The 60948-nt window shown below is 36.9% G+C and overlaps 1 protein-coding gene across 2 annotated transcripts; it reads left to right on the top strand.

Moving 5' to 3' along the window:
• The first annotated feature begins 21495 nt into the window (after window positions 1–21495).
• Window positions 21496–38262, top strand: LOC118812393 (putative interleukin-17 receptor E-like). Of its 2 annotated transcripts, XM_036577376.1 has the most exons (18): window positions 21496–21851; window positions 23990–24017; window positions 24907–25050; window positions 26672–26778; window positions 27385–27499; window positions 27713–27757; window positions 28128–28267; window positions 28858–28929; window positions 29050–29104; window positions 29190–29353; window positions 29451–29495; window positions 29670–29727; window positions 32108–32250; window positions 33860–33925; window positions 35048–35105; window positions 35567–35692; window positions 36495–36557; window positions 37905–38262. In XM_036577376.1, exons 1-18 carry the CDS (start codon window positions 21753–21755, stop codon window positions 38054–38056), a joined length of 1680 nt encoding a protein of 559 aa, XP_036433269.1. In that variant the 5' UTR covers window positions 21496–21752; the 3' UTR covers window positions 38057–38262. The 2 variants fall into 2 exon arrangements, with proteins under 2 accessions (XP_036433269.1, XP_036433270.1); XM_036577377.1 differs by lacking the exon at window positions 33860–33925.
• The last annotated feature ends 22686 nt before the right edge of the window (window positions 38263–60948 follow it).

Below are 60948 nucleotides of genomic sequence, written 5' to 3'. Positions count from 1 at the left end.
GTGGGCGTGTCTTGGAGGTTCTATGTAATGCTGCCTTCAAGTCCTCCTTGGATGTTCCTACTTATGACTTAGAAGGTCATAAGTATGTCCTGATTTGTGTTCAAGTGGTTTTGGTTGGAAATAAAATAGTCTGTGTATTTTGCGTTACTGCAAAAAAGTGAAGAGCAGAGGATGCAGAGTAATGTTTTTATGCGGCTATGTATTACATAACGTGCTTATATCTACATTTCCATGTGTGGATGGTTTTAGCCTGAAGTGGTAAGGGTATGGCTGATGAATAACTGAAATACAGCCAGCTTATCAGTGGCTATCATCATTTTTCTGTTGACATACCTCCAATTCGGAAACTCGGGGCTCATTCAAATCCAGGCTTCCAACTAGTACATACAACACTGTGGTGGCATTCATGTGTTTTCATCTCATAAATCCGATATTTCAGACAGGACTTGTAGGCAGCATAAGTTTAGTTATATTGTTCTACATAAGTTTAGAAAAGCAATACTCTTCCCTGTATTTGAAAATGAAAACAGACTATATTTAGACACTATTAAGCCTTCTAAAATCGCTTAAATGAAAACTGTCTTTTTATTTAATACGTTTGTAACTCTGATGTGTGTGCCCTTGGATTCTTGTTTGTGTTACATGTATACAGTAGCACACAATAAAGGTCATAACTACATTTTCTTCATAGCAACCTAATGTGTCCTGCTGGATGTTTTTAATTTTAACTCTTTTAATTCATTTGCAAATTTTAGCTGTGGCCAGCAAAGTGGTTTTTGCTACCAGGGTAACAATGGTGTTTTTTTCACATACCGCTGCATGAGGTCAGCAGCTCTATTTGAGCAACAAAGAGAGTTACTTGGCATTCAATGTTTGTACACTAGATGGTTTTGATTGCCTCACCCTATGACAACAATCAGAGTATCTGAAAGCATTTAAAGTCAACCTGAAATCAAAATGAACCTTTTTTGCAATGTTAGCTCATTTTTTTGGTTATATTAAGCACGATTCATTATACACTCTTAAAAAACATGGTTCTTCAAGGGTTCTTAAGTAAAGAAAATGGTTCTATATAGAACCATGAGCACTGTAGAACCTTTTGCATGTTTAAAGGGTTCTTTGCATCATGAAATGGTTCTTCAGATTGATGCAGAATGTGCTGTATATGGTTCCACATAGAGATTATTTGAAAAGAGTTCATATAGCACCAAAAAGCGTTCTCCTATTATGACATCAAGCTTGTAAGCATAGAAGAACCCATTTAAAGTCAACCTGAAATAAAAATGGACTTATTTTGCCTTGTTAATTCATTTTCCTGGTCACATTAAGCACGATTCATGAAACAGTAGTAAAATAGATGTTTTTTCAAGGGTTTTTGGTAAAGAAAATGGTTCTATATAGAACCATGAGTACTCAAAGAACCATTTGCATGATTAAATTTTTTGCATTGTGAAATTGTTCTTCCGCTTGATGGAGAATGTGTGCTATATAGTTCCACATAGAAACTTTTTGAAAAGGGTTCTATATAGCACCAAAAAATGTGATTCTGTTTTTATATCAGGCTTGTAAGCATAGAAGAACCCATTTAAAGTCAACCTGAAATCAAAATTGACTTATTTTGCCTTGTTAATTCATTTTCCTGGTCACATTAAGCACGATTCATTAAACAGTTTTTAAAAAGATTCTTATTCAATAGAAGAGCCCATTTTGGTGCTATATAAAACCCTTTTCAAAAAGGTTTTATATAGAACCATCTACAGCACATTCTCTATCAATTTGTAGAACCATTTCATGATGCAAAGAACTCTTTAATCATGCAAAGTGTTCTTTGAGTGTTAATGGTTCTATGTAAAACTGTTTTCTTTACCATAGAACCCTTAAAGAACCATCTTTTTTAGGTGTGTACCATATCATTTAACCTCTAGGATTTTTAGGATATGGACCCTTTAAGGTTATTAAGTATGGTGAGAAGACTCAGACCCCTCTGGGCTTTGCCTGTTGGCCCCTGTCGACAGTTGAAATAGAAACTTTCAGGGAGGTTTTCTTGTCAAGAATTTACAATGAACTGATGAGATTCGCCACGTTCTGTGGATTTGGTTCTTAATCCAGTCTAAGCCTTTCGTTAAAGTCATTTGTGTACTGGATCAATAAGAAGTAACAATCCCTTTTCAGAATCCATCTCACATGAGTGTAACCAGTAACCTACTTGGCGCGCAGAGAAAATGAGGCCTCCTGAAGCAGACCTGTAATTTGATTGCATGTTTCAGAGTTAAAGCTTGAGTAGGCTGAGACTGTAGATTACTACAGTAAACAAAGGAATACTCTGTGTTTATTGCTGGGGTTTCACATAACATTAAAATGTTTTGCAGCATTCAGGGCAAAGTTCAGACTAGATGTTGGAACTGGACTGTGTGTATGACGCCATCTAGTGAGGCAAATTTGTATGACACATTAGCAGAGTTGACTCATAATTTAGAATCTTCAAAATGTGTTAAAATGTATATATAAGTAAATTACAATACTTCAGCATTTTCTGAACCTTTTTGTCCATTTCATTATATGACTACTTCTAATTTTTGTTTTTGTTTACTCCCCTAAATAAAACTGACCTATGATAATGTTTCTTTCCTTTCTCGATCTTAATCTCTGCTTTGTTTGTAGCTGTCTATCTCAATCAACAGAAGTCTCTAATTCATAATTTATTTTCCATATGTAGCACCCAAACTGAACAAGCTAACTTAATAGGGTCATGGAAAACTTAATTCTTCTCACCTTTTTTGAATAAAGGAGTGTGGATGTGTTTTTGAAATGTCATAAAAACCAATGCATATTAAATAAATTTACCTTTTCAGGGTCCAGTAGTTTAGCCCCACTTATTCATGTTGAGGTTGTAAGGAGTGTTTTAGCCTGGACTGCTTTTCTATTTTATTTTATTTTATTTTGTAAAGGGTTCCTCCATTCTTATAAGCTTGACATCGTAACAATATAAGAATCCTTTTTTGGTGCTACATAGAACCTTTCTCAAAAAGCAGCACTTTGTCCATCAGTATGAGGAACGCTTTCATGATGCAAAAAACTCTTTAATCATGCAAAGGTTTGATTGTTCATGGTTCTATATAGAACCATTTTCTTTACGAAAGAACCCTTGAAAAACCATTTTTTAAAGAGCGTATCATGACAATCTTCTCAGAAGATGTTAGAGATGTTAGATATGTTTCAGTCTTTACACCAGATGTCAGAACATTGTTGTAAGGATTTGATTGATTTCAGCCATAAGAGAATTAGTGAGGTCAGGAGCTGGTGTTGGATGATTAGTTCTAAATCATAAATGGCACTCCAACTCATTCCAGTGGTACTGGATGAAGCTCCAGTGAATGCAGTCTACACCCCTCTAGCCAATGGTTGGCATTGGGCATGTGTGGCTGCTCCAGAGCATCCCATTCTGTTGGCAATGCTTTTCTACAGAGATTATACAAGCTGTGTGTTTGCAATCAAACACCGGTGCCAGCTGAATTTAATTAGAATTGGTGTCTGCATACAAGTCTATGGACACCCTTCCTAATAACTAAGCTCAGGTGTTTCAGCCACACCCATCACTAACAGGTGTTTAAAGTCAAGCACATAGCCATGCAATCACCACAGGCAAACACTGGCAGTAGAATGGGTCATACTGAAGAGATCAGTGACATTAAACATGCAAATTATTAATTTTAAACCTTTGCTACAAGCCAGTTTGTAAAATTTCTGCCCTGCTAGATCTCTCCAGCTTCGCCAGCATCTTGTTCAAATTTTTGACCTTTTTCAAACGTTTCACCTTGAATCGTTCAGCAGTTACATTCTGGTGCCTCAAGCCACTGAGACATTAAGGTACCATTCAAGGTGGAACTCCTTATCATGAAATATTACCATTGAAAAAATAGTACTGAGAGCTGAAATTCACTGCTTATTACATTGTGTACAAATCTGTTGATGGAGCATCATTAATTTGAATGAATCCATGGCTATTTCTGCTGTATTTTTAATCTATTTTCATTATTTTATGTAGCCGTGGAATATTATTAACTACTTCCTACAACAGTCCTCTGACCTCTGTAATATTAACTTCTCCCTACAACAGTCATAGTTACAGAATACTCCTGATCTTGGTCTTAACTTGGACTCAACTACTAAGTCTTGGTCTTGACTCGGACTCGAAGTGTCCCGGTGTTGGTCTAGACTCAGACTTGGCTCTAGTGGTCTTGATTACAACATTATTTATATGCTATTATTAATACCCAAGGTTTTGAAATGGAATGTCTATCAAGCTCATATAAGTATGACAGTCAAGTGTCCACATACTTTTGGCCATATGTATTTGGTAAATATTTAAATGCTAAATATGCTAACTGACACAGAACGGCTTTGCAGCATGCAAAGAACACATATGTACATATGTACATATAGAAGTTCGGATCTGCATTTATAGGAACAAAAATCTGTTAAATTGCAAGTGGCATCCAGTAGGTGGTGTCCTTTATCTGCAGTCATCAAACAGTCAAGTTCCAAAGTGAATTACACAATAAAAAAGTGTTATATTGATAAGAAAGTAAGGGACATTAAAGAACTACGACACAGTAAATATGCTGTGTGTCAAATGACCTGGGCAAAGCAAAGGGTAAGATCTCTAGCATAATGTCTTCACTGATTACTGTAACTGCTGGCTGAGTAAGCACTTCCACCTCATTTTCTTAAACAAACCTGTTAGATTTTGGTTACCTTTTCCTGGTAGCTGGTAGTAAATGTTTAAAATTGTCCTTTGGTGGAGTCACTGACTTAATTAGATTTCAGGCCTCAACAAAAAACCTCACACTTACGGAGGTAAACGTGAATGTACAACCAGCTGACGCATTTCCTGGGGGAAATACCCTCTTTAAAGTAATACTATTCAGGGAGTAGTAGAAATGACCCGTAGTTGCATGGGTTACTTAGCCAGAAATGGTGAATGAGTTTATCTGGCTTTTCATCTTTTACAAAATATGCCTTGGACTTCAGGCTTATGACAGTCTGTCATTTATTCTAGGCTTCAAATACCCCATTATCACTGATCTGGAAGCCTCTGAAACATCTGAAAGATTTGTAAGTCATAACACTTGTCCTGCTGAAATAAGAACAGTGCTTTAAGGCTGTCTTGTTGGCTTATCCTTATAATTTCATATTACAATATGCTACATACTCAAAGTGTGCTGCTTTTAGTGGTCTTCATTTTAACTCTTCTATTATGTTTGCAAATTGGTTGGCATTTTGAGGGTTAAAATAGAGTGGGATGAGGGCTATGCTATTTAGCTGTTTTTTGACGTGAATGCCTCCCTTTCAGCATTTTGCTGCACGTCTGTTTCCTCATTAAAGCATAATTCCTCACACTCAGAACTGATTTACACATTGTCCTCTGTTTCAGATGCCTCTTCTTCTATTTCACTAGAATCTTGGAAATCGTGGCCAAACATGAAAAGTGTGTGTGTAAAATCTTACAGGTCATTATCATCAATTTGATTTGCACTCTATATTGTCCCTCCCCAAAAAGGTCTGGGTTATGCTTTCCGGCAAGAAATGTTTAGTTCCTGTGGACAGTGTGTCTTTGTGTGTGAAAGAGAAACACTGCACACACATGCAAATATCTGTGTGTGTGCTTGTCTTGCTATGCTTCATGAGGACCATACATGATAGGACAACATGACAATTTTGCACAAGTGAGGACATGTTGTGGGTCCTCACTTTAGCATGTGCTGATTTCACCACAAATTACTTTTTTTGGAAAAACTAAAAGAGCTGAAAGACTGCCTTTAGGTGTGGATGTAGTCTAACCTCACAGAAATCAATAGAATTCAATGGAAGTCCTCACAAGTGATGTAGGCAAATGTGTGTGTGTGTGTGTGTGTGTGTGTGTGTGTGTGTGTGTGTGAAACCTTACATATTGTAATAAACTGTGTTTCCCCAAAGTGCTTCATTCTCGATTGCCGTTCTGAACTACAGGGTCAAATCTGACCCTGAACAGTGTTTTGTACCCAAACAGTGCAGAGACTTTAGAAACACATTAAATTTGTCATCTTCATTTTTACATGTTTATATTATTATTGTGTTGAGCAAGTCATTACATTTCATAAGCAAATTATAAAGTGTAATAGTATTTTAGAGACCTGAAACCTGAAAAGGGTCAATTTTGACCCAGAACATGATAGGAGAGGTCTGAGTCACCACAACATCTTTTATATACAAAAAAGAACAACAAAAAATAGGACAGCTTCCAAATTCCCTAGTCTATAAGTTTATTGTTTCCAGTTCAGAAAATACCTTGACACTTTCACCTTTAAGCTTTTACTGTGAGGTGGTTTCGGTATCACATCCTTTCCTGGGTGAGAACCACTGACTCATCAGTGGTACAATACAATCATGAATAGATATTTGATACACTAGTAATACCAGATTTAGACCAAAAAGACGTAAGAAGCCCGGGTTACCTTATTCAAAAATGAAGAATTTATATTTAGAAAAACAGAGCCAAACACCAACAAGAATCTAGGCAGCATGATAGATCGCATTGTTATTGTTATTGTGATGAGTTTATGCGATAAGCACATTGTCAATGAGCTGCAATGACAAAACAGATTAAATTTCCTCACACACACAGTAGCAAAGGTTGCCAGGAACATAGTGTTAGAACCAAGTGTGATTTGTATGATAGGCTTGAATTGTGTTTTCTCACGTAGAGAACAAGCAACTGGATAAATGTCCAATTACATAATGCAACAGGAAACTACAACCCCAGTTCCAAAAAAGTTGGGATGCTGTACAAAATGTAAATAAAAACAAAATGCAATGATGTGCAAATCATTTAAACCCTATATTTAATTGAAAATAGTACAAAGACAACATATCAAATGTTGAAACTGAGAAATTTTATTGTCTACTGAAAAATATTTGCCCATTTGAATTTGATGCCAGCAAAAGTTCCAAAAAAGTTCCAGAAAGTTGGGACAGGGGCAACAAAAGGCTGGTAAAGTTGTGTAATGCTTAAAAAAACACTTGGTGGTTGATTGGCAACAGGTCAGTAACATGACTGTTATAAAAAGAGCATCTCAGAAAGTTCACCACTCCATGAAAGACAGCATGATCAAATAGTGCAACAATTCAAGAATAACATTTCTCAACATAAGCTAGCAAAAACTTTTGCTTTTCATCATCTATGGTACATCTATGGAAACCACTGTCTGTGAAAACACTTCGGCGCTGCATCCTCAAATGCTAATTAAAACTCTTAAACACAAAGAAGAAACCATATATAAACAGGATCCAGAAACGCTGCCAACTTCTCTGGGCCTGAGCTCATTTAAAATGGACTGAGGGGAAGTGGAAAAGTGTCCTGTGGTCCGACGAATTAACATTTGAAATTCTTTTTGGAAATCATGGACACTGCCCTCCAGGCTAAAGACTCAGCTTGTTATCAGTTCACAGTTCTAAAGCCAGTATTCATGACGGTATAGGGGTGTATTAGTGCACATGGTATGTGTCACATGCACATCTGTGGTGGAGCACGGGACTCACTCCTTGCACTTGTGCCTCTTGTGGCCGGGACCTTCGTCCTCCTCCTCCTCCTGCCATCACTCGCACCCCCCGTGGAGCTCTGGCTTTATGCTCCATCCCTGACCCATTCACATCTCTCTCTCCACCGTCCTTGCCGGGGTCCGTCGCTGCTCAGTGTTTGGGCCCCACCTTCCGGCAGGCTCTCACGGCCACCATCGGGGGCGGGCGCATGCCACAGGTGCCTTCACAGATGTGCACGTCACCCACGCCATGTGCACTAATGCCCCCCCATACCATGAAGAACACTGGCTTTTGAACTGCATTGATAACAAGCTGAGTGTCTTTAGCCGGAGGACAAAGCATCCATGATTTCCAAAAAGAATTTCAAATTTTGATTTATCGGACCACAGGACACTTTTCCACTTCTCCTCAGTCCATTTAAATGAGCTCAGGTCCAGAGAAGGTGGCAGCATTACTGGATCCTGTTTATATATGGTTTCTTCTTTGTGTTTAAGAGTTTTAATTAGCATTTGTGGATGCAGTGATGAATTGTTTTTTACAGACTCTGAGATGCTCCATAGATATACCATAGATGATGAAAAGCAAAAGTTCTTTGCTAGCTTATGTTGAAAAATGTTATTCTTGAATTGTTGCACTATTTGATCATGCTGTCTTTCATGGAGTGGTGAACCCCTCGTCATCTTTACTTCTGAAAAACTCAGCCTTTCTGAGATGCTCTTTTTATAACAGTCATGTTACTGACCTGTTGCCAATCAACCACCAGGTGTTTTTTTAAAGCATTACACAACTTTACCAGCCTTTTGTTGCCCCTGTCCCAACTTTTTCGGAATGTGTTGTTGGCATCAAATTCAAAATGGGTATATATTTTTCAAAAAACAATAAAATTTCTCAGTTTCAATATATTGTCTTTATACTATTTTCAATTAAATATAGGGTTTAAATTATTTGCACATCATTGCATTTTGATTTTATTTACATTTTTCACAGTGTCCCAACTTTTTTCGGAGTGGTTGTATAAGAAATGATTTTCTACTAGTAAAAATGTTATTTTCACATGTATAAATTGAATTCCTTTGTAAAATTTGTTATAAATTGAAAAATAGGATTAAAAGCTAAAACTGCTTGCAATAAAATCAATTCAAACATGTAGTTAGAATCTCTTGTCAAATTATTCTTCACTTACCTGGATTCCAAGCTAAACCTGCTTTCCTCACACAGGAGGGGTTTGCCATCTTAGGGTTCAGATTCATCAGATAGGAGACAGACAGTCTAGTTTACCACTTACTGAAGATGACACCTGTGAATAATACTTCCTACTGCTCCTGTCATTCCATCCCTTCCTACTCTTCCTCCCCTATGCCAGAAGAACATGGAGGAATTGAGGAGAGGAGAAGTGCAGGAGGAATGGAGAGAACGAACAGAAATTGAGGAAATGGGACAACTGACTCCTTTCAACATCATTAAAGTTGATGTCACCTATCAATGAACTGAGCTTATTACAGCGTTTGCTCGAAAACAGACCCCTGATACAGATTTATGTGATTTACCCTCGACTTGAAGCCACTTCAGCGGGTAATTTAATATTTTAAGCGGCTTCTCTCGTCCACTCAGACAGTCAGTAGGATACCGTCACAAAAACAGTTTCTGGGTCACAGAGGAGAGGAGCAGGATTGGTAGGAAAAATCAGTAACTTTTAGGGTTTCTGGATGCAGCCCAAGACTAGAGGATCCACTGAGTGCAAACATGTGTAGGTATACAATCCACGGTGTGTATTCAGAGTAACATACTACTTAGAAGCATCATCCAAAATTATCTGCAAGTAAGTATGGCTCATATCAAGTTTTGAAAAGGTCTTACCACCAGCCAGTTTAGCGAAAACATCCTCTAATTTAGGGATTGGGCACTATTCCAGACTGGAGACCTGATTAACTGTCAGTTTATAGTCTGGACTTTTGTACAGTTCCCTTCTTGTATGATCACAGGTACTATAATAATAATAATAATAATAATAATAAGAAGAAGAAGAAGAAGAAGAAGAATTGTCATCATCATCATCACAGGTACTCGTTTAATCACAGGTATTACAATAATTTTTCATTAGCCTGTCCAGTTCACACACACACACTTTCAAAACTGCTTATCCTCCTGGGTTGTGGCTGGGCTGGAGCCTATCCCAGCAGACATTGGGCGGAAGGCCCTGTCCAACTCATTTCTCATTCATTAGCCTGTCCAATTAAGCATCTACCAACAGCTTGACAGCATATGGCACTGACCTAGGTTTGTAGAACTTGGGTTTGGTGTGAGGGTTCACATGAATTTTTGTTTTCGCTCCCTTTAGCTCACCAAATTCTTCTTTAGAAACCTGTTCATGTCAAGCCAATATCTCACCCAGGAGGGAAGACTGATTAATGTTCAGCTTGTCGACTGGTTGAACTGGATGAATCTGCACAGCCAGCTCTTTAATCCAATGCCTTCCTATAAGAGTTGGACCAGAACCAGACACAACAATGACAGGCAAGTTCTTGGTAATACTTCCAAAGGCACCAGCAACTAGGGCCATACCTTCGACCTTCAATGTTTCACCATTATAAGTTTTAAGCCGTAGTTCACTCTTTGTCAGCTTGGGCATGGTATTCTTTAAACTGGCATACTGATCACTAACAGTGGTCACTCGTAGTATTCCAAGATCCACATGACTTGATAGTTTTGGCTCTACATGCACTCTTAATGTGACCTTTTTTGGCACATCTCATTTGCCAACCTGCGGTCTAATGCTGCATGCTGACCTTTACAAGCACAGCGGAATCATTGAACTTCAAGACTTCTGCTCCTATGCATTTGTCCTATTTTAGAAGATCTGCCACTCACCCACTCAACCCAGCTTCATCTGTCAATAAAACCTGTAAATCTTTAACATTCTTGTTAGCAGTTTCCATAGCTTGTGCAGTCATCAAAGCTTTATCAAATGTCATATCAGTTTCAGCCAACAATCTGCTTTGAATCCAGTCATCATTAACTCCACACACCAATCTGTGTCGTGGCTTTTGAGATAAAGAATCTCTTAAATTGGAGTGCTGCGCAGGTGTTCTCAATGTGGCCATATAATCAGCAATAGTTTCCACTGGTCTCCTATTTCTGGTGTTAAATTTATATCTTCAAACAATTACACTGTGTTTTAGATTAAAGTGTGCTTTCAAAACTAATCACTCAACTAATTAAATGTTTGTTTTCTTCCTTGGTTTCTGTGGACTAACCAACTTCTCAACAGGCTGTATGTGGCTGCCCCAGCACCACTTAGCATTGGTTTACCTCAATATCATTGGCTTTGAAAAAACGTTTCAGCATTTCACAGTGTTCTTCCCTAGGTGTGTGTTTGGCCTTGAAAAGGATTCACTGCTTCTATTGTAACCATGGGCGGCTTACTTCTCCAATGTGGGTCAGATAGGACACTCCACTCCAAACAATGGCTGGACTAATGAAAGCTCAAGCATCCCACCTTCATCGCCAAAATATGTGGCATCTTAGGGTTCAAATTCACCAGACAGGAGACAGACAGTCTAGTTTAACATTTACTGAAGATGATCAGGATCACAATAGGTTCATACCTTGTGTTACCCAGTCGCATGAGAGGCTAGGCAGGCAGACAGACAAAGGAGGTCAACGAGTCTAAATATTGACTGAAGGTACAGAACAAGTGATGCAAACAATCAAACCATGTCTTAAATCAGCTAAGTGTGCATGTGCGATTTGTTGTACAGTATGTGGGACCAAATGTTTGGAAACTTTGTAGAAAATCTAATTTAATGCACATCAGCTCTTACTGAGGAAAATTCCCTGTCAGAGTGTTTCAGGTTTTAATTTTTATGAGATTATGTTGTGTAATGAATAGCGCTATATTTAAATTAAGAAAATGGTGACCCTGTCTCACATTGCACAAGTGGTAAAGCATATACACTACCACCACGCTGTTTGCTCTCAATGTCACAGTAAATCTGACACTGCATTTTATGAATCTGCCTCAATCGATTTAAACTAATGACAAAAAAAATAATGTATTGTTCTTGACCATACCAAATATTATTAACATTCAAACATTCACAGTGTACATACGAAAAAGTATGTGAACCCCTAGCTAACAATTCAAGAAATGCTAATTGGAGTTAAGAGTGAGCAAATCTGGAATCTAATCTATGAATTAGATTCCAGATTTGGAGTCTAATCTATGAGTCTGGAGTCCAGTCTATGAATTGGAGGTGTGGGTTAGAGTTACCTATTCACAAGAAGCATCTGCTAATGTGAACCGTGCCTAAAAAAAAAGGGATCTCAAAAGACCTACAATTAATAATTATTGATTTACATAAAGTTCAAAAGGTCACAAGGTGATCTCAAAGAGTTTAGGTAGTCATCAGTCTATACTTTGACAAATTGACTAAATGGGGATGATTTTGTACTTTGTCTAATTTCCTTAGAGGTGGGTGCCCAGCCAAGATCACTCCAAAGGCACAACGCAAAATCCTCAATAAAATAATGCAATAAAGTAACAGCTAAAGCTTTGAAGGAATCACTGTAAGTGCTTAACATCTCTGTTCATGGGTTTACCATATAAAATACATTGAACAGGTATAGTGTCCATGATAGTACGCCTCTTAGAAAACCACTGCTCTCCAAAAAACATTGCTGCATACCTGGAATTTGCTTTGACACACCAAAATGTTACTGGGAAAATATTTTGTGGTATGAAACTATGGTTCAGGAAGAATACGTCACATTACACATGCTGTAAAAAGAGTGCAGCATAGCAACATGAAAACATTTTCCCAATAGTGTAGCATGGTGGAGGGAGCATGATGATTTGGGGCTGCCTTGCCTCCTCTGGGCCTGGACCAATTACCATTTACAAGGGAAAATCCCAGTTTTATCTATATATCCTACACGATCAGGTTAGCGTGGCTGTCTGCTGGCTGGAACTCAGTAGAAGCTGAGTGATGCAGCAGGACAATGTTTAGAGTACATCTTTACATGCCATGAGATGATTTTAATGTAGTTAATAAACAAGAATTAATTGTGTTTCTTTTAAACATGGTATATATTTGTTCAATTTAGTGGGTAAGTTTTCTCCTGAGAACATGAAAGGTAATTGTATTCTGAATGCTGCCTTTACAAAATGTAAGTTGGACTGAATACAGATAATGTCTGTATTCTGAATACATATTCCCAAAACATGTATTTCATTAGATTCCAACCCTGTTTATTTTAGACCAAAAGGGTCCCAAAAAGAAGATAGAATGTTCTACGTTCAGTTTTATAAGTTACTCAGCACTCAGTAAGTAGTTTCTTGAGCTGCTACTTTTGTACTTCTACCCAATTTGTAGTTTGCTTGATTATTATTTAATTCACTATGTTTTAAATAATATTGGTTCTTTGCATTGTGTATCGATTAAAGTTCGCTTTTGTTAACACAGCTTGTGAATTGTTGCATTTTATTGTAGTGATTAAGAAGTGATGAATTGAATTAGGTGATCATATTCATAAATAATGTAGACCAGCATCATCAGTCTTAAATTCTTAGAAAATGTCTTAGTGATTGTCACAAGTTAAGTGGCTTGAAATAACAGATTGCAAGAATGAAGTGACCTGAATCAGACTGAATCAAAACATCAGGATTTGCTGTACCAGGGTAGATAATATCACATTCATTTTAAACTGAAGGTTTACACTTTGCAAACATTTAAACAAACTGAAGTGTCCTGGGGCGGAAACCATACAGGTGAGATTTAACATAGTAGAAAGAAAATTTGATGCCTGCATGTTTGGGAGGGGGAACATGGTGGCATTTCAGGTTTTAACCTAAACTAACTCTTGATGACACAGCTAAAAAGGTTATCTGGAAACATTGGCATGGTATTTCTCGCCAAAAGCCCCCAGATTAACTTCAAAACATCTACAGGGAGGTATTTGATGTCAATGTCAATACGCATGAATCCAATGTTGAAAAAAAGATGGAGATTCTGTAAGAAAGAATGAAAGAAAGGTAAGGAGAACTCATCTCAGTGGAAAACACAACCTTTTGACCTATGAAGGCCAGAAAGAGGTGTCAAAATAGAACAGTAAATGCAATTACCCCATTTTCTCTATAAAGCATGGTTGTAAATGTATTTGTCTGTCTCATATGAGGTCACTATATATTCTGAGTGATGTACAGTTGAATGTGAGAACAGCTGTCAGAGAATAGAAAGGAAATGTTTCACTTTTCCTGTCAGGGCGAACCCTCAAGGCCTTCTAGGCCTAATGATTTTTGTGAAATAAAAAAAATACAGATTTGTAATTTTTATTCAATTTAATTTAATATCACGATCACACTTATTGTGTTTAAAATCTGCAAGAATTGTAGTAATACTCTTATTTTATTGTTAAATTTTGTTTGGAAACAAAAGGGTTACATTCTTGAAAAGCCCAATGGAAAATTATCCAATCAGATGTTAATTTTTCCTCTGCTGTGTCTGTGTAGATATTTCCAAGTGGAATGCCTTTTAGAACCTTCAAATGTCTGTATTTAATCTAGAATGGCTAAAAAATGTTTTTGTGACATTTGTTTAGTGCTAACATACTACTACAGTCCCGTATGAATGCTAGAAGTAATTAGCATTATTGTAGAGGTGGGTATTGATTTTTGACACGTATGGCCAGAACTAAAGGCCTAGCTCTAATAGGCACAGTTCGCCGCAGATTTCTATGCAAGCTGACCAACATGTGTAGTTAATTCATTGTGATCCCTAACATAAACATTACAGTGGAAAAGCAGACTAAACAAATCAAACTGATTAACACAGTTGCTACAAAACTCTGCAGCCATTTCTCACAGTTCACTGGATCAACAAATGTTAGCTACGTTTAGGAAACTAAGATAATGGCACCAGTTTTTATTTTATTTATAGATAAATTTGTTTATTTTCTCTCTCGTTCACATAGTGCTTTTTTCTTTAATTCCTTTTAAGTCTGCTCGCCCATCCGGTGCTGAAGCAGCAGCATCAGCAGCAGCATCAGCAGCTACTTGTGTTGTTCAGTCTTTTTCTCTGGAGCATAGGGGCTGACTGTGTACTAATTCCAACCATCAAGTCAGTAAAGATTACATTTAAGTTTTTATCAGATACTTTTATTCACAGATACTTAAAACAGTAGGTGCGTGTAGTGTGAGGAGTCATGCAATAGTACTTTTTTGGCATAACAGAAAGGTTAGTGTTTGTGTCCAAACAGGGGAAAAAATACTGCTGTCCTGTGTGTGGGGCTATGTATTATCCATGTTAAAGACTATTAGTAACTACTAGTAACTACTATGGAGCCTCAAAGGTGACATGGTGATTATTTTTTAATAAGGTGTGGGCACAAATTAATATATTGACATCACAAATTAATATATTCATATCCACGTGGCCATGAGTAACTTGTGGCTTCAATATTTTGGCATCTGCTATGGGCTGTTCTGCTGTGAGGGGCTTAGGAAGTGTTGCCATACAAAGCAGCTCTTGGGAGGTGCCATGCTCCTGGGTTAAAAAGGTACTGCTGCTGCTGTTGTTGTTGATGTTTTTAATGTAGTTGTGTTGTTTGGAGTAATTGTGACCGAGTAGGGTGGGTTTACAGTATGTTCACCCTCCATGGATGATATGTCCTCCTGCGTTACCTCTCCCTAGGTTTTGTGTAGAGTTTGCACTGGGCTGGGCATTTCTTGCTGCCTGTTGAAGTGCCTGTTCAAAATAAAAGAGTATTTGCCTTTGCTGCTTGAGGGCCTGATCAGCTAACTTCTACAGAGTTAAAAGAATGGTTTCACAAAACAAAAAAAACAAATTTACACAATTTTCCACTTACACCAGATGTAGTCAATCAGCCAAGAAACCTTTGGTATCCAAATTTAGTTTTTTTTTAGTGTGAATTCTGACTCCCGCCAGAATCCCACTGCTCTTTACATTCATACGCATCATGCGGACATCAGCTGTTTGTATTTATGAACAAATTGTTGCTGTCAAAAAAACAATCAAGCCTTTCCAAAGGAGGCGAAGCGTTCTTTAATTTTATTGTAAGTTAAATTATAGACATCTTACTCCGAACAATTTTGGTGCATTTTTATTGATCTATTCATCATGAAATTTTCACACAATGTTAAGGACATCTGTTGTGCTCAAAGACTGTAGAAAACATATGGGGATATGGAGATGCTTGTTTTTCTTGGACAGTGATCACTTATTTTTAAAAAGAAAACAAAAGAACATAATTGTGAACATAATCTGTGGCATCTACATGTCTCTGTGACAAGTGTACAGGGAAGGGGAGTCTGAACTCCTGTTGGCTAAAATCGCTACCCGCAGTGTTGACCTACCTGCAGGCCCGGATCATCCTAGGCTTTTATGGATGCGTGCCTAATGGCCTGAATCACTAGGGGGCCCCCACGAGCAATTATGAGAAAATCTAAACAGTGGTTTTGACTCACAGTGGAAAATTTATTAGAGGCTCAGTGAAATAAATTAATTTGTCATTGTGTTACGGCCAAACATAATCCTGCCGCTCTCCACGTCCTAAATGCTCACTTTATTTTCTCCTCGAATCACTGCTTAGCAACCCTTTCACAACCACCATTACTTCAGTCAAGGGCTTAGGGTTTTGCAGTGAGGTAGTGTTCCTTTGAAAGTACTTTGAATATGAAGCTTCAGATATTCAATAAATGTGCCTGGGGGAATCTGTAACAGTTAGACCTGATACTACAGCAGATGCTGACCATTTCCAAAGCCAAACACAAAACGTCAGTCCGAGTTGACAGTGGTCTACGAACTGTCTGCTTCTGTGCATGAATCATCAGAGGTAAGATATAAAAGGAATAAAATTGCCCACCATGGCAGTACGCTTTAGCTAGGATGCTTGACTATTTGGTTTTATGTTTGCTACTTTTTTTCATCTTTATGTGTATTTCGAGTGCCCGATTTTAATTTGTCATATTCGTTGGGATAATGGGTTGCTTGTGAAGAATGAGATGCATGCTTTAAAGGGTTGAATGTTGCATTAGCTGATGGGTTTATGGTCACCTGTGCTCTTGTTAGTGTGTGCATAATCTTGCTGTTGTTTTGTCTCAGTTGTAAACAAATATGCACTGACGATGTGCCCAACACTGTGTGGTTAGTGTGCAGCCATCTTGGTGTTGCATAGGCCTCTGTAATCTGCTGTGATATCATAAAAAATCACTGACCACCCAAAAAAGTTGCCAGATATAGGTAGTCAAATATTAGTCAAGTTGAAAGAAATTTTGGGGAAGTATTTACAGAACAGATTTGGGTGAGTATTAGCTGTTAGTGTTTCTTAGCAATATTAGCCTTATTGGTCCTGCACAAAACAAAAGAAGCAAAATTTAAATACCAAACTATCTTGGCTGATTGACTACAGCTGGATTATGTGGAAAATTGGGTATGTGAAATCACTTCTTTAACCATAACTCCCACGGCAGACCAGAGAATTTTTCTACAGAAAATGAAGTCATCAGCTAAAGCTGAACCCAGAACAGGATAATGACCATAAAGTAACTAAGGTTTACTAAAGTAAATCTACTGCAGAAAGACCTAAAAAGGGGAAGCGGAATCTCAGAATCATTAAATCAAAACACAAAAAACCACTGTGGAGGAACTTCAAGCAGGCTGTAAATGTCAGACCTTACATAGTTCCCAGTCCTGTGGAGGAGTAGACGAGGGAGTGCATTTCTGTTTCCGACCTTGTTAAGCAACTGTATTTCTGCTGATGTTTATCAAATAAATCATTACACACAAATACTGTCAGCAAGTTTTACATCTGTAAGCATATTTTTAGCCTGAGTCATCTTAAACTGTTGAAAACAGCTTTCTGAACAACATGACACATAAATCCTCTGATGTCAGATCTTGTATCTGGTCATTCTTGGTCATTTTGGAAAAAAAAAAAAATAGTAGATTTTGGCCTACTGATGGTACTATAATACACAGTAAACCCCCGAGTAAAGAAAAACTAAAACACACATAATACTTCCACTAAAGTAAACATATTAACCCCTTAAAATCTCAGGCTTTTTACATACTAAGACTTATTATCAGTAACCACAGGGACTTCAATGCAAACTGGCTGAGCTATTCTTAGGTTATAGAAGTGTGTAATAAAACTTTGGGCCTGCTGGCAGGTCCTGGCCTGTTAAGGGGTTAAATATGTTCAACAGTTTCTTCCGTTGTAGGTTCATTAAATAGATAAATTTTGATATAGTAGAGTTTTAATTAGTGGAATTGATGGAGCTTCCCAGCAGTCATAGCAGTTTACTTGGTTTCTCTTTCTTATCAGTTACCATCAGATAAAGTTCATTAAGAGTTGTAAATGCTGGGGTTAGGTTTGCATGCATTTTACAGGTATATGTTATATTAACTATGATGGTGTTTTGTGTTTAAGTTCACTATGTCAGCCTGTGGTGTTACATACAGCATACAGCTGTTTGAGCACCCCTGGTCAAATGGCTTGTTTTGTTGCTTTTCTAAGTGAAAATGAGTTAACACACGCCACACACAGAACACACTTAAATGAGGCTGCAATTTTTTTCTGCAGTGCACAATTTCTATTCATGACTTAGTTTATGGAGTTTAACATATTCAGGAGAAAATATATATATATATATATATATATATATATATATATATATATATATCAAGGAAATGATTATACCAGATTAAGATTTTTTTCAGAATGTAAAAATGAAAAGTAGAAGGTGAGCTTATTCTCTGTGACCTCGTCTCTAAAACTTCTTCAGAATCACAGCCTAAAATAAACAGAATATAAACACAGTAGTAATAACATTCTAATCTGCCCTCAGGGGATGTTTGAACTTTGGAACTGATGAACATCAACAAACAAATAATACCCAGCTTAGCCATCACAGAATAGATGAATTAGATTCTCGACTGGCAGTAAACAGATTTTATTTAACCCCTTAGCACCCCAAAGTTTTATTACACACTTCTATAACCTAAAAAAAAAGCTCCATTAGTTTGCATTGAAGTCCCTGTAGTTACTGAATAATGAGCCTTAGTATGTAATAAGCCTGGAATGTTAAGGGGTTAAACATATAGAAAGAGAACTAAACATAGGAGAAAAATGTTCTATGTGATGGTTTTGTTCATATTCAATAATTCAGTAAAATAAAAGCTTAAGTTTTTAATTACCTCAGAGGGAGGTCCTGCACTGAACAAGTCCACCTTACCACGAGACTGAGACAAGACCAAGACCATTATACTGAGACCTGAATACTACAACCCCACTGCTGACTTATGCAGGGATTTTAATACAATATGCCTTTAATTCATTGGTTGAGCAGTTGTTTACAGAGGTTGACTAAAAGGCATCAGCCAATCAGGAAATTATGGAAATGCAAGGAAATTAATCTGATCGTGTAACTCTACAGAGAACCTGTTACCTGATAAGCATGTTAAATACACTGGGGAAATACACTGTTTTTTTTTGTTTTCAAAATTTCTATATACTTCTGTCTTTGAGATGTAAACAAAGTCCTTCAGAACAGTTTGATGCAAAATAGTTGCAGAGAATCTTAATGACTCTAAGATTTCTTTACAGTGGTGTTGATGGGAACCAGGGGTCACAATGTCTACAACGCAAATACAGCCATTTTATTATTATATAACACCACTAGTGGACGTTGATTATGGTGAAATAGTGGTAAATCTGAAAGAAAAAAAAAGTTTTCTTTAGAGACTATTTTGCCTCACAACATCCTACATGTTTCCCACCACTATGAATCGTTTTAGGCCATCCTTCTGAAAACTTCAACCTTCTGAAAACTGTCATAAAACAATGTATCAGGCATCAAGCAACATATTTTGTAACCATTTCATGTAATAAAGTTCTGTGAGGGAGCTCTTAGGTGCATATGAAGCTTCAGCAATTGGGTCCTATCACCACCACTGTGTTCTGACTTGGTAATTTTCTTTAGAATGGAGCATTTTACATCAAACCACTCTGAATGCCTTTTTTTAATGTCTGTTTAATCGTGCAGTAATTTTGGAAAATTGGTGGAATTCCCCTTTAATGCATTGGCTCACTTCAACAAGTTTGACTGCAAGGTATCTGGTTTTATTGAAGGGCCAATATCATGGAAAATGAAATGTCCTCACGCATTTGAAATTAAAGAATATAATGTTGTATGTAAACATATTTAAAGTTTCAAAATGTATCATTCACTCCAGTTCATGTAGTCCATATAAAGGAAAGCAGTCTGTTTTGAATTAATTGTTTTTGTGATGTCACAGAAAACAGCACATTTACATATACCTGCCTATTCAACCTACAGCACTTGCACGTTCACATTTTTATAAGGAGCTCTAGGTTGTGTATGTGTATGGGTCATAATAGGCTATAGCCAAGAAAAGTGAGTCCTCAGTACCACTGTCCTATGAAGACTTCTCATTTGCATAATGTCATAAAAAACTGAATAGTCTACCGACACTGCATTGTCACATCATTGGAAAAGAGATATAGCATGAAAATGTGATGCAGAAAATAACTGTTGATGAATGATACTATGAATGAATGACGGATAATATGAATGATAGCATGCTGACAAGCTAACATTGATGTGACTGATGTAATGTGGCATGCAGAACATGTCTTTGTTTGTATTAAATGCTATCCTGCAAGCTACAACCTGTTCACCTCAATGAAAGCAGGTGCACTTCATACCTTGCAATCGGTTTACAACCCCTAAAACAGATACAAGGCTAAGATAGAATGCTATATCTTTTATTGGCCTTTTGAACAATCCAGCCATCAACAACGTAGCAGCCTAGGAACGCAGTCCATCTAGACCACAGCTTAAGTTTTGGAGTGCGTCATCCTGGATGGGCACAATAGAGGTCAGCCAATCACAACAGCATATATATATATATATATATATATATATATATATATATATATATATATATATATATATATACATCGTCACTGCTGGGACAAAACCTCATATCTTCATTTTTGTTGTTTTACATTTTTTGACATAAAAAGTCAAGTTGTCCTTTATGTTGTGTCAAAATTCCATGATTAATGGACCACCAGAAACTGTTGATAATGTTGGAATGATGGAAAAAATAATTTCTCTATTAATTTCCATTGAAAGTTAAAAATGTTTTTCTTTGTACTGTAAAGTTACTTTTTTGGAAATACAAGCTACTGTTCCTATAGTGTTAATATACATACATGTATGTCCATATACATACATACATGTGTCCATCTTAAAGGCACAGTAAAAAAAAGCCTGTTTGATTCTAAGGGATAAACAAACATTATTATGTAAAAATAAATTATACAAAATGCTGTATGGAAAGAAGATTAATACATTAAAAATGTATGTGGCATCTTAATTAAAAAAGACTGACTGTAAATAAAATTACTATAAAAAAACAGAGCCAGAATTGATACCTGTGCAACTAGTTGAATAACTCTATGTAGTGTTCTGCACAGTGTGCCCCCCCTGCTGGCCAGAAGACTCAGATAAATTTGCATATGAGTGTCAGTTCACCTATTAAAATGACATATTTTAAGCACCAAGCCATGAGAGTAATGAATCAAAGCATAAACAATCATAGTGATGGCTTCACCTGGCTTGGTTAAGTGAAAACAGAGATTCTTTTCGACTATAACGGTATAAAATGAACAATATGAACAAAATGAAAAAAGTAATAAAATGAAACATAAAGAAATAAAAAACATATTTAGTATTCTACATCAAGTATAGTGAGAGAGAAAGAGAAAGAGAGAGAGATAGAGAGGGTGGAGAGAGTGTGTATGTGTGAACAGATGAGGAAAAGAGAGACACACAGAAGGGGCGGTTATTTCCCTCCCCCTGTTAACACATTATATTTAGAGCTCATCACCTTCGGTTTGGCTTTAAGTGCTACAAAACCTCAGGAGGAAACTTCAGATTGTAGTAGAACTACAGACTGCAATAGGAATACAGACAGTCATAGAGATACAGATTGTAAAAGAATTAAATACAGGTTGTAATAGACAATAGACACTGTTAACTAGCCCTTAGTACAAGGTTTGGTCTGTCAAAGTCTTTTCTCTAACAGAGGACTTCAGCTCCCAGGCAGACTGAGTTCTACCCACTGAGGATGAAGAGTGTGGTGCTGTTGCTGCTGGCTTTCTTCAGCTCCAGAGTGCAAGGAGAACGGATAGAGAAGATTGAGCAATGTGAAGCCCGCTGTTCTCAGGTATTTCAGTGGAAGAGCTATCACAACTTCTGCATTCAATCACCTGCAGAAGGTCATTCACTTCTGCTGATTCTATTAAAAATGTGATATAGAATGTGGAACCTGCTAGTTTAATCAAATATATTTTGCTTTAATGTATAGGAACTGATAGGAACTTAACTGTTTCCTCTGGTTAATTATCACCTTATGTGAGTGTGGGTGTTTGTTGTCATACGATTATAAGAAAACACTGTAGTAAAACCAGAGAAAACCAGGACAGGACAAACAAAACAGCCCTTCGCACACACACACACACACACACACATATATATATATATATATATATATATATATATATATATATAAGATTTAGGCTTTTATATGTTCTTATAGTTCCTTCCATATATGACATCATGGGATGTATATGTATAACTCATATGTGACTTATTCTCACATATAACTGAGATACTTATTTATAATACTTACATATAATGCATGTGAGGCATAGTATTACATATAGGTGCTTACATATGTAATATATAAAATACATGGTACATATTATTTCATATAGGAATATAAAAATCATCTCTATTTTTATATTTTTTTTTATTTTTTGACATAATTTGAACATGGTGGCTGTCCTTGACTTATGTGATAATTTCATGATGAATGGACTGATAGAAATGCTCAAAACTGTTTACAGTGAAACCTTTTTATATTAAATTACATTAAAACCATTTTTCTGTAAAGTTACTAATGTAGACATACATGTTTTCTTTGGACAGTGACGGTTTAAATAATACATACAGAAAATATTATTATTGAATGCATATATACCATTTATAACAAATGTGTGACGTATTAGGATACATAGGTACTTATGTGTACCTGTAAGTATATATGGGTGTTTACGTTCATATAACACATATGGGATACATTATTGCATATAAATGCTTACATATTTTTAATTAATATGGGACATATTATTACATATTGGTACTTATATATGTATAATGTAAATAGGACTTCTTATTATTACATGTAGGTAAGACATGTGTATAACCCTACTGTCCTGATGCTATATAAAAAAAGTGTGTGTATGTGTGTATGTGTACTGAATGTATTATCACAGAGCAGAGCTGTTACAAATGATGTAATTGCTGCTCTAATCATCCAGTCGCCTTTGTGTACACACTTCATATTTGAGCATTGATAATTAACTATGCTAAAAGTCCAAATAAAAGGAATGACGTTTAATGATTGTCATGGAAAATGACGTACACGTCACACCAGCAGTCATGCTGGCACAGTCCTGTATTCCCTCCCTCACTCTTACGTGCTATTCATGCTGTATCAGTTGACTTTGGCATGCACTTAAAATAGACTGTCACTTTGGAATTCCCTTAGAAAATCTACTATAGTAAAGCGCTTTGGGCTATTAGGTGTCACCCAAGAGGGTGTTAAATATATGGCAATGTGAATATTAGCTTTACAGAGAACTGCAATAATAATAGCTTATCACTTCCATCAATGAATGAAGTGCATCATGTTTTACGTGTGGATGGCGACATCAGTTTACCTTGAAAACAGAACTTCCTCCACTGTGGTTTGTAAATATCTTCAAAGGATACAGGCAGTAGAAGAAAAAAAGTGACTTTGCATGTTTCCTGTTCCTGTTTCATTCCTGTTTCTCAGCAGTGTACAGTAAATAAAGTCTTGCGTTCAGTCTTTTTAATTTTTCTCATTATGAGCTTTTATGATTGACAGTAGGTGAAATGTACGAACAATCTAAAGTAAATAATAAAGGAATCATCTAGCCACTTTTTCTAAATATTTTCCTCTGTTACATTATGTGGACAAAGGTCCAGTGAGGACTTCATTGATAAGAAAATGTGAACCCAGCCAAAATTACACTTGATGTGTGAATGGAACCAGGATGTTGCCCAGTGCAAAGTGCACTGGGCAAACCCCTACATGTCTCAGCTTCCTCATGCCAGGCTATTAGCCATGCAGCTCCATTGTTGAGACATCTAAATGTAATCACTGGTGTGCTACAAACCGGTCATATGCCATGTGACCTTCACGTAATGTGTGTGTATAACAGGACAAACCATGAAGTATGATGCTAAACTGTTTTCTCTTGGCATCTTTCCTTACAGGGATTGCCTTGTGAAGCCAACTACCAATGTAAGCGTTATGTGTTATTTATTTATTTGTTTATTTTTTGTATTGCTTTGTAATTTATAATCGATCAAATCTAGCAAATCAGTCAGGGTGGGTGGTCTTTCTGTTATAAACAATCCTCATAAACCTCAAAATATTTGTTTTCTTATGGGAACACTATATTTGATCGAGACACTAGCTTGGAAAGCTATGATTATTATCAATGGGTGAACCTAACCCTTATAAAGTTTATAACAGTGAGTATTGAGCCAAACAAAACGTGTATGTTATTGTTTGTCATTATTACACTAAACTTCCCAGAGTTTCCCAATTCTGTTCAGTTCAGTTCAGTTTCACCTTTGCTCTAAATATAGTTAATCAGACAAGACATATTTGGTGTCTGAAGTTACCAAGCTATGAGGCTAATAGGGATCATGAGAAATGGAAACATAGCCACCAGTTAGCATTGAGAAACTGCATACCTAATCATTACACATTTTTCTCAAATGATGTAGAGTGAAGTCATCTTAAACTAACATGTGGTGTCTGGTATCATATGATGTACTGGTCTCTATAAAAATAGACAAAAGAATGAATAAAATTCAGGCTTTAAGGCAATTTGAAACATTTCTTAATAACATGGTTGGATTCAAATGTGTGATGTTTTAGGCATGCAGCTTGCATGATGCTAAGTGCTGTGATATAGGCTTCCATTACTTGTTAGCTACATTAGCCTCGTTGATCCAGTGCTAAACTAAAGAAGCAAACTTCCGACACCAAACATATCTTGGCTTATTGACTACTTTTGGGGTAAAGGGACAAAACTGTTCCTTTAACAAATGCTTTGTTCACTGAGGACAAAATTGATTGTGGGTCAGAGAAGACTGTGCCTGATTGGTTCTGTACTTTGCAGTGTCATTTGAGAGGTGCAAGAACCTGTCAGGTGGGGTGAACAGGGATGTCTTCAGCAACACCAGCATTTCCACAGTGATGAAGTGTGAGGAGAGACAGAGGTGTTCTCTTCATCTCAGAGTCAGCACTGGTCTTCAGATGAACAGTAAGTAGGTTCACTCATTTACCTTGTAATCACACTTATTGATCATTTTATTAAAAACTTCTGCCACAGAGGTTCATTTTTAAGTTTACAGTTACTGACTGTACTGTACAGTAGCACGGACCCTCAACCCTGCCTATCAATCGCATCAATTGCATCACCACTGATCAGATATTATTAGGGTGGTGGACCATTGTAGTGACATGTAGTGGCATGGTAGAGGCATAGTAGTGTGTGTTGCACTGGTATGAGTGTATCAGGCACTGGAGGTTTGCTGGGGGTTTTCCACACGTAGGAAAATGCAGAGTGATTGCTGGTGTGTTGCTACATGGTTGCTATGATATTTCAGGTGATTGCAAGGGTGTTGCTAACAGTTTTCTATGCTATTCTGGTTGTTTAACCCCTTAAATACCAGGTATATTACACACTAAGGCTTGTTATTCAGTAACTCCAGGGATTGAGTTCATAGGCTGTTGCTAAGCAGTTGCTATGGTATCTTAGGTGTATGTAGGGTATTGCTAAGTGGTTGTTAGGTCATTGCTATGTGGTTGTAAGGGTGTTGCTAGGCAGACGCTATGGTCTGTCTGGTGGTTGCTATGTGGTTGCTATGGTAGTGGATGTGATTGCTGGAGTGTTGTTAGATGGTTACTATGGTATCTCTCATGGTTGCTAAAGGCTGCAGTGGTGTTCCGGGTGGTTGCTAGGGTATTGCTTGGTGGTTTCTATGATATCCCAAGTGGTTGCTGAGTATGTGTGTATATGTGTATGCTAATATGTATGTGAGTCTGTATGTAATGCCTATGAGTGTCAGTGTGAGAGGTGTTCATTCGTTTGTGACAGTTGAATTTTCTGAACATTCAGCCCTATAGGAGAAATATCTGAATGATCACTGTATGAAAACTGTCTGATCAGTGCAAAAAGCATTAACTCTTAGGCTCTAGGATTGGACAAGGTTTGGTGGCTCTAGCATGTGAACTGCAGGAGGAGGTGTGTTAACAAATTTCAGAGTAGAATAAAAATATTAACAAAATTATGGAGAACAGTAAATTGGCTTTGTCAAGCCAACTTAAAATAAAAAAAAAGAACCATAGTCACTAACTGTACACCACCAAGGTGTATCAACAAGTAGGACTTTCTAAACAATCTCTAAACACAAGAAAGTCAGCTGGGTTAGATGACCTCCTGTAGAATGTATCAACTGAATTAGATTTAGTGTAGTTTAACTGTTAGAGTTAGATGAACGCTGGTAATAATTAGTGTGAGATAGGTTAGAATACAACAAAACAGAAAGACTATCCAGATCTCCAGATGTACATGGTCATATAAAGGTCATCTATGTTACTGTTTATTCCCACTGCAGCACACCTCACAATCCTATTCACTCTAGTGATTCACATCACAACTCGTTACTAACTTCAGCTGTTATCCGTATGGGATTTTCATTGTTCATAGCACAGGGAAAATTCTTTGGAAGCCTCTGTTGCAGTCATTTCCCAATCCCTCTCCACAACATATGATTCTTGTTTGGTGCCACTGCTTGTTCCTGTCCATGTGGGTCAGCCAATAATGGGTTATCTGGAAGTGTGTTTGTGTGACTGACTGTTGGGGAATTTCTCTATTCCAGAGCACATCCGTGGCATCTACGTGTGCATAGTTACTGCAGGAATGATGGAACGCTGCAGAGCCGTGAGAATCTTGCGTTCAGCAAGAGAGAAATTGGTGAACCAGCAGGTATTACTATCACTCTATGTGTCAACACTGTATATTATTCTTAATCCTTAGAAGTTGAGAGTTATTTATTTAAGTCCACAATGAGTTAATAACATTTATATTCCATTTTTATTCTTTTCTGGCAGAATGGTCTGCACTTCTGAATTACATTTCTGTTTGTTTCAATGTAAAGCAATGACAAAAACAATGCAAAAGAGTTGTTTTTTCTTTCAGTACTGCACAACAGTAACTTTTTAAAATATTTAAGCTATAATACAATATCTCCTGTATTTATAAGCAAACACATGCTATCACTGGAAAGTTTAGAGTCGACACCGTCTTGTTTCAAAGAGCTATGAAATAGTTTTGCCTTATCATACTTTTGCTAATACTGGCAAAGTTTTTCTTTTGTCAAAAAAATAAAAAGCAGCAGGTTTTAAGCACTCTTACCTGTGAGTACAAGTCAAGTCACCCTATTCATTGTGTGCCTGGAGGGATAAAGACAAATTCGGAACTAGACAACTCCCTGTATTTCTTAGAAACGACTTAAAATTGTTGCTGTCTCAAATCTGTATCTTTCTTGGAACTCTGAATAAGAATGACTGCTTTTGTGTCTTTTTATGGAAGGTGAATTTTCAGGATGACTGCCTGGAAGTGCACTCAGGACAGGATGTCCATGTAACAATTAAAACCTGGCCGCACATCTGTGATGTGGCTATTTCCAGATCATACCGTGTTCCAGGTATGGGTGATATTGCCATTATAGTAGTAGTCACTGTATTGTCACAGTCACTGAATTTTAAGATTTTTTCTGTTGTTGAATAAAAGAATTCCCACAGTATACACAGGGTAGACATGTCTTCTGTGTAAGAATACTCCAAATGTTCTCATTGAAAGTTCAGAACAGTTGAAACTGTCAAACTCATCAATGTTAATCCTTTCTTTCTTCTGTCAGACTGCAGCAACAAGGATATACAAAGAAGTGTCCCTGAATGCATCAGTAAGTTTGGAGGAACAGCTGTTTTGCCCTACAATTTTGCCCTTTATTTTTAAAATAAAGGTGCCAAATGGAACCAAAAGGAGCTCTTTAGAGTAAAGCTCTAGGAGAACCACTTTCATTTCCCAAAACTCTTCAAAGGATTGTTGGTAAAAAGATGTGTGTGATTGAGGAACCTCTTTAAAGATAAAGAGTATCCACAATATGTAAAAATTTTATACCAGTTGAAGATGAGTCCTAAAACTGTACATCCAGGCCAAGAACCATTTAGACACCTTTATTTTTAAGGGGTGTAGCAGTGAAGTAACTTTGTGTTTACGCTTAAGAATGTGTCATGCAGAATGCATGAAGTCTGTTTCTTTTTTGCTCTCAGCGGGGAAGATTCAGTATGATGTAGACACTGATAGGAAGGAGCTTTCTGTGAGTGTTTCCGATATGCTGGAGGATAAAGACTACCAACTGAGGCTCTGCCACAAGGGTTTCATCTGCACAGGCACTGGAGTTCAAGCAGTGGTAAGTCATTTAATAGTCTGGCATATATACACCAAGTCAATGACATGGAATGTAACCCTAATCACCCTAATTCCACATCCTTTCAGTTAGACAGATGGCTAACTAGCTTGGCAGATATATAGAAAATATAGATAAATAGACAAAAAATGTATAAAAAGTACAGAATTTACATGACTTATAAGTGACTTAAATGACAGGGTTACCAGGTGTATGCTTGAATGTAGGGGAATTTTTCATGTGATTACAGATGCCCAGTGATTTGCTACAATCCATGCTGTTATACATCCATTTGAGCAGTCACTTGGTGCTGGCATTCTACTACATTTCCTGGAGCTTAGTCAACAAAGGAAGCAAGGGAAGGTTATTAAGGAATATAAAGACAAAGTCAATTCTGACACCCTGTCATGACCTGAATTCCACTCAACCATTCCAAACTTGGAAACTCCAAACATGCATTTGATTACGGGATCATAGACAGTATCTTGTAAACACTCTGCAAAATTTACGCAATCAAACGCATAAAGTAGGACAGAAACTCTGCCACGTGACTTCCAAACAGACAGGTCTGTCAATCATGTTTCCTTTTATAGCTGAAAAAGGAGAATCCTGTGAAGAAAGTCACCCTGAAGTATTCCCGACCTGTGCCCTGCTTGTGCATTGAGGTGAGGAAAGATTGTTCAGGAAACACAATGTGAATCTCAGGCATTTGACCCACTTATTGTGTTAATGGCAACTGAGTGGTGATTCTGTGGCATTTATAGCACTATGGTATTTTGACGTAGGGCTGGTCTATCATGACTGATGCACCTCGGGTTCGAGTCTGCCCTTTCGAAAACCGTAAGTATATGTGTTTACACCTGAAGAAGGAAGCTCTGCTCTGGTTATTGAAGAGCGGGGGCCTGAAACTTTTGATGCTTGTCAGGTGTTGAGGAGCTGTGGTCTGGGATCACCTTTGACCCTATTGAGGAGACACTATCGTGGGAAGCAACGTGCCATGTTAATGCCGTCATTAGGTTGTGCGAGCTGCAAGATGGAGACACGTGCCAAGACTTTGCAAATTCATCCCAGACGTACATGAAAGGAAAAGTAAGCTCCTTTTTGAGAAAATGAATATGCATAAACAAATAAATGGACACACCGCCCATTACTTTTGAGTTGTACCTAACCACACAACCCTCCACAGGTGACATACTCAGCGGTGGATCCTCATCCCCGGCTTTGCATGAAGGTTAATATTATCACTTCATCTTTAATGCCTTTTATCATTTCCATACCACTAAGTACAATGTTATTGTCATCATGAATATCATTGCTTTAGGCACAAGCGCTACTTTGGTCAAATGAAAATGATCCTCCCACTCATTATTTAGACAATGCGTGCTCTGATTTTTTTTTTTTTCAGTTCATCACAGAGGCTGGAGTGTGGGTTAAGTGCCCATTTTCAGAAGGGAACTTCCCAGGTAATTCAGTCTTTAACGTACTATCTTGCTCAAAGTAACTGGGTGGTCCCAACATTATGGGCTTCCAACTGAAACAAAGATTGTTATTTATTATAAAAGTTGCTAATGTTTATATGCAACATCTGTATGAAAGATCATATTATTTATACCACTTTCCAACCCTCATAATTCTTCCGGGAGGGTCCAGATTTCCATTGCCCTCAGCAGCGTCCCCCCAAGATGGAAATTCTCCTATATTTTTCTGCTTTATTTATTTTTTTCCTTTCTTGTTATCACAAACCTGCTGAATGGTTACCCAGAACAATGGTGATTTGATCAACAGAGGAAAGTCTTTAAACTTTAAACGTCAAAGCTGTATGCTTGTGACGTCTTTTCCTTTGATCTCCTGAGATCTGTGGCTTTGATCTCCTGGATGTGATCAAGTGACTGGCAACACTGTGGCCATGCCCCGTGACAACAATATCACTAGTAAACCTTTGAATCTTACTGAAGTTACTACTCAGTTACTGTACTCTCTATGTCCAAAAGTTTGTAGACACCGTTGTTTGAAATCAAAGGTATTGATAGGGAGCTTGCTCCTCTTTGCTGCAGTAACAGCTTCTATTTTTCTGGTAAGACTTTCCACTAGATGTTGGTTTGAGGATTGCTGCAAGGATTTAATTGCATTTAGCCACAAGAGCATTTGTAAGGGTCAGGTACTGATGCTGAATGATTAGTTCTGGATCACAAATGCAACTCCAACTCCTTCAACAGCCTGGAATGTGTGGTTGCTCCAAAGCAGCACTGACAATGCTTTTCTATGGAGATTATACAAGTTGTAGATTATTCAGTTGAACAGTGTCAGCAATGGGTGCAAGTTAAAAGTATACTTTTGGACATATATGGTTGGGTTGTTATTTTGTGGGTTTGAAAACTTTCTCTAGAAGTTTCAAGGTTGGCTAGTATGACAGTAACTGCAACTTGATAATAATCTGTAAACTGTTCCTGTTCCTTTTCTGTTTTCATTCCCAGTCTTGGAATGACCCCTATCTTACATTATTTGGTGTTTTCCCTGCTTAAACATGTCTTCTCTGAAGAGTTGAGTCATATACAGAGAGAGAGGAGGAAGAACATTTAATCATGCAGTGATGTAGACACTAATATTGTCTTGTACTAGTATATTTGCACTGGGCTTGAACATTATAAGGCCATTATTTTACAACTCCACAACTAGCAATTTGTTAAAAGCATGCAAAATACTTTAAGGAATGGTTCAGGGGAAGTCAAATTCAAATGATTTTTTTCCACTTTCTCCAGATCAGTCAAGATATGTTTGGTGTCCAAATTTTGCTTCTTTGATATAACACGGCAGCTGTGAGGCCTACGTTGCAAACTTGAACATTTTTAGTGTTCTCTGTCTTTTTCTAGTCTAAAATTTTAGCTGGCAATTAATTGCCAAATACATACCAATATTTTTGTTTCATTTATTGTATGTAACTATTTAAAAGCCTAAAGTGACCAAATTGGCTCAATTGTCGATACCTAGTAGCACCAACAGACACAGCTAAAGCTTAAAAAAACTTACTTTGCTTAAAAAATTACTTACTGCTGCCCTCTAAAGGTTTTATAGTACCAGTCAGAAATTGGAACTTTTGTTATTTTTTCCAAGTCCCTTGCAGAGTGTCAAAAGATGCATGATTTTCTGTTCTTTTTTATGTATGTATTTGCATCAACCCAACCAATGAAAACTCACTTAATTCACATTGTTTTCTACAGCTAAATATAGGATTGTGAAAACTAACAGTTGCAGTTGTGGGAAGTAATTGTGGTCAGTTTGAATAACTGCAATTAGCTCGCCAGTTTTTTTTAATAACTGTGACAGGCCTTCCATAAATACCTCTCTCAACACACTCAAACTGCAGCCACTGCAGCCAGGTCTTCATTAAAGTTGCACAGACTTGTTGAGGTGGTTTACAATACAGGATGACTTACTGTGAAACACATTCACAGTATGGCCAAAGTCTGGGAGCAACCACTTTAGACAGGAGTGTTGTGCCAAAACCTGACTGCCTATTGCATATATGTATGTCATGCAGGCATATCGATGCTATAGATTCCATTCATGATTCTTTAGCATGTATGGGGATGTATTTATGTAAAAGATTTGGGTGACTATTGACTTCCAGTGTTTGTTAGCAACATTAACCTTATAGCTCCAGCGCTAAACTAAAGAAACAAAATATGGACACCAAACATGTCTTGGCTGCTAGACTAAATCTGGGGTGAGTGGAAAGTTGAATAAACTGGATTTGTTGTGGAACCATTCATTTAAGCCATTGTCTGAACTCTTTGCACATTCATTGGGTCTTTCATTAATTGCTCTCTATTCTGTGTCTTTAAGCTTGGGATCTAAAAGTGAGCACACAAGTGGGTCACTCAGAGCTGCTTGTGACATCACAGGTCAAAACCAGCCTTGCTCTGAGCAAGTGTACCAAAACTGTGGCTGCTGAGTGTGAGGTCACACACACCACCTTAGTTAAAGTGGTAAGTGTAATTCAAACAGATAGAGGCCTATAGTTCCTTAACGAGCCCATATGTTCCATATTTTTCTTCTATTCTAGGTCAGCTTATGGCATTGTGGGTTAATATACCAGAAAATTCATAATGCAGTTTTACATGACCATTTTCTGACCTCTTTTTATCCCTCAAAGTTAAGCAAGCTATTTTTGTTACTGTTGCTTTAAGACTGATATGTGTAAATTACCCTTTTTTTCGGATTGGCTGCACTGTATCATGTCTCACTCAAAAAGCAGTCCAGACTAAAAAGCCAGTTAAAACTTAAAGATAAATGAATGAGTCTAAACTGATGTAGACTGAATAGGTTGATATATATATTTTTTTGTGACATCACAACTTAAAATGTGTAATTTTTGCAGCATAGTTTCCATATATAGCAAATGATGATTTTTGAACATTAGGAATGTTTATTTACTATACCTAGCTCTTATTTCAAAAAAGGCAAAGGATATTTGTTTTTCCATGACGTAGGCCCTTTAAGTAATTGCTGCTGATTATATTCAGCATTCCAGGATCACAAATGTACAAAGTACATTAGATCCATAGCTCACATCCATAAACATGACAAACAAACACACATATATAAACAAACACCCACACACACACACACACACACACACACACACACACACACACATATATATATATATATATATATGGAGAATCAAAGGTCAATTATTCACTTTTCCAAGATCAAAGTATGATAAAGATGGCACATTTCCAAGTATGCAAATGTTAATGATTATCATGAGATGTAGTGTTTCTAAATCACAGTATAGCAATAACTGTCAAAGCGTTACGAGAAAATATGGGAAAAATATTTAGAACATTTATATTTTATTGCAACTTATGAACAGGAAGCCATATTGTTAGACCAATATTGATGATAGAGTACAACATATGGATGTTTTAGTGATTAGGTTGTGGAGGAAAGAAGGTGGTGACAGTGGAATACTGAGAAGTAGAAAACTGTCAGTGAATCATGTCTGCCTGTGCTTGCCTCGGGCAATGGGAAATTGTAGTGCAGTAACAAGCAACCTTCTAGTGTATAAACTTTTATGTTGTTAGCTGGCATGGCACTAGCCATCTTGAAATTACACTGTACTCACCAGCTCTATAAGATAGCAGACAATGAGTCATGTTAGATGAATGTACAGTTTAGCAATCAAAGTGATCTTATCCCAAAACAAGCCTTTTGAACATCTTGGAAAGTGAAGCATGCAGGGTGTTTACAAGGGTATTCAAGATTTACAGGAAAACAGCGTCAGTCTTTTTTAATCTACTTTCTATCTACTGCATTATTGCCATATGGCTGATTACCTTGGACAAACATTTTGATGTATTTTCCTGTACAAAAGAACACAAAACAGGTTCTCTGGAAAGAAACTTCTATAGAAGTGAACGGGCAGAACCTGAAGCAACAGCCCATTGGTTTCTATCATAACAATGTTTTGAGTCCATGGTAAATGGGATTTTATCAATGGTAATCAACCATGTGGCAGAAGGAAATTAAGTTAAAAAAATGAGACATGGTAACCGCTTGTTCAACCCAAACTGCTATTTGCTGCTTCTACAGGAGAAATTTCAGACCGTACAGCTTGATTTGTCCACAGATCTCTGCAAATCAAATAACTGCATCAGGGTAAGCAAGATAAAATGTTGACTGATTTCACTTATCTTTCGCTTACACTTTCACAATGTTCAAAGAAAAACTTTAAAGGAATAGTCCAGTGTTTTTCATCATAATGTCTATCTGACCTATCTGCAGAGTACAGTTGATTACCAGAGGCAATAATTTCGACACATTTATCTGCACTGTAAAAGAATAGAAAACTTATTGACTTGTGGCTGAAGCAACTTCCCACTGGCTTATATTATATGTTTTATGGTCAAAAGTGTGTGGACACCTGACCGTCACACCTATATGAACTTCTTGGACATCCCCTTCCAAAACCATAGGCATTGATATGGAGTTGGCCCCCCTTTTTGGTTATAACAGCCTCCACTTCTCTGGGAAGGCTTACTACAAGATTTTGAAGTGGCCCTGTGCAGGCCACTGGGGTTCATCCACACCTCTTTACTGGAACTAAGAGGCTGAGCCTGGAAGGGGCCGAGCCCATTATCCCACCTCCACTAAACTTTACCGTTGGCACTATGCATTCCAGTTGATAGCATTCTCCTAACGTCCGCCAAGCCTAGATTAATCTATCAGACTAATAGATAATAGTGCATGAGTCATCACTCAAGGAAACACATTTCCACTGCTCCGGAGTCCAGTGGTGGCATGCTTTATACCACTGTAGCGGACACTTTCCATCAAGCATGGTGGTCTTAAGCATGTGTGCAGCTGCTTGGTCATAGAAACCCACATTATGAAACTCTTTAAGCACAGTTCTTTTGCTGATCTTGCTTCCAAAGGAAGTTTGGAAATTGGATAACCACCTGCGCGCTTCTGAGTTTGTGTAGTCTACTACTTCGTGGCTGAGCCGTTGATGCTCCTAGATGCTTCTATTTCATAATAATAGCACTTACAGTTGAACACAGCAGATCTAGCAAGGCAGAAATTTCATAAACTAAGTTGTGGCAAAGGTAGCATCCTATATCAGTGCTATATTTAAAGTCACTGGGCTCTTCAGTTTGACATCAATGGGTATGGCTGAACAGTTGAATTAGGAGGGATGTCCACACACTGTTGTAATGACTAGGCTAAATGTGCTGCAATATCGCTTCAAGTAATTCTTAATTACATCTTCTGCTCCCCCAGGCAAAGCGGGCAGATGTGAAATACGGAGTGACTACTCTCTACTGCCAGCCCCCATGCTGTAAGTTCTAATCCAGAATCTTCATGTCAGGGCTTGATTAGTAATTCCATGACTTCTAACTGTAGATGTTAAAGTTCATGTGATAACAAAATCCTTCAGAAGTGAATGGGGATGCTATTGTGCTTCAATTTACAATGCTCAAAAGCTCCTGTTACACCAAACATCTTCCGGCAAGGGTGGCTTGTGACATTTAGGACTGCTTGTGCTTGCCTTACCGAGCAGGACTCAACCTGCCTAACACCACTCATTTTGACTATAGGTGAGATCATCTAAAGGCATGTCAAAGCTTTGATGAAAGCCCAAGGCAAAAATATCTCCTACCTCGCCCTACACTTGCAAAATGAGCACACAATGACTTTGCCTTAGCCTCTGACTTCCTTCCTTCCAAAGATATATAAAAAAAACCATTAAAAAAGTTATGTGGTTGTAAGTCCATACACGTTTTCCTTGTTTCTCTGCAGCGTTCTCGGCCTCCACGTCCACAAGCAGTGAGAGTGAATGGCAGCTAACGCATGTAGTGGTGCCAGTGGTGGCCCTGACCACAGCTTTATTGGTGGTTGCTATGGTGACAGGCATTGCAATGATAGGTAAGGGGTTTTGCATGTCCATATGATCTTAAAAATGAATGCTCCTAAATGGCTCTTGGTTCGGATGTACAGCTCTAAGAAATATACTTTGATTGGTATAGAACCTTTTGGGAGTATAACAATACAATGTATTGCGTTGTTTAGTATGAGACGCTCAATTCAGTAATTCAAAATAAACAAGGAAGACAGGAAGAAAAATTTCACTCCTGGTATGCATATATTAGCTTGGAGCTAATATGTAAGCTTATGACTGGGGGCTACAGCCCCAAAACCTTTATATTAAGTGAAGGTTTTCTAAAATGTTAAAGGTTCTTCACACTTGCACATCTCCAAGTTCTGTAGGAAACCAAAGCTGGTTCTTCTTTAGCAGTGGTTCTAAAACTGGTCCTCAGGATTGAGAACCACTGTTCTGTTGCATCAGAATTGCAGCATTGAAAGCACATTTATTTTTGATACAGTGATACAGTGCAAAACCTTTTGCTAACACAGAATAACAAAAACACAGACAGTGAAAATGCAGTATGTTTGACCAACATTTCAAGCTCTTCAAAAGACCATGACTTCATGTATAGCCTGTTGGTAAAATCTGTTTTTTTTACCCTTTCATATCTAATCCCTATATCTTCTGTGATGCTAAACAGAAACTTGGTTGATAACACATATATACAGGACAGTTTTTCCATGCTTTTATAATGCCTACATATCTCTATTCTAACACAGTCATTGAAGCAGATCAACACGCAAGACAGAAATTGTTTTGAATATTACACCTTCTCATGCTTCCTTTGACATGTACTTTCAGTTTACCAGATTACAAGGATAACAAAAGCTCGGGGTATTGGTCGCTTGCCAAGACCTCACACAGGTGGGAAAAGATTTATTTTGTTATACATGTATGTATATGTATATGTCTAAGTATGTACCTGCATGTAGGTTTAGTTGTATTCAACATATTAAGGTCACTTAGAGCTTGTAAAAATTTAGCAAGGGGCCCTTTAGTACTACATCTACCTTGTTCCTACACTGCCAGGCCATTTTATCAGAAACACCTACCATATAGGTGCACATTATAGGTTTACAGTTACAATCTGTAGCCCATCTGTTGATGAAAATTTATAAGCTGCCCCTTATCCCTCCATCGAAAAGGACCTCCTTTAGGCGGTGGACTATTCTTAGCACAACAGAAACACTCATGGTAGTGGCACTGTAGTGTTGTACGCTGGAACGAGTGGATCAGGCACAGCAACATTGCTGCTGTGCTTTTTGTTTCTTTGTTTTTATTGCCAGTATTATTATTCTGAATGGTTCACTTAGCAAAAATATCAGATGACCACTAATGAAAGTCTAGAGGATGACTAACACTTACCCTACCATTCAGAAGTTGTTGCTGTTTTCCAAGTAAAACTATTAAACCAGTTTTGTTGCAGATACATGAATGAAAAAAATTGTAATATGATGCTAATATTCTATAGGTGTCAAACAATTCATAGGAAGCTGTAAAAATTAAAACCGGATCTCACCAAATAAATAGTTATTCATAGTGATTTTTTGACAAAAAGTTTCTATAAAAAAATAATTATAGTTCATTATTTAATAATATTTACTATCTTTTACCATATAATCACTTCTTGTTGTTCCCTAAATACTTTACATTATGAATAAACCATCAGTTTATATTTTAATATCTATTTAACACATTTCACTATATAAATCTTTATTGACTAACAATTATTAATATGATAAGTCAGGGGTGTACAACTCCAGTCCTGGACGGCCAATGTCCAGCACAGTTTTGAGGTTTCCCTACTTAAACACACTCTCTAAACCTTCCAATTAACAGATAAATGTAATCAAGTGTGGCTGAGCAGGTAAATCACCAAACTGTGCTGGACACCGGCCCTCCAGAGTTGTGCACCCCTGTATAAGTGATTCTAAACTTTTAGTGGTTTAGTGTGTTGTGCAAAGAAAAGCTATAGTCTCAAGATGTACTCTTACAAGGTATATCAACAAAGTAGGTGTTTCTAATGAAGTGGCCTGCACATTTATGATTGTTTACATACACACAATATCAATTACAAGCACTAACAAACAAGAACTGAAGAAATATTGTAATAATTTTGAAGACCTACAGGCCAATGAATTTGCAACTAATATAAAGTGTACTGATTTATGGTCAAGCTGTCAATCTAAAACATAACAATATGTTTTTCAGGTTCTTTCTTATCCATGACTGAAGCGCCGAACTCCAAAACTCAACTCGCGTGCAAATCCGTCTTTTTTGACATATGCAGCTCAGGAACATCTCAGTTTAAACACTGTGTGAAGTCCAATCTGCTGAACGACTCTACAAACCTCTTAGTGTAATTCTGAGATGGGATATGTTGTGTTTGTATTTTGCTTTGTTTGTCATAGATTTTGTATTTATATTTGGTAGGCCTACTGGAAATAGAAATGCACTGAATTTATTAGATTCTGATATGTTCATCATTTCCACATGAATGAAATGCATGACACTAACACAATGCCAAGAGTAAGTAAACTGAAAAAAAAAAAAAACAAGATTGTTTTAATGTTACACTCGTATGCAAAAGTTTGAACACCCCTGGTCATTACATTTCTAAGTGAAAATAAATACATGCCCTCTACAGAGAACACTTAAATATTAAAATAAAACATCTCTCAGGTTAAAAGGTGCAGCACTTGCTCTATCCTCAGCTAAAGGGTAACTTTAGTTGATTAACAACATGACATGTCGGCCTACGTGCAAGACCGGATGTCAAAAAACAATGTCAAAAGCATATAAAATAAACAGTAATTGTGCATTAAAATGTGCTGAAGTGTGTTCTCAGTAGAGAGTGCGTTCACTTATTTTCATGTAGAAAATCAACAAATCATGTCACTAGACCAGGGGTGCCAAAAACTTTAGCACATGACTTTACATATTTTATTCATGTGGAAATCATGCATTACACTTTTCAGTGTATACTTCTTAAATGTCTTTAATTGTTCTGTCAGCTACCATGCTTTGAAAGACATACATTTCTGTTTTCAATGTTGTAGTATGGAATGCATTTATTTATATAGCATGTTTATATTTGTCCAAATTTTATTATATTGTTGCATTTTTTATACCTGTTAAATATTGTCAATGTCTTTATGTGAATGTGCTATAGGTCATTTGTAAATATGCAGCACCACTGCCATTTTGTATGAGAAAGTTCTTAATAAAGACTTAATTCCACTCATCTCTTCTATTATATATATCATCAATTCTAACTCATCTCTTGCATGAACGAGTTTATCATACAATTTTGAGTAGCATATAAAAATAATAGTAACACTTTATTTAAAGGCCACCTACAGAGGTACTACATAACATGCATAAGCATTGAACAACATATTTATGACCAGCTCATGCTCGTAACAGCAAGTTGACATAAACTATTCTATGAAGTAAATGACATTGCATTGACATAAGGGACCTTAAACTAAAGTGATGGAAGGTGCTTCCATTTATAACAATATTATGAAGCATTATTCCTAAGTAATGGAACTTAAAAGGAAGGTCTAGTTTAGAAATGTGTGTTCATTTAATTCAACTTTTTGCGATTGCTGGCATAAGCTGTTCATAAATACTCACGTTGCTTTATAAATGCATTATTCAATGCTTATGCATGTGTTATGATTATTTGAACTGTCAAATAATGTGTTACTAAAATCTCCTCCTTGTTCACATGCCTATGAATTAGACATGCTTAGAGTTGTTTTACTAGTCCTATTTCCTGTAACACAACTTCAAAACAGTTTTATAGAGTAAATCTGTAAATCTAATGGTGTGTAAGCTAGTGTTACCTCAGCTGAACTCTTGGCAGATCTGAGACACCTGCTTTAATTTATGAGACTATCGCATTTCATCAACTATGAGCAATTATGGCATGTACTGCACTGTCTGCATCTACAGGCTCACGCAAGTGTTTGTTTTATTTTGTTTTGTTTCTCAGGTTGTACAGGGATGTGGCTTCCAGTATGCTGCATCTTGCACCAGGCAGCTTGTCTGATTGCTTATCTCATTTACTCTATGGAGGTTCCTTGTGTCAAGGGTGCAACAAGGAAGTTTTTTGCTGTTTTGGAAACAGTTAAAGCTACAAAAAAAAACAAAAAAAAACAATTAAGCAAACTGAAATTAAACATATATTACATTAAAGCCTTTGTAGGATCCCTTTTGAATTGCATTACAATACGCAGATGGAAGAACTTTAAGGAAGAACCAATATAAAGTGCCTCAGTAAGGTGTTGGTCTAAACAAGCCACCACAAGCCACCACAAATTCAACAAGTTTCCAGAACTGTACCGGAGGGACAGACCACCATTCTTCCAAAAGATAGTCCCTTGACTGCCGTTTTGCTGATGGTGATGGAGTGCACTGTCTACCACATAAGTCTAAAATCTCCCATAGATGTTCAGTTGGGCTGAGTTCTGGGATCGGTAGCACAATCTGTACATTAGTTGTAAAAAAAGTTATAAATAAGGTTAGTTGCAAAATAAGTTTCAGGTTTACACATAACTAAACCAAAATGGGCTACACTACACAAACTAGTTTTAATGTTGAACTTAGTAGTTACTTAGTATGTACACCTCCCACTAAGCAGGTAAAGTGCTGGAGAAATCAATGGAAAACAGATAGAAATCACAAAAAAAGACCAAAAAAAAAAGACTTTCTTGGTTAACTGTGCTAAAAACACGCTATGTGCTGTGTTCTTTATTTTCATGGCAACATGCTTATCTGAACAGATTATCATCAGATTAAAGGGATGTACGCATTAGTTAGTTTGAAACAGTACTGGTGACTGGAAGACCAAAGGATGACTTACATTATTTTCAAACTTATATGACCGTTGAGTGACCCTTTGTGCCTGCTGGATGGGGCTCTTGTCATTCTAAATAGAATGGATCAGTATAGAATGTTTCATTATATAACCTCATAACAAAAAAAGTGGGGATGGTAAGTAAAATGCATATAAAAAGAGGAAGCAGTGATTTGTAAGTCCACTGTAACCTGTGTTAAACAGAAACAGTACAAAGACACAAATGTTTTTACAGCAAACATCTGTGTTTTTGTACCGTTTTTACAGCACTTAAGTGAGCACTAAGTACTTATCAAAACATATTATACTGCAATTATTGAAATATATTGTATTGCGGTATGTTTAATTCTGTTTCTTTTTCTCTAGGTATCACAGGCTTTTGTTTCTAGCAATATCTGAGCTCAGGACTAGATTTCTCTCTAACCTACTTGTAACTAGCAAAGATACATTCTCTGAGTAGACACCAAAGCACTTTAGTAAGCTGCTCTGGATAAGAGCATCTGCTAAATGCTGTAAATATGAATGTAAAGGTTACTTTTTATCCTATCAGCCTTATTGATTTTGTAATTCCTGCAACACTTTCCAAAAAAATTGGGACAATTTAAGACTAAGAACTAAGAATTGTGAAATATTCTTCTTAAACACATGATGCAGTCATGCTTGAGTATTAAAGGAAATACCCATCAGAAGATTCAGGGAATCATGAGAAGTATCTGTGTGTAAAGGGCAAGGCTGAAAACCACAAATGAATGGCGTGACCTTCTCAGACAGCACAGTATTAAAAACCAGAAAGCTTCTAGGATGGATAACACCACAGGTGCTTGGGAAAATTGAGATAAACCATTGTGAATAAATGCTATTCATAACTAAATCCACAGTGAAGCCAAATATCAACAATGACCAGAAACGCCGCTGACCTCTCTGGGTTTGAGCTCATCTGAAAGGGACTGATGCACAGTGGAAACATCTCATGAATCAACCTTTGAGATTGTTTATGCAAATAATGGACATCGTATTCCCTGAGACGAGACAAGGACCATACAGATTTTTACCAGTTCAAACGGTCTCTCATGGTATGGTGGGATATCAGTGGGTGGCTTCAACATCTGTAAAGGCACCATTAACCCTGAAAAAAATATACATATCATGAAACTACATATGCTACATAGTTTAGCAACATCCATGCTTATTTCAGTCTGACAACTGCAAGAAACACTCTGCATGTGTCCTACTGAAAATGTACAGGCATCACAAAGTGCAAAATATAACAACATAGGCCCTATATATTTGCACAGCTGATGGCTTGTATGGCTGAAGAATGGCAAAGAATACGCTTTCAAAACTGAATTAATTGGTGTCTTCAGACCCCAAATATTTATTAAATGTCATAAAGAGGAACACAGTGGTAAACATACTCCTGAGCAAAGTTTTTTTGGAATGTGTTACAGGCATTATATTTTAAATAAGCATATTTTTACAGATAAAAAATGTAAAAAAAAAATAACCTCCTGTCCCAACTTTTTTGGAATTGGGCTAATAGGATAAAGGTAATAACGTTGTATTAATATGCAGTGACCTTTCCATCTTAGGGGGCAAGTGGACCCAAACCATGGCGACAAAATGCTCCACGCAGTAGAAAGAGTCCTCACTTTAGGGATGAAGCATTTAGGTCTGTTCAGTTCTCGTGGTGTACACTGCACGTGCACTCGCCCACTTGTGAATGGTTGCTGTTAATGTTCAACTATATTTACTGACTTTCCTATAGATCTAAATGCAGATGTCACTTTAGACATTGTTCATTTTGAAACTTTAGTCACTTAAGCAGTTTTTTTAGACTGAATCTTCTGCCATCTATGCCTCAATAATGAACCATCTTTCAAAGCCACTTAAATTTCTTGATCCAAAACCAAGGTCAACTTAGCCTGCTTGGCATTTTATACAAGCTTAATTGTTGTGCAGTACTGTCTGGAAGCTTTAGCACTAGTTTTGTTTATACACCCATTCATTCAGGCTTTTTCATTAACTTGTCACCTGTCTGTATGTTTGATGTGATATATTATATCTGTAAGCTTAAAATGCTTCACAAAGTCCAGAGGGCAGTTATATTTCTGAATCTGTACTATTACACAGCAGCATCAACATAAGAATCCAATCTGGATGAAGCCGTACTCACAAACCTAATCCTCCAAAGAACAGTGCCACAGAGGTCCTTTAATTAAATCCGGCATCTTATCTTAGTGGAAATCCCAGAATTTTGATACACCACCGGAGATTCTTTTTAGTCTAGTTTTGGGATGAATATTGGCCCAGGAAACTGGTCTTTAAAAGGAAATTCTGTTGATTTTTCCAAATATTTGTATGATTCAATTGTTGAAATGTGAGCAAAGTCATTTAGAGTGTTTTGATGTGAAATTGAGCATTGTAAAGAGGCTTACCAATTTCTTTACAGTGGTGGTGATAGAAACCAAGGGCCATGTTGTCTACAACACAAATATAGCCTCCAAAATGACCAGTGAACATAGATATCTTCTGAGTTTTTATATGTAATGTTGATAATGGTAATAGTAAGTCAGAAAAAAAGAATTGCACTGGGGACAATTTTGCCCTACAATGCTCTGCAAGTACATCTCTGCTATGAATGTATTCTTAAAATATGTTCTAGGCCACAACCTTATCTCAAAGCCACCATAAACAATGTTTCTGGCAACAGGCTACTTATTCATGACCATTTCCTCAAAAAATGTTTTGCAAGGTAGCTTTTGGAGGTGACATGCTTCAGACGTCTGGTTCCTATCATCACCACTGTGAACTATTCTGACTCAGTAAGTTTCGAGAGAAAGGTAGGTTTCACATCCTCCCACATTGAATGACTTATTCACATCAGAAGCGTTTAATTATGCAGAAGCTTTAAAGTTAATTTCCTTTATTTCCTAAGCTGGCCATGCAACTAAACAACACTATTTTCACTAATCAAATGCATCCTTGCAGAAGTACCTACTTTTGAAAGCAGTGAGCTGTCTATCTCCTGATTCATAGTTATTTGATCTCCAGTTGGAAGCTGTTAGACTGACTCTAAAACAGTGGCTCCCAATCAACATTGTGTTTTCTCTGTTCCAGTGCATCTGATTAAACAAATCAGCTGCTTAGCAAGTCCTTCACAAGTTGAAGTGGGTATATTAGAGCAGGGAGAGCACTAAAATGTGCAGCATGTTCCAGCACCAAGGTTCAAAACCCAGCTTTGGAACAATAACAGTAGCAGACACAACACCTCACATATCAGGCACTGAATCACAGGACAGTGAAAAAAGCAAAAAGTGTGCCAAACCATACTCCATTGCTATTATTTACAACACAGCCAAGTCATAGCAGCCACATTCAAAATAGTTCCAAACATGAATTACTATTTTGTACAACAACAAATGTCAATCACCGAAAGTTTTTTTGTCTTGTGGTTTGACAGTTTGACACCCTGTAGTTAACTTTTAGTCATTATACTAATCTTGCTGGCTTTGAATCTTTGACTTCAAATAGCCATTTAAACTGCACACAGAATAACAACATGATTACACAGTACTGTAGCATCAGCAAAGAAAAATGTGGGAAACATTGCAAATTTAGAGGTGAATGCTCTTTCATTGAACAGGCAGCAAGGGAGAACCACCGCTCAGCGCTATTGAAGTGGTCAGGATGGCAGGCAGGTAGCTTCTAGCCACACAATCCTACTTTGTGGTACGTGTCACATGTACACACGTCAACTTACATCACAACTTAAACTAAGAACACTGCAGTCTCTCCTATAGTGAGCACAGTACCTTCCGAGAGCCCCTTTGCATGGCTGCTTTTCATGGCCACACCTCTCATGCTCCTACGGCAGCGTGGCCTGTGGCAGGCATGACACATAGCCCCCCACTTCAATGGTCACCCATCCTGGCAACCGTCAGAGTTTGAGCAGAGTCCCTGGGGCACTACCCAACATGCTCTATCCACAGCCAAGGTTTTGGAATGTAGACTTTTCTGGTCAATACAAATACTCCACATCCACTGGTGCACCACTGCGGAGAGACTGAAAACTAGAAGAGTTCAGAAAGTACCCCAGCATTAACCCCTTAAATAGCCAGGGCCCAAAATTTTATTACACACGTCTATAGCCTAAGAAAAGCTCAAGGAGTTTGCATTAAATGCTGTGAGTGTTGACTAATAAGGCTTAGTATGTAATAAGCCTGGGATTTTAAGAAGTTAAGCCCTCCTGTGCCACCCCCAAATGCTAGACATGCCTGACAGGCCATCACACTCAGCTCCACTGAGGCAGGTGTCCTCGCTGCCGGCTTGTTTGCAGTCTTCCGGCCAGACTCTGCTGCCACGCCTCGCCATGATGCTTCTTCTGCCCGTCTCCAACGCTGGTCCTTGCTGTGCTTGGACACCACAGTACTGTGCAAAAGTCAGACCACCCTGCATTTATATAATCTGCAGTCAAAATGGACATTAAATACAATGTATTCATTTTTCAGATGATATTTCTGAGGGGATTAAACAGGAGTCTCCTGTGTCTTTGTACTGTTTTTACAGCACTTAAGTGAGCACTAAGTACTTATTACAATGTATTGTACTGCAATTATTAAAATATATTGTATTGTGATATGTTTAATCTTGTTTCTTTTTCTCTAGGTATCATAGGCTTTTGTTTCAAGTAATATCTGAGCTCAGGACTAGATTTCTCTCTAACCTATTTGTAACTAGCAAAGATACATTCTCTGAGTAGACACCAAAGCACTTTAGTAGGCCGCTCTGGATAAGAGCATCTGCTAAATGCTGTAAATGTAAATGTTACTTTTTATCCTATCAGCCTTATTGTTTTTTGTAATGCCTGCAACACATTCTAATTGTGAAATATTCCCAAAACTTCTTAAACACATGATGCAGTCATGCTTGAGTATTAAAGGAAATACCCATCAGAAGATTCAGGGAATCATGAGAAGTATCTGTGTGTAAAGGCCAAGGCTGAAAACCACAACTGAATGGCGTGACCTTCTCAGACAGCACAGTACTAAAAATCATACAAAAATCGCACAGTATTAAAATTTCTGTTTTGGAAACACAAAGGGTGGACACACTAAATACTGAAAATGAATAAATATTCTATTAATTTAGTTCATTGTGTCTTACTTGCCACATGTTTATTACACATTATTCGATCACCAAGGAACAGGGGTGTATATGATGTATAACAGTGGCTATAAATGTCCATATTTAGCTGATGTATTAAATTATATCTCCAAACAAAATGAAAAAAATGTCAAAAAAACTATACATTTTTTGAGGCAGATACAGGAGGGTGGACTGTTTGAACTTTTCTCCTGTCAGCTGGCTAATGCAGGAGGAAGTCAGAAAGCTAATGTTACTGCTATGAAGCCAGATATCACATCTGTATTTAAAAGTGCATTTCTTCATTGTCATTTGGGGGGATTCCTAATGACTGAATGTCATATGTGTGCGTGCATGCTGGGTATTGTAGTGAGAGAACACTGATGGACAAAAAAAGGACACAAAATTGTAAATTCCATCAATCAGCGAGACAGGGGGAAGCAAAGTTATGCTAGAGAATGCTGCATAAGACAGTAAATAACATATCAAACACTAGTTTTAGGGCAAAATACCCTTTTAAACATGCATCTACAAGCATGCCTGAAATGCAATAGATTTGACAAGACTTACTGAAATACAAGACTAATGAGAATGGTAAAGGACGTGTAGAACTCAGGCATTCTTGGTCGCATCTTGTTGGAGTTTGATGGCTGAAAATCCCCCTGAGGTCTTCAAATATGGGTAAATTAACAGGGGAAATAGGGAGGTGGTGGGTGAGACTAAACAACTTGAAAAACAGTTTGTGATTATGAATAGCATGATTTTGAAGAGTGAAGGAGTGATGTGTGGTCTTTCTTCTAAACTTCAGTTATGACATAACCAACATACAAAAAGATTCAATGGTGGTAGGTGTGGCAGAAGGTGTGTATGGACCTTTACCCTTCAAACTATAACACCTCATGAGAGAGGGAAGAGGTCTTGAGCAACAGCAGTATGACTAAATTGACTGAAACATACACACAGTATAAGATTAGTGACCTTATCTTATACCACATCATATAGGAATGTTAAGTGTGCTGTAGTTTTCTGCAACCATTAAACATTTTACTATTAAGATCACACCACATCAACAGTACATGTGATAAATGAACATGTGGCAGAGAAACTTCAGCTGTTTATTAAGAGCCCTCCTGAAAAACCTGTTCTTACTTCAGTGGAGCCTGTGAGTGCACATTCCTGGGGAAGGACCGAATATCCTTGTTTTGCTCAGATGAAACACATACTGTTTTAAAATGCTTTATGACTCTGCATAATTATATTTTCCAGTTAAAGGTGTATGTTGCTATCCTTGCTCACCTGTTGTACCTTGTATTATGACAAAAAACATTGTATTGAGTGCCTATGAACAGTAAGTCAATCAGAATTCCAGGGAATTCCAGCCAGTTGCATTCATAGTGAAACATTTCATCAAGTGACTTTACGGTATATCTGCCAGTAGAGCAGCATGTACTTACATGGTTATACATGTGCTCCATCATGTTCACACATTTTTGTTCCTGAACTGTCTGAACTTTTAAATGGAATTAATATCAAATGGAAATAATGCAACTCTCCCATTGATTACATATAAACTCTTGGGTTTCATGTCTACCCAAGTGAATGGGCTACTTTATGCAAAATGCCCCTCACAGTGTAATAGAGCCTCCAAACTCCCTCACGGGGGTCAAGCATTTAGGTTATGTATAGGCTATATAACACATTTGCACTAAAATGGTTTCTCTCTTGCCACGTTGATCCAAAATCGAGGTCAACTGGGTTCATTGTATTAGGCGGTACATCTGTCTGGAAGCATCTGCACATATTATGTTTCGCTACTCATTTATTCATATTTTTCCTTTAAATTGTCCAGTTTATCTTAGCAGGGTCTACTGTATTTAACACAATGGGCATTTCTCAAATTAAAGTATGTAAAATAACGCAATAACTTGTCAGAAGTAAAAAAGGTAACAAACATTCTGTAACGTGTACCTAATACAAGCCTCATAACCTCTGTGAACCCAGAAGACGTTAGGAATCAAATTACAACATGTACAACCTGTTGACAGGCTGGTAATAAATCTCCAGGCCCTGTACATAAAAGGTGCAAACAGCTTCTAGCCAGGGGTGGAATAAGCACTGAAAATCCCCACTTAACTAAAAGTACTGCTATCATAGTGATACATTTCCTTGCATACAAGTAAAAACATTAATAAAGGAAATTGCTCAAGTAGGAGTAAATAAGTAGGTTGTTGGAAAACTACTCAAGCAAGCAAGTTACTTTTTCATACATACACAATCATAACCAGAAAAAGTTTCAGAATTGGCTTGGCTACATCACTGGAAATATCTGTTAAGACAAAACTGAAGTTAAACATTATATTTCAAGAAAAAAACAAAAAAAACAAAAAAAAACAACATTGTCCTGAGTCCTGAGACTGTTCACACTATACTCTGCTCATGCACATTTACACATCTTTCTGTGTACTGTTATGTAAGTTTTACATTACTACATGCATGTCATAGTTAGCTGATTATATAAGGCAGATTATCTGTTTCCAGTAAAGTAGTTTAGAATCCCTCTCTGCAGAGTTTGTCACTGTTTAGTAAAGTCTATGTTTAAAAAAATCAAATAACTCAAAACAACAGAAATGTATCCCATTTTGATGCTCTTTACTGTGATACATTCCTGTGGGCATCATACTAGATACTTCATACTGAATCAGATACTTATTGTTAATAGTAAAAGTTAAGGTTAAACAGCCAAGCAGCCTCTCACACAGTTAAAGATACATACACAGACATAGAGAGAGAAAAAGAAAGATAAAGAGTGAGAGACAGACTGACAGACAGACAGACAGAGAAAGAAAGAGAGAGAGGGAGAGCCAGGCTGCATTCCTGTGATAAAACTGAGCGAATAAAGTCTCTGATGACACAGTTTTATCTTTCAGGTGAGATCCAGAATTTCTTTAAGTAAGTGAAAGTCCGGGTGTACTGCAAAGTTAGTACACTTGGACTTTCACTTACTTCAAAATTTTCTAATTGATGTGAGGAGATGTGTGCATGTGGCAAACGAACTTCATACCATACTGTCTGCAACCTGATTACATTACTGTTCAGTAATCCAGTGAGTCTAAAAAGAAACAGAAAGTGAAAAACAGATCTGAGTTTGAAAGAATTACTGTTGCAGTCAGTTTATGGGGAACCTGTATATTGACTAGATTTTCCATGTTTCCTGTGACTACATTGTACAGTAAACAAGTAAAACTGATGTTAACTAAAGCAGCCAGCTAGCTGACAGGCACTTGCAATAAAATATATACAAAAGATTTTAAGATTAATAAGTATCTGCCAATTTTTTCTAAAACAGCAATGTAAGAACAAAATAGCAAACAGAGTTCAGAGTTAGCTAGGAGTAGCTAGCCAGCCGGCTGCTCGCTCAGACTGAAACTTAGTTGTGGAAACAGAGATCTCAGCAGGTTTCGGGAGGCAGATTTAGTGGCTGATAATAACACAGTATTCTTCAGTTCATTTGAAAACCAATGAAGACGACCATTTCGATAACGTTTTTTGTGTGTGCTGGTAAAGCTCTTCTATTTCTTTCTGCTCAAACTTGCCATCTCTCTGTAGTGCTTTTGTGGCTGGGAGCTGCACTGGTTATTAAAATGGCTTAAAGAACAGAGTCTTTTTAATTTTACTGCTCTTTCACTTCTCTTTTTATTTGATTCTTTAGCTGATATGTGCTTATATTATTTTTACTCTGTGACATTACCAAAAATTAAAGTTGCAAAGTATACGTATTACATTGAAAATTGACTTAAGTAAGAGTAAAAGTTCTCTGATTTCATTTTTCACCAAAGAGAACCAGGAAACAGGGAAAACCGTACTCACATACAGGAATCAAGGTAAAGTACTTTGTTACGGTCCACCTCTTTCAACTTTCAACTGCTTCTGGCATAGCACATCTTTTACCTGGCAAATGCTAGCAATGCTTTTGCTCTGTGCACCATATGTTAACACAACATTTGTGTTTATGGCACACAGTTTCTATGCAACAAGCTTCCTAAAACTTTCAGGGGCATTATTAAACAACACTTAAATGGAAAAGGTACAGAACCTTAGCAAACACTGTAAACATCCCTGTCAGTAAAACTGATTGGATAATATGCAAGAGGGAAGCTCACTGAAACACAACTAATTATTCCCAGAAAATCACCCCATGCAAGATTTTACAACGCACACTCAGACTAATGATAAAAAAGCAGTCAATTGAAAAGAGTTGCAGGATGACCTGAAAGCAGCTGGAACAACAGATACACAAATGACAATAGGCAATGAACTGCACCACAGTCATCTCTCTTCCAACACCCCTTGCAAAACTTTCACATTTGCACACACACTTTTAAACAAATCAGAACTCTTGTAGAACAACGTACTCAACAATGAGTACATTGGCAATAATTCAGCTCGTTATGTTTTGAGAAAGGAGGGTTGCGCATATGATCCCTATAACACCATACCCACAGTGAAGTACGAAGGTGGGAGTATCATGACATGGGGCTACTGTACTGGTGTATTACATGCCATCAATGAAATGATGAACCAAGACATTTTAGAGCAGAATTTAATTTCATCAGCTAAGAAATTGAACCTGAGGAGACGTTTCAACAGTACAGCAACCCCAAAAAGCCAAAACTGGTTTCTAGAAAAGAAGCTGAAGTTGCCTTCATGGTCTGGCCAATCTCCTCACAAAATACCATAAAAAAATTATGGAGGATTTTGAACAACGAAGGGACGTAACCTCGTAAACTTGGGGAACTAAGAAGGTTTGCCAAGAGAAATGGGACAAAATAGAACCACAATGCTGCAAAAAGCTAATTACTTACTGTAGACATCTCAAAGCTGTAATTGCCAACAAAGCAATAAACTACTAATATTATCAATTCGTACTGTCTGAATACCTTTTACCTATCAATTTCATTTTTTTTAATCTTTGTTTATGTTTGAATATGCACCTTTTTGTTCATATTTATAAATACAAAGTCAAGAGACATTATGTGTGTAAATTTCAAGTGCATGGTAACACTTTACTGTAGGGTACTATTCATAATGTTACATGACACCTACACAAGCCTGTCATGACAACTGACATAACCCTACATAAATGCTTTTAAATGCTTATTCCAATAGCCATCTGTCACGCCTCAGGCTGATTTGGACGGCATTTCCCAGAATGTGTGGGGAGATCACATGTCTGAGCAACTTCCTTCGGACTCTGAGTCCAGAATGAACTCTATTACCCACAATCCTTCGGGAGGTCACATGACTTTGGACAATCGCTCGCGCACCTGTCAGCGTTTGCAATCTCCTGAATATTGATTTCATGCGCTTGTGTTTGTTGTCATATGATCCATTCAGTTTAGTATTTAAGCCCGGGCTTTAGTAATAGTCATTGCGAGGTATTGCTTCTTTCTGAACTTACTGAGCGTTTACAAACCTGTTTGATTTTGCCTGTTATGACCATTGCTTTGATTACCTGACCTTGTCGTTTGCTTATCCCTTTTGTACCTTTGCCAGCTTGTTTTTGGACCTGTGTGTTTGACCTTTTTGGCTTGATTCTTTGACCACGATATCTGCTCATCCCTTTTGTTTTGGCTGCTTTGTGTTATGATCACTGCTTTGTGTTATGATCAATACTCTGGTGTTTTTTGGCTACGACCCACGCTTGTTTTTTGACCTCGCCTTTGCTGAACTGTAATAAAACCTTGTTTGCCTTTTTTATCCGTGAGCCTCTGAATTCTGTCGAACTGTCACACCATCGTTCGCTATGACGGTTACATTTGCCAAGTTTGATCAAAGTTAGCTAAAGTAGCCTTTATGACAGATGACTGAACCTTACATAAACAATTAGGTAGGGTTATGTCAGTTGTCATGACAAACTTATGAAAGTGTCGTGTAACCTAATGAAACACTAAGCTACGAATAGTAAAGACTCCCAAATGCTTAAATGTCTTCAGTCTTCTAAATGCCTGCATAAAATATTGCTTACATACTCAAATTTCTGCCTGCAGCTATTTTTAGCATTAAGCTCTGATAACTCAGTTCAGACCCAGTATCAGTACATTGTTTTTTGTTACAGTCTGCTGCACTGTGCTTGTGAACTGCGTCATAAACACTGCGGTTGAACACAAAGCTGGCTATAACCTCATTCATCTACATAGCAAACAAATACCAGTAGTCTTCTCATGCTGAAGTGACGTCTTAGGCTCAGCAAAGTTTGTGCCTACGGGCTTGTATACTGTTCATCCATCACAGCAACCTGTACACAGCATTTAGTTCCCATCCAGTGACCTTAGCATAGGCAAATTTGCTGGATGTGCTGAAACCACATGAGGAAGAGAGTGCTTCTTACTCTGCACTACTGACGTACCGAGAGTACAATGACAGTGTTCATGTTAAAGTGATGGCCAGCTTTTAAACACTGGGGAATATTGAACTCAAAGACATAAGCTTCCCGTCAGCTGTAAACTAATAATGTGGGCCTGTTTCCTTATATGAGGTATTATTAGTGCTGAAGGTGGTAAGGTCCATGTGGAAAAGGGATCAGCAACATGCAAAAACATGAATGAACATACTTGTTTCCTTCCCATCAAGTATAGTCAGAAAATTTGCATAAACAAGATGTTTTCACTGTTTGACTTCAAGGTTACAGAGCTAATTACAAGGAAATTACAAGGAAATTACGAACGTGTGCAAATATACAGGCACAAACAGTTGTGCAATCTTTGTATTTACATTTTTGGAATTTTTCTTTGAACTGTATAACACACACACACACACACACACACGTGTATATATATATATATATAATATATATATACATATATATATATATATATACACATATATACATACATATATATATATATATATATATATATATATATATATATATATATATATGTATATATATGTTGTCAGAAGAAAACCTTATATCTTCATTTTTGTAAAATTCATGTAAATGAATGGACTAAAAGCAATGACCTAAAAGGACTTGGAAAAAGTCTGATTCCATTGACTTACATTAAAAGTAAAGTAGGTTTTTTCCTTTACCTGTAAAGTTATCATTTTGGAGATATGAGCTATTCTGACATCATCAGGGCACTTGTGCCATCATATTTTTTTGATGTGCAATTTTATTTCATACGGATGGAGGCAGTGCATCAGGTGTTAATTATATCCTCATTATTTAGGATTACTGTTATTAGATTCCATGTTGACTCAATCATAGTGACACACTGCTTGCATCCGTATAGAATCTCTCACATTGAAAACATAAGATGCCTTGATGATATCAGATTTCATTCCATATTCTCAAGTTTTTGTTATATATATATATATATATGTATATATATATATATATATACATATACATATATATATATATATATATATATATATATATATATATATATATATATATATATATGAAAGTCACAGTGAACTTCGTCATTCAGGCTATACAACAAGGACTGCACAGCTGAATGAGAATTTGTTTCTCCAACTATATATCTATATATATGTATATGTACATTTGCACATCATGGAGAAACGCATTCTTGTTCAGCTGTGCAGTCCTGGTTTTATAGCATATATAGTATATAAACTATACATATATATTGTATATGCTATTCTGTATGGTATTATTGGGTTAACACTGGCCCAGTTAAGTATAGACATTGCAGCCTAGATCAAAAACAACCATAGAGACCAATGTCCAGTCAAAACAGTTACTGAGAAAGCATTTAGTTATTCTACATCAGGAAAAAAACAGAAAACATAATTAACAGGAAATCACACGATTAAATATAATATCAGATTTTTCAGAATTTAGTGTGTTCACCATTTGCCTTTATTATAGCTTTCATTCTTTTCTAGTGACTTGTTTTCAGTTAAAGATTGCAGAAAAAGATATATTTTTCCATGCCTCCAAAGTTCGGTCTTAGAAGTTGGTTGCATTTTCTCATTTTCATGATCCAAGTGATCCCAAACACATTCAACAATTTTGACGTCTTTGACTCTGGACTCAGGTCCATTATTTTGAGAACACCAATGGCTTCTTTGTTTGATTTGCAAATGTTCTTCTTTTTTGTCATTCTCTCAGTAAGGGGTTCATATCCCTTATACACCTTTCAGACTCATAGCGTTGGGTTGTCTTCTCACAGTCGAAGGACGGACAGAAACACATTTGGATTTTTTCAGATTTGCAGCAAGAGTGGAGCTTGATTTTCTCCTCTCTCTCATAGATGAAAGTTTCAAGTGCTAATTATCTGATGGTGATAGTTTTGCAGTCTACCAGGGCTTGCACAGTTGTTAGGAGTCCCATTTTTTCTACATCTTCAAAAAACCTTTTGAACTCCAGTTTTGGAAACCTCTGTTTTTCTTCACTTACTTTCCTCTGACCTTCCTTTTCATTATGCTAGTGGGTTATCTTATATCTAATCTCCTCAGAAATATCTCCTGAAAAATGAATAAACTACGCTTACATGAAGCCCTGTGGTTAACCACTGGAAGTGAAATCCACATTCTCCTGTTTTCTCAGTAGGAGTAAAAGAGTGACTCTCTCCCACAGGCATGCACACACAAATACACTCTTTTAGTGGGTGACTGAAAAAACATCAACAGAGAAACAATCAAAAACATCAGATATGCCAAAATAAGCTATTTGTTTTATGATTCAGAAGAAAAATGGAAAGTGCAGAAGGTTTGTAGAGATTCCTAAAATGGTTTTGAACCTGTACGTGGGCCCATACTTCAGGTCCACATGCTCATCTGTAACGTACACATTCAATTAATGGGAGATATTCAGTAATAGTTATTACTGAATAATAAGCCTAAAGATTAATAACTGAATATTATGCCCCATATAATATGTTTCAATGTGACAGGACCACATTTTTATGGCTTTGGCTGTCAAATCTCATGTTGTTCTCTTAAAATATCAAGTGAGTAATGTAGATTAGTTTTGTACATCTTTCTGAAACCATTTGGGCTTATATCATACAGCATATATCATACAAAAGCTTATATTGCTATTGCTTAGTAGCTTTTGGGGCAAGGGGCAAAGAATGGGACAGAAAATAGATTTTGGAAACTATAATATACTGCTATTACACTGCTAACCAGCGGTGCTAGTGTTCCTATCTTGCAGTAAGACCCCATAACATGAACAAAACATATATATCATGTAATCTTAATACTTACCTGGGGCTATTTTAGTGCTCCACACTTGTTCCAACATTGTGGGTAGTGATGTGTAGTGCAGCCAATGTGCTAGCTATCAAGTTAATAGGTAAATAAGAGTTTAATATTATAATTCTTTACTGAACAATCAAATACTCTTTCTTTATTCACATAAAAAAGTGAAGATACAATGCTGTTAAACTATGCTTGCAGTTGTTTCTGATAAAGTTTTATGCTAACAGGAGCCTATGTGGAGGTCATTTTTACTCTGTTTACTTTAACTCATATATACCATACCACCACATTGTGCTGTCCAAAAACAAACAAAAAAAGAACAAGTTTCTTAAATTTTGACGATTTTTTTTTTACATCGTTCGAACATGGCAGCTGTCCTGTACATTGTGAGAAAATTTCATGAAACACTAAGAACGTTTTTGCCTTCTCCTGTAACGTCACTTTTCTGGAGATAAACATTTTTTTTGGACAGTGAATACTTTCAAAATAAAAGATGAAAAAAAGGAAAAATATGTTTTGAGGAAAACACTGAACTATTCCTTTAACACCCTCCTGTCATATTCACAAATAGGATACATCATTGATGTTTGTGAGTCAATTTTTACCTTGTAAAATCACCTCAAAACAGTCCTACATATGTTACTTTTCATTTCATTTGATCCTAATTGCTCTACTTACCCAACAACAACTTAGAGATTTACTCATTGTGTTTTACTGTTCATAATTACCATATTTACCTAACAATAGAGCATTTGTTTTCATTACAAAAAATTTTAGAGCATTTTATGGGTTAAATTGCTATTTTGGATGTAGGAGCCATATATTTGATTATCTTTTTCTGTGTACCTTACAGATATTTTGTTTGTGTTGTTGATCTAAATTGACCCTTATGTTACAAATGAAACCAAAAACCATTATTTTTTGCCTAAAAAAAACATTGAGACTTGTCACTTCTATTCTTGTGAGCCATAGGGTCAATCTGATTATATTTTGTGGTGCCATTCTACCCCGAATTTCAGAGGGGGATGAGGGCCATGCTATTTAGATGTTTTTTGACATGAATGCCTCCCTTTCAGCATTTAGCTGCACATCAGTTTCCTCATCAGAGTATAATTCCTCACACTTAGAACTGACTTCATCATTGTCCTCTGTTACAGGTGCCATTTCTTCTATTTCACTATCAGCATCTTGGAAATCGTGGCCAAACATGAGAAGTGTGTGTAAAACAGAGAGAGAGCCTGAATGTGTGTGTGAGTCTGTTTTATGTGTGTGTGTGTGTGTGACTTTACAAATTGTAATAAACTTGTCTGCATGGTGTTTCCCTAACCTGCTACATTCTTGATTGCCTTTCAGAACTACAGGGAAAAATTTGACCCTCAACAGTATCTTTGTACCCAATTGGTGTATGGCTTTTCATTTTTGCAAGTTAATATCATCACGACTGAGGAAGTGATCAATTATAAAGTACAATGATATTATTATAAAATTGTAAAGTGTAATGGTTTTATTATAAAATTACAAAATATAAAGGTATTTTTTATAAAATTACAAAATGTGGTGGTATTTTAGAGACACTGAAATCTGAAAAGGGTCAATTTTGAGCCAAAACATGATAGCAGGGTTAAATGATCTGAAGTTGTACAGATAATTGACACACAGAAAATGATGTTACAAAAAAATGTGCATCATCATGCCAGAAGATAATTCACTGACATGGTAGCATCTGTATGGAGTCAATATTGATGCAATGAGTAATTTATGAAGCAACAGTGATAAGCATTTACAAAGAAAATGATGTAAATGCTGAGAAATATATTGGATCAGTTTGACTCACCAAAAAGTGAGTCATAAATCCCAGCAACATGAGAAAGATGTATTCATTTCATCTTATATTGAGTTTAATAATAGGCTAATAATAGCCCTGACATGGATCATTAAAAGAAAAAAAAAAAAACTTTCACATGGAACTGGTATATATAACTGATTAAAGATCACACCTGCGTTTCACTGTATTGATTGTTAAGAGAATGCTAACGGTACACCTAACGAGAACACCCAGCCTACAGGAAACTCAGTGACTTGATCCAAGTCCAAAAGAGCATGCATTTCACGTGCTAAAGCTTAGCCTGAACTAAAGGGCTCTATTAGTATCATTATGCCACGTACTTTGGTGTGTCCTTACGTGCAACCAGGATATGCAACCAAATATCAACATGACTTCCTTATTGAAGATCTTACTGTGTCCAAATACTTTCAGTATCCTCGAGCAGAGTGACAATGCACAAAATGTGCATTAAACTCTAAGAGCCCATATGTGAGCCCACACTGTAATTCCACACTCTCATAACTACAGCTGTGGTATTAAGCTATTAAGTGTAATGTAGTAAGTATTTAGTGTAATAAATGTTTTGACCCAGAAAGGTTATAAATGAATAATACATTTTGGGCTTAACCTGATGAGTCACTGTTTCATTTGAAATACAAAGTGAATGGGACAGGACTAGGACTGAGAATGGTCTGACTGCAGAGCCACAGAGCCGCAGATTTACACCCACAGTTTCACTCCAGCGGTTTCAGGCCAGTGGAAGGTATATGCAGTAGGACAGCGCAATTGTGCCATGTAAACAAAGTGCTTGAAGGAATCTTGAGCATTACAAGTGTTCCCATTTATATTTCGACCAGTGGCCGGTCTCCTCATTCATAATATCTCTGATAAACAGCAGCTGTTTGTACTGGTTGTATGTGTTGCCATGCATATTAGCATTCAGGATGGGATATTGTTACCAATATACAAATCAAGCATTGGTAACCAGTTAAACCATAAGCCAAAACACATTACAAAACCATCAGAAATCAAAAGAAACGCTTAATGGTTTCTATGAATTTTTTCAACAGGGCTATGCTTAAAAATTAAAGTTTGTTTTTGCCTTAAGCTTAATATTATGTTCAGTTTAAGCCTGATTAAGGTAAAGTGTTATTCCTGCACATGTAATATAAGTGTACACATAAAGCTCCCGTATTAAAGGTAAGTCAATTGATCTATATGTCTACATAACCAACCCTGTGAATCTCTTTATGCGTTCAAACCAAAGATTGTTTTAGCCTAAGCTTAAAATATATCATTGGCCCAACGCAGATTTATCATAAATTGACCAGAAACCCCCATAAAATGACTGAAATGTTAATTAGCTTAACTAAAATTTGCTAGGAAAAACCAAAACAAGTGTTGCTACTTGCATTGAATGCCTCTGGCTTGAACCTGCTGGGGTGAAACTGCTGGCATGATACTGTGGCTCTGCGGCTCAGCGGACAGATATTATTGCTAGGACTGGGTATCAATACCGAAACCAATTCTGATACAGTCACATGCAAAAGTTTGAACATCACTTATCAGGTGACATGGTTGATAATGTGAAAATAAGTTAACATTTTGTCTGCAAGGAACAAACTTGAATATGGCATTTATCTGCAAATTGTAGTGTATAATTTCTATTTTTTGTTTGCTGGGTGTAAAATATTGGAAAACAATAAAACATTAAATGTGCCATAACATTTGCAGTAACCAAATTTTATGTGTTATTTGTCTGCAGTATGTTAAATTCAGCAAATAAACTGCAATTGTGCATTTAAATGTGTAGAAGTGTGTTCTCTGTAGAGGATGTGTTACCTTATTTGTTCACTTAGAAAATTGACAAAGCATGTTATTTGACCAGGGGTGCCCAAACTTTTGCATACAGCCCTGCCATAATTTATATACTGAAACAAAACCTTTTTTGATTAATTTATTTAAATTACAAATCAAAAGCTGATGTTGCTAAAACCAGAAATGAGTGTGAGGTGCTGAAAGTGGGTGTTTAAATGACCGCAGTGTATCACAGTCTAATCAAGCAGTAAATGACATACAGAATACTATTTTAATGACAGTAGCATGCTTATGGAATATAATTTAGACAAGCCAATCACCAGTCTGGATTTTGGAACAAGCAAGCCTATTGGCTCACAGATGCTGGTAAGACTACATACGTAGGTGTTGAATGACATGGAGTGTTTCCACACTTGGTAATACTGAAGCACTACAGTCAATAGCATAAAAGAATTGAATTTTGGTCCCCAGCCCTGGACAGTGGTGATGTTGTTTTGATACATTAAGTCAGAATATCAAGGTAATACTGTTTTGTACACCATCTTGAAATGTACAAACAAACATCATTTTGTAAAATAACCTAAAAAAATCTTTGGTCCCACTTTAGATTAAGTGTCTCTAATAACTGTGTAGTTAAACATGAATAGCACATGCAACAACGCTAACTACTGATGATTTAGTCAACGTTTCAGATGGATTACAGAAGTCCAGCCTATGTAAGTACATGTGTATCAACTTCAGTTTTGCCTCATGTAATTACACATGTATATCTTCCACAAAGGAAGTTTCCTGTAGTGTAAAGTCACACTTTAAAATAAGTGGACAGTTCCTGTGTAGTTGTTATGTAGATACTGTGCAATAAAGGAGTGGTAATATAGACATTGCTTTGGGGGTAACACAACACATTTAATTAATATCATAAAAGTTACATTTTAAGATAAGAGGACATCTCTACTGTCACATTACTGAATAGTTTAAATAGTTAATAGTTAAAACTGCATTAGCAACATAAATGCTAGCTGAATGTTAGGAAAACAGTGTAAGTAGTGTCTTAATGTAAGTTATTACTAAAATTATTATACTAGTTATTATTAAAAATGCTGTTCTAGTCTGATTACAAATGTAATTACATTTATGTTATTACCCTTGTGTAATTACATGCGAGAGAATGGGCTGTTACACTACTAAGATACACTTGTAATTACATGAGGCAAAATTGAAGTTGATACACATGTGTAATTGCATAAACATACTCTAGTGACTAAATCATAAGTAGTTACATTGATGTTGCATATGTTATTCACATGTAACTACACAATTATTATAGACATTTAATATAAAGTGGGACCAAATCTTATTCCAATAGTTAAATAGTTAAAGTGTCCAAATACTTTTGGGACCACTGTATGAGCTTAATATCATTGTATATTGCTCTTAAGCAATAGCACAATTTTACCTACGTTCAATTTTTCAGTCCCACCAATCCGACGTCTCTGATGACCTGTAGAGTGATTCCCTGTCTGCAAATTATGAAACCTGACCTAAATGTGTTTCTAGGTCAGTGTTGGAGATCAACAACATATGACCTTAGTCAAAATCAATATGGCAGCTTGTAAACCTGCCATGTAAATCAAATTGTCATGATGTCATAGAATCATGGTAATGGCATAACAGTGATTCAACAGTTGAATCATTCTCTCATATAAAACTTCTTATAAAATGTAGTTATACTGGTGTTGCTCAGGTAGACCTGTAATACTCCATTTAGAAACCTTTAACTCATTTTAGTAAACTATTAGTAACTGTAATACTGAGTATGTTAGTTAAGTGTTGATTGACACTTGATGTTAATACTTTATTTGTATTTTTTAATTCAAAATTGTCCATTTATTATTATTAGTATCTTCACACTGTAGTTTTTTCATGTCAGATCACCAGACAAACAGAGCACCAACTATGATGGATTTTTGAGTTACTGCATAAGAAGATTCAACATGATGTCAAAGGCACCTTTTGTGAGTTTGATTTTTTAAGCAAAAACATATATTTGTAGTAATGCTCATGGGTGAGGAGGCAAGGGCTCCTTCATTTACAGCAAACAGGAGAGACTAAGGACAGTCAATGTTGTGTTAGGGGTCTTTCCCAAATCAGTCTAAAATATTTCTTTTGCTGTCAGAACAGGGAATTAACCCACAGTCTAGAGGTCTGCAGGGGAGTGGGCAGGTAAGCAGCCCACTGCAGGCAGGAGTGGGACAAAGCACACATGAGAGGAAAGAGAAATCCTGCAAACTAATGAATAACCTAATTAAAGTAGAATGATCACTAATCTATATATATAAATAATCTAAAATGATAACAGTAAAACAATAAAA

Source organism: Colossoma macropomum, unplaced genomic scaffold, assembly GCF_904425465.1.
Source record: "Colossoma macropomum unplaced genomic scaffold, Colossoma_macropomum, whole genome shotgun sequence".
In the NCBI taxonomy this organism is placed as follows: Eukaryota; Metazoa; Chordata; class Actinopteri; order Characiformes; family Serrasalmidae; genus Colossoma; species Colossoma macropomum.
This window is presented reverse-complemented; position numbering and strand designations above follow the sequence as displayed.

Excerpts from the sequence above, each read along its gene's own strand:
- LOC118812393 (XM_036577376.1), top strand. The coding sequence starts at position 21,753 with ATGAAGAGTGTGGTGCTGTTGCTGCTGGCTTTCTTCAGCTCCAGAGTG. Across the intron at positions 27,758-28,127 it reads AAGTGTCCCTGAATGCATCA|CGGGGAAGATTCAGTATGAT; the intron begins GTAAGTTTGGAG and ends TTTTGCTCTCAG. Across the intron at positions 28,268-28,857 it reads GCACTGGAGTTCAAGCAGTG|CTGAAAAAGGAGAATCCTGT; the intron begins GTAAGTCATTTA and ends TTCCTTTTATAG.